This window comes from Zalophus californianus, chromosome 15 (assembly GCF_009762305.2).
Source record: "Zalophus californianus isolate mZalCal1 chromosome 15, mZalCal1.pri.v2, whole genome shotgun sequence".
Taxonomy (NCBI): domain Eukaryota; kingdom Metazoa; phylum Chordata; class Mammalia; order Carnivora; family Otariidae; genus Zalophus; species Zalophus californianus.
In genome coordinates, this window is record NC_045609.1 from 68,229,111 (window position 1) to 68,301,118 (window position 72,008).

Below are 72,008 nucleotides of genomic sequence, written 5' to 3' on the forward strand. Positions count from 1 at the left end.
TCCCAAGCCTTCGCTAGGCGTTGACGTTGCTCTGCTCCAAAATATCCTCCCTCCTGTTTAGATACCTGTCCTCCCATGACGGTTGTTACACATTCTGCAACTTTAAACCAGCTCCTTGTGCCTGTGGGTTGCCTACATGCCAACCATTACATGAGCACCAGAAAGGCTCCAAAACCATTTGTGAACACCTTCCCAAACCACATCCTGCGTGTTGTTGCTCTGCTTGATTTCTCACCCTGTGGAATTCTGCTCGGCGCCTACACTCTTTGCTCTGGTCCAGATTCAGGGTTCCATGGTCCATGCAAGATCATGCCTTCTGCTCTGGATTCCCTCCTATGTGCTCACTCCTCCAGTTAGTGCCATGGGACTAAGCCTCTGGCTGACATGGTACCCCAGCTGGTTCTGCCTGGTTCTCCATGAGGGAGAGGATTAGAAAACACCCATGATCCCCTCCCTGGAAGGGCTTCACTAGCAGACACCATCTCTGCGCTGATGGGCACCACCTCCCGTTTTCTCTTTATACCTGAGACTATGTTCCCGTCAGCTTTGTATACATGCTCCTTCTAGACTGCTTTAATTGTCTACAGGAATGTTGTTCTGCTCCTTGCTCTCTCTCCTTTCTTTTTATTTTCAACATCTTTTTGTGGAATTTGATTTCAATCTTTTTGTTGTTCATTTTTATAGGGATTTGGGTTGCTTTTTTCCTTCCTCACATCATGGCCCTAGAGCTCCCTCTTCTGCTGCTTTTGTGAAATGTCCACAATAGGTTTCCGGGTCTAAAAATCCATCTCTGCTCTCCTCCCTTCTTTCATCTGGACTTTCTTTTCTCCTTGTCTCTATTGACCCCTTGTCTCTATTGGATCTTATTCCCAGCAGTTTCCACTCACTGTGGGGCTTCGTCTTGGAAGGGAGTTTTGTCTGGTTAGTTTTAAGGACTTGTGGGGCCCTGACGACCAGGCCCTTGAGATCTCATAGCTTGCCCCCAGCCTAGTGGAGTCTAAAACCTCCTCCGGTTCCAGCCGTGGTTCTCAAACTGGCCCACTACATTTCCAGTGACTGCCCATCTACTTGTTTTGGAGGTTATAGCTCCATCAGATGTCCTGTTGCTCTCCCTTACTTTCTCCAACACAGATGTTGATACAATTCAGGTCTTGGAGTGTTGGTGGTTTGTCCCCACCTACTCATATTTAGGGTTCATCAAGATACTTTGTCAATTAGCCTTTTTGTGGGTATTGACTATAGATTTTGGGAGTGGAGGGGGATAGTTCTAGCTAACGGCTTTGTTTTATTTATAGGTATATGTGGAGAAATTACAAAATCATACCACCACTGACTGCCATTTTTCCAGAATCCCTTGGGTTATCTGTTCAAGCCTTTGAACAACCCCTCTGAGTTGGGGTACTTACCACTATTATTCCCATTATATAGATGAGGAAGTAAAGCCTAGAGAGGTTAGACAAATATCCCAAGGCCAAATATCGTAAGCAGTAGAAATCAGATACAAATCCAGACATTCTGCCTATGCAGCATGCACTAACCCCTCTGCAAGCCTACATTTAAGCTACCAGAAGGATGAGTAGAAATTGAGCAAATGAACAATAGGGAGACACTTGTTCTCAGTTGAAAGAATGGGATAAACAAAGGCCCTGAGGTTTCCCCGCTTTTGAGCTATTGAAAGAAGCCTGTGTGGCTAGAGACTTGTGAGGTATAGGGGGATCCCATGAGATGCTGCATGAAAAAGAAGCCAAAAGAGACTATTCAGAACACTGTAAGCTGTGGGAGACATTCTGCATTATAACCTATATGCAATGCAATGTCATCCAAGAAACTCTAAGTTGTATACAACAAAACTCAGAAGGATCACTCTGCACCACTTAAAGAACTCAATTAGGTATCTTTGGACCAACAGAATAATTTGACCACAGAGAAGGTGGGTGAATGGCATGGTATAGTATATTCATTGCCCGCTGGGGAGTGAACCAAGATAGAAGGAAAATGGTACCCAGGGAGGGGACGAATCATGAGAAAGGAGGGTAGGTAGCTTGGACGGGGGACCAGATGGAGAAAACCCCGGGCAGTCCTTGCTCAGCAGGCTCCTGGGAGCAATGGCCTTTCTTCAGATCAGCTGCTTCTGAGAGAAGAATGGTGACAGAGCCACGGAGCCTGTAACACAATCAGAGCTAAAAAGAGCTACGGCTTTAGGCTGAATAGCACAGCACATTCTTTCAAGGGGCTGCATCCCCTATGACAATTTTTAGGACTTTGCGTCAGAAGGTCAGCCGTATTCACCTGTCAAGATATTTTGGGTAGTAATGACTCCCCTTTCTTGCTATTCATATCAGTCGCCTTTTGTTAGAGTCACCGAGGCTTTGAGAGCTGGCTTTGTGATACGACTTCCAGACAATGTAATATTTGGCATTTTTTCTATTCGCATTCAAACTTCGAGAGAAGTATCAGGGAAAATGGAAGAAAGGATGATGCCCATGACTCGGGATTATTTTTATCTACATCACATGGAGGAAGTTTGCTTAGATGCTATGGAATTGTCTTTCTGGGACTTCATATGTTTGATAAATAAAGCAGAATCACTTTTCCATACCCACTGATGATTTAATTTCTAGAGCTGTCCTAGGCTTCTATTTTAAACTCTGCCTTCTTTGGAATCATTGGGCATTATTTGTGGAAAGGCCACTGGGTGATGGGTCATAGGCCATAGGCCTGAGGAAGGTCAGGACAGCTGTAGTCCGCTAAGGGCAGTCATGGGGAGATTGCCACTAGTCAACCAGCCAACCTTACTCTCTGTCAACTCCCACCACTAGGATGGTTAGGAATGACGTGAGGCACTTGGGGCACTTTGTCCCAGGAAAGGACCAACAGCAGCAGTGATGCCATCATAAGATTTGATGCTTGGGCACCTGGGTGGCTCAGCTGGCTAAGCGACTGCCTTCGGCTCAGGTCATGATCCTGGAGTGCCGGGATCGAGTCCCACATCGGGCTCCCTGCTTGGCGGGGAGTCTGTTTCTCCCTCTGACCCTCTTCCCTCTCGTGCTCTCTGTCTCTCATTCTCTCAAAAAAAAAAAAAGATTTGATGCTTGACATGAGCATGACTGTTTCCTACTCAGCTGGGGCTACTCTGTGGATGGAAAAATGTGCCTCTAATTCTCTTACACAACCCTACATGAAACTTCCCTTCCTACACCAAACAGGCTAGGGGATCCCCTACTGAGCATGCCAGTGGCTCTCAACATTACCTGGGAACATGTTATAATACAAAGTATGGACCCCACCCCAGAACTACTCAATGAGAAACACTGGGAGTGGGGCGAACAGTTTGTCTTAATAAGTCCTCCAGGGGATCCTGACGCTCCCTGAAGATGAAGAACCTGTGCATCCCACTAAACCTAGCAGCTAAGTAGGAAGCATGGGGTGGTCCCTGAGGTCTCCTCACCTCTGGGGATGTGGCATTGGCCCTGCGTCACTTGCACAGACCACACCATGTGCTTTCCACCTGTTCTCCACTCAAGCCACACCCTGTGGAGGAGTCAGAAGTCAGGGTCAGCTGGAGGGCATATCCTGGCGAACTTGCTGTGGACCAAGGGGATCTGTGCTTTCTAAACAGTCACAGCAAGCAGGCTTGAGAACGTGCCCTTTTTTCCAAACTTCCTCATGCAGTCAGAAGTTTCACCATTCACTGGTAAAGGGGAGCAGACTAGCCACCTTAAAATACACTACTTTGGCATATTGATTACTTTGAATTAAAGTTACTTGAGAAACAGCCTATTCAAGAAGGACACTCTGACCTCCTTTGTCCCCCTGAAAGCAGAAAATAAATTACATGTGAAGGTACCCTCCCTATATCAAGAGGATAGAAGGCTTCCTTATTGCCAGAGATAGGGTATTCAGGGCCGAGAAGGCTGTATAAACAAACCTTGTTACCTCTTTGCTAATTAGCTACCCCAAGCCCAAACTCCTTTGTTTTGTCAATTCCTCACAAATTTATTGTTTCCTTGCCTAAAAAGCATAAAAGTTGTCTGCTTTGGTGACTTCTTTGAGTCTCATTTTTTATGCGCTCCTGTACATATGAAATTAAATTTGGTTTTCTCCTATTAGTCTTATGTCAACGTAATTATTAGACCAGCCAAACAACCTAGGTGGAAAGAAGGGAAGTGTTTTCCTTCCCTACGCTGACAACTCCTTGTCCCAGGCTAAAGGTCCATCTATCTGCATTTGCCTAAGCAGCAAAGGAAGGCAATTTCCACAGATGGGGGTGGGGAACTGGCTCATACACTCTACCTCCCACGTGATGGTGATGATGATGATGTTGATGATATGATCCCACTGGAAAGGCATGTCCTTCATCATTAATGAGATGAATGCATGATGGAGACTTGGAAAAACCTCTTAAAAGACCATCTCCTTTAGAAATCTTCCCGACCACAGGGGCGTCTGGGTGGCTCAGTCGGTTAAGCATCTGCCTTCAGCTCAGGTCATGATCCCTCCTGGAATCAAGCCCCACGTCGGGATCCCTGCTCAGCAAGGAGTCTGCTTCTCCCTCTCCCTCTGCCTTGCTCATGCTCTCTCTCACTCTCCCTCCCTCTCAAATAAATAAATAATTTTTTTTAAAAAAAGGAATCTTCCCTACTACAAAAATGAGGCAACATTTCTCTCCTCTTGCCCATCACTCACTTCCAATAATGTTTGCAATAAATCCAAGCTTGGGAGGGTGGAGTTTGTTCATGTTGTTTTGTAGTGTTTCAGCTTATTTTAAATAGAGTTTTGGAGCAGAGACTTTGGGATCAGAAAGATTTGGATTTGAATCTGAAAATACAACTTACTTGTTGTGTATCTTGTAATCTAAAGCAAACTCAACCTTTCTAGGTCTCTGTTTTCTTGTCTATCTAGTGGAGAGGACAATGTCTACCTTACAGAGTAGTGAAAATTATAATAAAATAATTTGTGCTTTCTATGTAAAGTAAGTACCTTTTTGTCTCCCCTGCCATTTTCTCTTTTACATGCCTTGCGTAATAATCTTGCACACAGGTACCTCCTGGGTGAGACTTCTCTCCATAGGGGAAAATGAAGGACATCACCTTGTGACTTTCCAGTTTTTAATGATCCTTATATTAGTCATGTCCAAATCCCCCACTGGACTAGAACACTTCCATTTCTCTATAAGCCTCTGAAGTTTGTGCCCCATGTCCCCCTTGAATGTTAGAACCAAAAGGGGCCTTAGCATTGGTCCATTTAATGTAATGTTCTCATTTTATACATGAAAAAACAGTGATCACAAAGGCTGAGATGACCCATTCAAGGTCATTTGGTTAGGTAGTAGTGAAGCACAGATTTAGGTCTATTCCAGTCCATCTTCCGCTCTGTTATCTTACCTAACAGCTGAAATTGAAGACACCACAATTTTCCCTTGGTTACCTGCCTGCTAAATTTTTAACTTAAAAAAAAATGGGAAAGAAACTGATTTTTCTTCCCACTCAATCCTGCCTCTAGATTACGCGCCTGTTTTTAAATCAGAGAATAATGGAACAGGCATGATCATGGATATATTTCAGAGTAGCAAGAGCAAAACAATTCTGTGGATCTCACATGTTTTTAAAAACAATAATCTTTGCAGAATTCAGTAAGGAAACACAAGAGCCCTACCAGACCACACACATGGTTCTGCATCCAGGAACACCCAATAGGAAGTCAAAAACATGACCCAGAAAGGAGGCTAATTAAAGCACACAGCAGGGAATGAAGCGGGCCACCTGCATCATCAATAAGCAGTGTTTATTCAAACAACTGTAGCATTGAGAGAAGAAAAAGTAAAGAAACCTCCTCTATTGTAGTTGATTCCGAGAGAGGCATGCTATGATTTCTTTGATGTTCCACCACAGGATGTCTGCAACAAGCCGCCAGGCCTGACAACAGAGCTGCTCCACTGGGAGGTCAACATTAAAGCCAAATGATATCAGGAGAGTTGGTAAGATGGACCCAAAGATTACTACATGTGTGACTTGGATGCAGAGTAAGACTGTTTCCAAATGTCAGATTTGTTCAGCAACCGTGCACTGAGGTGGCCAAACCCGTGCCTGAAGATGGACCAAGGCCTCCTTGATCTAACTGGAGAGCCAAAGCAGCCCCATACTAATAGTACTGGCTGCCAGAAACAGCAAACTGCAGTGCTAGGTGGGTAGAACCGCAGTGAGAGCTGAGGGAGTCCAGCTAAGAAGAGACCTCTGGGGGTGGACTGAAGGAGGACTGTACTTAGGAGGGAGGGCCCCAACTCCCACTTCCTGCTCACCTCCTCTTGGGCTCATGGATCTTAACCTTAATAGTTCACTTTGGGCCATACTAGCATCATCTACTACTGACCTCTTTGTGTTCCTACACAAGATTTACAGAAAAGTTGGGAACATGAGCTCCTACTTCTGTGCCACCTCCGTGTGTCCGCAACACTGACAGAGGCTGTATGGGAAGCTCTTCACCAATTCAGCCCTAACACAATACATTGAGGCTGGTATCACAGTCCTGCTTGTGCACTCCTCAGGCCCCCTGTCTTTCTCTCAGAGAACACTATTCACTCCAATCTCTTCAATTCTTCATGATTCCTTTCCCTAACAATGCCTCTGCAATAGTCTCCTCCCCTCCCAACCCCTCCCCTCAAGACGACTCACAAATCATCCTGGGCTTCATTGACTCCTGCAAGCACTGGGCTTTCTACTCACCTGTTCCCTCTATCGCGCCTTTGAATGATACGGCTTCTGGAGTATCAGTGATTTGTGCTTATCTACATAATACCAGTGCATCTCTTCACTCTTCTTATCCACATTTAACTTGGACTTAAATATCCCAGTGAGCTATCCACAAAATAAGAAAAATAAAAAGATTCTCTAAGAGCCTCCTAATTTTCCCAAGTCATATGCTGTGGTTGTTACTCTTAAGTATTATTGTAAGTGTTATTTAACAGTGTACTAGCTGCTGTGAAGAAACAGAGATGTATTCCCTTCTCGGTGAGTTAACAAGTTAAATCAGAAAAAAAAAAATGTGGGGGGCGGAGTATAACAGGAGAGGAAATAAAATACTAAGGAGATTGGTAATTACTCTGTATGAGTGTTCAAGGTACATGGAGTGGTGTGTGCTTCTGAGCATGTGTTTCATAAACCTGGGAACCCACCAGAAGGTAGTTGTGAGACTCTTGGAGCATTGCTTGGATGATTTAAACTGGTAGCAAACTCGTTTCCAACTGGAAAAGATTTCCTTTACTCAGTTTAAACAGTCAGAGTTAATTGTTTTAATCCCTTTGAACAATGACCTCTAGGTCTCTGGATCGTGGTGGTTATTCCTTGGCCATTCCCAGATGGATCACAACTTGCTATAAGTAGCCTGTCTCTGAGGATGGGCTGTAACCTACAGTCATTTTCCCTACAGAGAGGAGTATGTTCCCAGGGTGCACAAGATACTAGCAGGCCGTAGGTCTCTGTCATGGAGTTTACGGTCCAGCGGAGTGGACACACTTACATGTGTACCCACGTGATTATGTGTTTCATTATAGATGCTCTGGAGGCAAAGTCCTGGGAGAGTTCATGGCAGAGACACAACCTCTGGGAAGGGAGGTGGTCAGAGAAGTTCTCCCTGAAGATGGGGTGATTAAGTGATGGTATAAAATGTGAAGAGGAATTAATCAGAGAAACAGAAAGGGACTGAGGGGTTGGCAGCATCTAGAGGCCCATTAACACAGAAAGGGTGACACATTTGAGTCAATGGACAGTGGTCAATGTGGCTAGGACACAGGCAACACTGGCCAGTCATGAGGCTGGAGAGCCAAACAAGGACCAGATCAGGCACAGTCCTACGGCTCATATAGACAAATCTGAATTTTATATCAAGAACAATGGCTAGTCACTGTGGGGTGCAGATTTAACTATGGAACATGGAGCAAGACTTGAATGTTTAAATCATTCCTACCTTTGACTGACAGGAAGAAGTAGTTCTTTGAATATTTCTCAACTTTGTGTATTCATTTTTACAAATGAAGAATGGCATGTGAGGCCTTTATCTTCTTGACATCCATCTGGAATCTGGGCTCTAAACTGCCCTGACAGGATGCAGCATGGCGGATGAGTCTGCTTCTGTTTTCTGGTGACAGCAGAGATCTCTTGTGTGCTACATGTCTGCCCTCTTGTGTTTACTTCAGAATCGACTACTTTGTAAGCCAAAGGTCCAAAATAAAGCCGCGTGGGAGTGTGAATGAGGGAGAAGACGATGGGTTGGGTCTGTAGTAGGGAAAACAGCAGCGTCTAAGTCACGACATGAAGGAGAGTAATGCTATCTTCCTCTCCCTCACTCTCCTGTCCTCCCAGGACAGGTGTTAAAAACCTGGGTTATGCAGGTTAACATGAATAGCTATGGGGTTTTGAAATGGATTAACTATCGATTTGAAGTTAGCAGCCTAAAAATTGACCAAATCCATACAGATTACTGAAATCAACATCTTGAGGCACACTTTAGTTTAGAGAGAGCTCAATATTTTTTTTTAAACTTATTTATTTATTTTAGAGGGGGGAGGGGCAGAGGGAGAGGGAGAATCCTAGAGCAGACTCCCTGTCTTGAAGATATCATGACCTGAGCCAAAATCAAGAGCTGGCCACTTAACTGCCTGAGCCACCCAGGCACCCCAAAAGAGCTCAATATTAAGAAGGAAATTTGTTGTTGATCCTGAGCCACTTCTGCCTCCTCAGATCCATTCTGGGGGGCCATTTTCCCCCAAGTAGTCTTTCTGTCAGCATTTCCTGGCACAGCCTAGCTTGCTCTCCCCACTCCTACCAGCCAGCAACTACTCCTCACCTACCCAGTCTATCTCCTCACCATATTTTTTTCTCTTTTTTTTAATTTTTATTGATTTCTTTTTGGAATGAAACTGAATAGAGGGAAATGTATGAAGAAATTGTACACCATAATATTATATCAAGAAGAACTTCCTAAAAGTCAGCTCAATGACATGATAGAGTGAGTTTCCAGGAGAAATAAGAGGACAATCACCCGAGTTATTTAAAAATCAACTGGACAAAGTCTCCAAGGCCGGCAGGAAGGCCCCAGTCTCAGCCCTATTGGAATGAAGAAAATGATCCTAATAGGATTTCTCTCTCCTTGTCTTATTTTTTCTGTAGGCTGAATTCGTTAACTCACACTGAAATCAGTTATATCCAAAGACAGCAAGATTCACTGCTTTCCTGTGGCCAAATTCATCAGAAACTAGAACAAAAGCTAGGGAGAGGGATATTAAGAATCCCTTCTTCAACTATCAGAAAACACCCTGGTCCCGTGGGAGCAAATCAATGCAGGGCTTTCATTCTAGACCTGCTCCTGATTCTGTGATCAAAGGAAAAATCCTCTAAAAATAGGGGGGTAAACACTGCTAACATTTTGTGGTAAAAACTGCTATGTTATACCTAGTTTCCTGTAGTGTCTGCACATAATTCTTGCCCAACAACAAGTAAAGCTTTATCCCCCAAATAGCACCTGTTTTCCCATTATAGGTTTATGGTAATTTCTCTGAAGTCCATTTATTATTTTTTTGTGTACAGCCTTGCAGAACTTTGCAGTAATTTTTTCAAAATCAAAACATGTGAAATATGAGCATTACTATATAGGGGCAGATCAATGTCCTTACTGTCTAGCACTCTAGGGTCCAAGGAAGCATTGTAGTTTTCTATTAGGGCATGCTCAGATAAACATATCCTTTGACTTTACCCAAAATTTCAATGAAAAATCTACCATGATTTGATAATTTGATTGTACTTCATACATAGAGCACTTGTACTTTATAAGCTCTTTCATAAATACCCACTCTTCTAATTTAATTTGAGGAATATTAAGTCCATTTTACAAATGAAGGATCTGCAGCTCAAAAGGGGGAAACGATTTTCTCAATGAATGACACAGAGATGGCAAGAGCAGGCTGGAACACAACCCTGGATCTGTCTCCCAAACCAGAACTGTTGCTGCATTGCAAACTACATCAACTAGAGGCTTAAAACAACACCCCATTACTATCTCACAGTTTCTGTGGGGCAGGAATCTGGGAATGGCTTAATTGGGTCCCTTACTCAGGGTCTCACAAGATTGCAGTCAAAATGCCCACCACACTGAGAAAGATCTGCTCAAGCTCCCTCAGGTTGTTGGCAGATTTCATTTGCTTGCACTTGTAGAACTGACGGTGGCTAGCTTCTTCAAGACAAGCAGGAGAGAGAGTCTCTGATCCCAAGGAGAGGCCCCAGTTTCTCTTTTAAGAGATTGTACCTGATTAAGTCAGGCCCACCCAGGATAATCTCCCTTTTGATTCACTCAAAATCAACTGATTTGGGATGTTAATTGCATCCTCAAAAGTTACTTCATTTCTGTCATATTCTATTGGCTAGAAGCAAACCACCAGTCCTACACACACACGAGGGAAGAGAATACAATAACACGACTCATTGGGAGTCACCTTATGATATGCCCAACACAGGCAAGGTACAGTCTAAAATTTCTGATCAGTGTCAGTAAGTACTTTCATTTAGCCATATTATTTTATCAATTTTCATTAACTTTTAGTACCTTCATTTAGCCATTATTATTTTACCAATTTTTATTATCTTTATGATGAGGATCTATATCTCATACTTATTGCCAGGTGATTCTCTACTGGGTGTCAGCATCCTAATTAGGTTACATTTGAGCACATACTGATTTTGGAACTTATTTAATACATAAAACCCAATATATGGGTGAACCAAAAGGATCTTACAGTCCCCTAGCTGCTAAGTCTATTAACATGTGAGTATTATTTAATCTTACAAGAGGCAAACCTTAGGGTCTGCAACCATAGTGCCTAAGAGTGACTTGAACCTCCTGTAATGGACCACACTGACCCAGTTCCTGATGAGAGTGTTTTTCCCACAGTCTTCCTTCCATGCCAGGGTGTCTCAGTTCTCCGTTGTCCAGAGCAGGGACAATGATCAGTGGTCACCAAGGGACCAGAAGATCAGGACCAAGTGTAGGACTCTTGCAAGATTCTTCCTTAACTTTCATGTTTAATTTTTATCTCTTTGGGTTAAATAGTTAAGTGGTTTAGACATATCCCACAGCCTTGATTTCCGGTCTGCCAACAAGAAGTAGGAAGAGGTGTCTGCCCTCTACCCAAAATGGATTAATAGAGCAGGGAAAGACAAACACTACATGGGATCACTTATAACACAACTGAGTAGAAGAAACAGAGTAGAAAAGTAATTGCCAGGGGCTAGGAGTTGAAAGAAATAGGGAAACACTGGAAAAAGTGCAAACTTTCCATTAGAAGATAAATAAGGTCTGAGGATCTAATGTATAACATGGTGATCATAGTTGATAACACTGTATTGTATAATTGAAATTTGCCAAGAGAGTAGAGCTTAAATGTTTTCTCAAGAAAAAAAAAGAAAAGATAGAGTTACCTGGATGGCTCAGTCAGTTAAGCATCCAACTCTTCATTTCAGCTGGCGAAATGATCTCAGGGGTGTGAGGTTGAACAGCTCCGCTGAAAAAGCTTAGAATTCTCCCTCTCCCTCGCCCTCTGCCCCTTCCTCACCCCCTCACCCCACCCCACCCCCCGCTCATGCATGCTCTCTCTCTCTCTAATCAAATAATAAAATTTTAAAAATTAAAAAAATTGAAAGGAAAAAAGGAAAGGTAAACATGTGAGGTGATGGATGTGCTAATTAACTCAATGAGGGACTACTTTCACAATTTTTATGTCAAATCATGTTGTATGCTTTAAATATCTTACGATTTTATTTGTCAACTGTACACCAATAAAGCTGGAGGGAAAACTAGTTAATAGAGTACACAGTATTTGGTACTTTTATGATTTGGAGAGGTAATAAATGAGGGAGATGAACCAAATTAACTTTGCTGTAACTTATCCTCTAATACTGTAAGATTCCCAATATTTTTGAGTACCTTCTGTACCTTCTTCCATGGGTTTTTACAGGAGCAAATGCCCCTGGTCTGGAGTCACTTTGGCAAGGTTCCCTTATCCGTGTGGTATAATGAGATCCTCTCACGGGCAGTCTGGGAAAAGACAAAAGAAGGGATTGTACAAATCTGGAAAGATCCTCACCACCTTCTTGCTCTGAAAGCAAGTATGGAAGGGTGCTTGGGAATGCCTATCTTGCCAAAAGGAATATGGGCAAAACAAAATTGGTCAATGAACTGAAAGAGTTAAGTATAATTCATGGGGAAGCTAAAACCTCCTTTCCAAGTCAAAAATATCTTACCCCACACTAGCCCATGTAATTTACTTAACACGTATGTCCTAAGCAGTCACTCTGGGCCAGGAACTAGACGAGGTTCAAGGGCTCCACAATGTGCAAGAGATAATGCCAGGCTCTCAGTGACCCTGGTGATCCTGCTGGGAAGGAAAAGTATATTCCCAGAAAGGTTAACACATTGAGCTTGATATACTAGGAAAACCTGGGACCAAATCCAAACTCAGTGGTGTACCAGCCATATGACTTGAGAACAATTAAGACATCTCACCCTCTGAGGACAGTAATAATACCCACTTCCTTGGAACGTGTGAGGATATGTAAAGCATCTGACACAGGGCCTAGCAAAAAGAAGTTTCTTTTCTCTTCCTTATCATATCCCTCTTCCCCTGAAGATTCCTGTAGAGAGCAGGGCAATGAGATGACAGAGCGAGGACAAGTATAATTCAAGATGGAAGGTACCTGGGAGGCCAGGCCTAAGCATGGTCTAAGACATGTGGCTTTCAGGACTGTGCAGGAATTGGCTGGGACACTGAAAGGAGGACTGAGGGTAAGGTTCACACTCAACAGCATCACTGCAGAACTTCTGAGACTTTGAGTCTGGTCAGCATGGGCCTTTCTAGCAAGAGTCCCTGCCTCCTGGAAAATGAAGTCAGGGCTCTGGGGAGTATTTTAGGTTCATCTTATTTTTCTTAGTGATTTATGTTTCTTTCACATTCTTAACTGCCTGGGAATAGGGCTGGCTTATGAATCCTGGAGTTAATGTCTTCTATTTTCATGAAGCTGGGAATGCCTTTTCCTTAGGGATAACAGGTTGGCTGGCCATAGCAAGTATTATATTTCAAGAGAAAATGCAAATGGTATGAATTCTAGGGATGGAATTCACAGGCAGAGATATCTTTAGGAGAAGGCAAGGTCTCAATACCCCTCCACCTGCCCCCTGTAGTTCCAGGGGAAAGGCCACACCCTATCCTCTGATGACCTATTAGGACTGTCAAGAAAGGAAAAGGTGACTACCCATTGGAAACCCAGTAGGATTTGAGGTTCTGACCCTCAGGCTATTAGATGAATGGCTGAATCATGAGGGCTTAGAAGCCTATGAGCCCCTCAGCTGTTACTTACTTAGGGCAAAATATGAAGACAAACAGGGAAGAAAGAGGAATCAAATTTTGTTCACTTGCAATTAGAGGACATCTATTATTTCTTACCATCCAGGATTCCTTCACCCTTCTTTACATAAAATAGTTGTCTAAATTCCCTCTGGTACATCACCCCTCCTATAATCTCAGTCTATGGGTTTTGGCTACAGTTGGCTTCAATCACCCTTCCAGGAGTAGATACTGAAAAGTCTAAGTCACTGGTTCTCAAACCTGGGTGCACAGTGAAATTACCTGGAGAGCTTTTAGAAAATGCTAATGCTTGCATTTCATCCCCAGATATTCCGTCATAATTCTAGAGTATGGAAAAAACATAAATATTTTTTAGCAACTCTAGGTGACTCTACTGTGAAGCCAGAATACAGAAGCACTGGTTGATCTTATCAACATATCCTATGCTCCTAGCTATAGTGATTGCTTCAGAGATAGGAATTCAACCTTATCTAAGAGACCCTGACCCTAAACATCTGTCTATTTGGAACGCTGAGGAGAAGGAGACAAAGTTCTCTCTTTCCAGCTGGAGGTAAAGCTAAAATGATAAAATGTTTGTAGATGCTGTGACCCTGAGGAGCATAAGAATGAAACCAACATTTGGAGGAGCACAACACTGAGAAGAGAGATGGAGGATGAGGGGTCATTGTTTCAAGCTGCACCTGAAGCTAACGAGAGCCCTAGACTTTGCAGTTCTCAGCCAGTGCATTTCCTTTAACTTAAGATAACTGGTGGGTGTGGTGGTGGGGGTCTGTTACTTGCCTAATATACTGCCACCCTCCGACTCAGACCAAAAGTCTAGTTTCCTAGGTTGATCTCCACAACAACATAGATCAATCAGAGTTATAGATTTTTTTAGGCTAGAAAGAACCCATTGAGTTTCTAGTCCAACACACTTACTTTATGGATTAAGATCTACAACACTTTGGGAAAAAGCCCAGTAGGTGACAAGCTATATATCAAGATCAAATTTCTTGACTTGAAATCAAGTGATTTTTTTTTTCAGTACTCCACACTACTTCAGTAATACATTAAAAATCTATTAGTGGGGAGGAGGAGCAAGATGGCAGAGGAGTAGGAGACCTGAATTTTGTCTGGTCCCAGGAATTCAGCTAGATAGGGATCAAACCATTCTGAACACCTACGAACTCAACAGGAAATGGAAGAAAAGAACAGCAGCAGCTCTCTGAACAGAAAAGCGAACACTTTCTGGAAGGTAAGATGTGCAAAGACGTGAATCCCAGGCGATATTTGGGAAGATAGACGGGGGGGGTAGCCTCCATCAGCTGCTACCTGCAAGTGACAGAGCAGCGGAGCACAAATTCGTAACTTTTAGAAGTCGGCTCCGCTGAGGGACCTCACTCCAGTGGCTAATCAGGAGGTGGAATCCTCGCTGGGACAGTGTGGTCTCAGGACCCTTGGGGTCACAGAACGACCGGGGGTGCCTGAGTGTGGAAGAGCTCCCAGGTATTGGAGCGGGGAAGCCAGCTGCAGAGATGGAGCCGAGGACTGGGCTCTCAGCTCGGGGTTGCCATAAACCGTGATCCACGGCATAGTCGGCCCACTGCTCCTCCAGCAGGGACCTAACAAGTGGCAGATCCGGGGAGACTCCCCTTCCTCCCCTGGGAGGAGCAGTGGGGGAGCGCACCGCAGGGATCCGCTGGGTTTGGAGACTCCACACGGGGTCGGGTGCCAGAGATAGAAACACACGGTCACAGGCCAGGTGAGCACGGAGTGCAGCCAGAGACCAGGGAGACGGGAGTGATTAACTGCTTTTCTCTGGGGGTGCACTGAAGAGTGGGGCCCCGAGTTCTCGGCTCCTCCAGGGTGGAGATGGGGAGGCTGCCATTTTCACTCTCCTCCTCCAATGCTGTACGGAAAGCTTGCAGGGAACAAAAGCTCCCGAGAGCAAACCTGAGCAGATTACTTAGCCCGGACCGACAAGGGCGGGGCAATTCTGCCTCCGGCAAAGACATTTGGGAACCACGGCAACAGGACCCTCCTCCAGAAGAGCAGCAAGAACCGCCAGCCAAGACCAAGTTTACCAATCAATGAGAACACCAGCACTAGGGGAATACAGCACATAGAATTCATGGCTTTTTTTCCCATGATTCTTTAGTCTTCCAAAGTTAATTTTTTTAATTTTCTTTTTTTTCTTTTTCTATTTTTTTAATTTTTCTTTTTCCCTTTTTCAACTAACATCTTATCAATCCCCTTTTTTTTAATCGTTTTTATTCTTCATTTTTAGGGTCATATTCTATCCCTTCATTGTAGTTAACCTTATTTTTTGGTCATATATATAAATTGTTCTCTCTTTAAAATTTTGGGATACAGTTTCTTCTAACAGACCAAAATATACTCTAAATCTCTAGTATATGGCTTTGTTCTAGTCTCCCACCTTATCACATTCTCTCCCCCTTTTTTCTAATTTCTCTTCTTTCTTTTTTAACCAACTTATCTTATCAATTCCTTTTATAAAATCTTTTATAATTTTTATCTTTAAAGGCATATTCCATCCCTTCATCATATTTACCCTTATTTTTGTACATATATGTTTCTCTTTCTTTAAAATTTTGGGAGGCAGTTTCTTCTAACAGACCAAAATATGCCTAAAATCTAGTGTGTGGCACTGATCTATTCACCAGCCTGATCATATTTGATCATATTCTCTTTCTCTTTCTTTCTTTCTTTCTTTTCTTTTTCTTTTTTCTTTCCTTCCATTTCTTTTCCCCCGGTTTTGGGTCTCTTCTGATTTGTTTAGTGCATGTTTTTTTCTGGGGTCATTGTTACCCTGTTAGCATTTTGTTCTCTCATTCATCTATTCTCCTCTGGACAAAATGACAAGATGGAAAAACTCACCTCAAAAAAAAGAACAAGAGGCAGTACCGACTGCCAGGGACCTAATAAATAGGGACATTAGTAAGATGTCGGAACTAGAGTTCAGAATGACGATTATAAAGATACTAGCTGGGCTCGAAAAAAAATGGAAGATACTAGAGAAACCCTTTCTGGAGAAATAAAAGAACTAAAATCTAACCAAGTTGAAAACAAAAAGGCTATTAATGAGGTGCAGTCAAAAATGGAGGCTCTAACTGCTAGGATAAATTAGGAAGAAGAGAGAATTAGTGATATAAAAGACCAAATGAGGGAGAATAAAGAAAGTGAGCAAAAGAGAGATAAAAAACTACTGGAACTCGAGGGCAGAATTCGAAAGATAAGTGATACCATAAGACGAAATATTTATGCCCCTAACACGGGAGCAGCAAATTATATAAGCCAATTAATAACAAAAGCAAAGAAACACATTGAAAACAATATAATAATAGTAGGCGACGTTAACATCCCCTCACTGAAATGGACAGATCACCTAAGCAAAAGATCAACAAGGAAATAAAGACTTTAAATGACACACTGGACCAAATGGACTTCACAGATATATTCAGAACATTCCATCCCGAAGCAACAGAATACACATTCTTCTCTAGTGCCCATGGAACATTCTCCAGAAGAGATCACATCCTAGGTCACAAATCAGGTCTCAACTGATACCAAAAGATTGGGATCATTCCCTGCATATTTTCAGACCACAATGCTTTGAAACTAGAACTCAGTCACAAAGGGAAGTCATAAAGAACTCAAATACATGGAGGATAAAGAGCATCCTACTAAAGAATGAATGGATCAACCAGGAAATTAAAGAAGAATTTAAAAAATTCATGGAAACCAATGAAAATGAAAACACAACTGTTCAAAATCATTGGGATGCAGCAAAGCCACCTAAGAGGAAAGTATATAGCAATAAAAGCCTTTCTCAAGAAATAAGAAAGGTCTCAAATACACAACCTAACCCTACACCTACAGAAGCTGGAGAAAGAACAGCAAATAAAGCCTAAACCCAGCAGGAGAAGAGAAACAGTAAAGATCAGAGCAGAAATCAATGAAATAGAAACCAAAAGAACAGTAGAACAGATCAATGAAACTAGGAGCTGGTTCTTTGAAAGAATTAACAAGATTGATAAACCCCTGGCCAGACTGATCAAAAAGAAAAGAGAAATGACCCAAATCAACAAAATCATGAATGAAAGACGAGCGATCACAACCAACATCAAAGAAATACAAACAATTATAAGAACATATTTTGAGCAACTATATGCCAGCAAATTAGATAATCTGGAAGAAATGGATGCAATCCTAGAGATGTATCAACTACCAAAACTGAACCAGGAAGAAATAGAAAACCTGAAGAGACCCATAACCACAAGGAAATTGAAGCAGTCATCAAAAATCTCCCAACAAACAAGAGCCCAGGACCAGATGGCTTCCCAGGGGAATTCTACCAAACATTTAAAGAAGAATTAATACCGATTGTCCTGAAACTGTTCCAAAAAATAGAAATGGAAGGAAAACTTCCAAATTCATTTTATGAGGCCACCATTACCTTGATCCCAAAACCAGACAAAGACCCCATCATAAAGGAGAATTACAGACCAATATCCTTGATGAATATGGATGCAAAATTCTCACCAAAATACTAGCCAATAGGATCCTACAGTACATTAAAAGGATTATTCACCACGACCAAGTGGGATTTATTCCTAGGCTGCAGGGTTGGTTCAACATCTGCAAATCAATCAATGTGATCCAATATATTAATAAAAGAGAGAACAAGAACCGTATGATCCTCTCAATAGATGCAGAAAAAGCATTTGACAAAGTACAGCATCCTCTCTTGATTAGAACTCTTCACAGTGTAGGGATAGAGGGTACATACCTCAATATCATAAAAGCCATCTATGAAAAACCCACAGCAAATATCATTCTCAATGGGGAAAAACTGAGAGCTTTCCCCCTAAGGTCAGGAACGCGGCAGGGATGTCCACTATCACCACTGCTATTCAACATAGTATTAGAAGTCCCAGCCTCAGCAATCAGACAACAAAAAGAAATAAAAGTCATCCAAATCGGCAAAGAAGAAGTCAAACTCTCACTCTTTGTAGATATGATACTTTATGTGGAAAACCCAAAAGACTCCACCCCAAAACTGCTAGAACTCATACAGGAATTCAGTAAAGTGGCAGGATATAAAAATCAATGCACAGAAATCAGTGGCATTTCTATACACCAACACCAAGACAGAAGAAAGAGAAATTAAGGGGTTGATCCCATTTACAATTGCACCCAAAACCATAAGATACCTAGGAATAAATCTAACAAAAGAGGCAAAGAATCTGTACTCAGAAAACTATAAAATACTCAGGAAAGAAATTGAAGAAGACACAAAGAAATCGAAAAACGTTCCATGCTCATGGATTGGAAGAACAAATATTGTGAAGATGTCAATACTACCTAGAGCAATCTACACATTCAATGCAATCCCTATCTAAATACCATCCACTTTTTTCAAAGAAATGGAACAAATAATCCTAAAATTTGTATGGAACCAGAAAAGATCCCGAATAGCCAGAGGAATGTTGAAAAAGAAAAGCAAAGCTGGTGGCATCACAATTCCGGACTTCAAGCTCTATTACAAAGCTGTCATCATCAAGACAGTATGGTACTGGCACAAAAACAGACACATGGATCAATGGAACAGAATCGAGAGCCCAAAAATGGACCCTCAACTTTATGGTCAACTAATCTTCAACAAAGCAGGAAAGAATGTCCAATGGAAAAAAGACAGTCTCTTCAACAAATGGTGTTGGGGAAACTGGACAGCCACATGCAGAAGAATGAAATTGGACCACTTCCTTACACCACACACAAAAATAGACTCCAAATGGTTGAAAGACCTAAATGTGAGACAAGAGTCCATCAACATCATAGAGGAAAACACAGGGAGTAACCTCTTCAACCTTAGCCACAGCAACTTCTTCCTAGAAACATCACCAAAGGCAAGGGAAGCAAGGACAAAAATGAACTATTGGGACTTCATCAAGATAAAAAGCTTTTGCACAGCAATGGAAATAATCAACAAACGAAAAGACAACCAACCGAATGGAGAAGATATTTACAAATGACATATCAGATAAAGGGCTAGTATCCAAAATCTATAAGGAACTTATCAAATTCAACACCCAAAGAACAAATAATCCAATCAAGAAATGGGCAGAAGACATGAACAGACAGTTTTCCAAAGAAGACATCCAAATGGCCAACAGACACATGAAAAAGTGCTCTACATCGCTCGGCATCAGGGAAATCCAAATCAAAACCTCAATGAGATACCACCTCATACCAGTCAGAATGGCTAAAATTAACAGGTCAGGAAATGACAGATGTTGGCAGGGATGTGGAAAAAGGGGAACCCTCCTACACTGTTGGTGGGAATGCAAGCTGGTGCAGCCACTCTAGAAAACAGTATGGAGGTTCCTCAAAAAGTTGAAAATAGAGCTACCATACAACCCAGCAATTGCACTACTGGGTATTTACCCCAAAGATATAAATGTAGTGATCCGAAGGGGCATGTGCACCCCAGTGTTTATAGCAGCAATGTCCACAATAGCCAAACTATGGAAAGAGCCAAGATGTCCAGCAACAGACGAATGGATAAAGAAGATGTGGTATATATATATATATATATATATATATATATATATACACACACACAATGGAATATTATGCAGCCATTAAAAAAAAAAAAAACGAAATCTTGCCATTTGCAATGACGTGGATGGAACTAGGGGGTATTATTCTAAAAGAAATAAGTCAATCAGAGAAAGACATGTATCATATGATCTCACTGATATGAGGAATTCTTAATCTCAGGAAACAAACTGAGGATTGCTGGAGTGGTGGGGTTTGGGAGGGATGGGGTGGCCGGGTGATAGACATTGGGGAGGGTATGTGCTATGGTGAGCACTGTGAATTGTGTAAGACTGATGAATCACAGACCTGTACCTCTGAAACAAATAATATATTATATGTTAAAAAAAAATAAGATGTAAGAAGAGTGAAATGAAGGGGGAGTAATCGGAGGGGGAGACGAACCATGAGAGACTATGGACTCTGAGAAACAAACTGAGGGTTCTAGAGAGGAGGGTGTTAGCCTGGTGATGGGTATTAAAGAGTGCATGTATTGAATGGAGCACTGGATGTTATATGCAAACAATGAATCATGGAACACTACATCAAAAACTAATGATGTAATGTATGGTGATTAACATAACATAATAAAATTAAATTTAAAAAAAATCTATTAGTGATTTTTGAGAACCAACTATGTGTCTAGTTGTATGGGTCCCCTCCTGTAAAGAGTTGGCTATACAATAGAAGTAGAAGATGTGGTTGCCATATCAAAGAATTTACATTCTATCTATTATGAATTCCCCAGTTGAAGACAAGAGATCTGAACATAGAATTAGTGGTAAAGCATACGGACTTGTCAAGCCCACCCACTTATCACCACTTTCTTTTGACCTAGAATGATATACTTAATCTCTTTAATTTCCCTATTTCCTCACCTTAAAATGTAGTTAATACATGCCTTCATATGGCAAAGATTCAGCTAATTACCCTAGATTTGAGTCCTTAACACCATATCTGGCATTATTTGGTGAATGAGTTAATATTGTTATCATTACATACATGAAAACCCAATGCAATATAATGCACAATTTAAATATCACACATGGAAAACTGAAATATATCAGATAGGACAAAGCACTGGATGGTAAGTGATGGATACTAGCCCTTTATCTGATATGTCATGGCCTTTTCAGAGTATGCAAGTCATCTGCCTATAGGGTGAATCTACTTGGCAGGCATGTTTTATGTGATCCACACAGTGTTTTAAAAAACATTTAAATTATTTTCCAACACCTAAAGTTTAGGCATTTTATATAAAAATCTAGATTTCTCTCTTCACTTGACAAGTCAGAAGATCCGAAACTGCTGAAGCTACACTCCAGCATTGCAACAATCAGCTGGAACTGAGAAGTGTCTGCCCAATTCAGAAAGACCACACTGCCCCCCGGTCCCAGACCCTACTCAACTGTAGTTTCCGTCCAACCCTTGTAGGCTTTGGAGTTCTATGACTCAAATCAACACATAACAAAGATGTTCTTAGAATCCCCACTTCCACATTATGCTAACATGCATTTCACACACACACACACACACACACACACATACACACACACACATATATGCACACACAGTCTCCTTAGTCACATACATTAGGAAATGCTTCATAATAAATCCTCAGCCACCTGAAGCATAACAATTCACTTAAGACTCTAGAAATATTACAGAAAAGAAACCTGTTCAGATTGTTTTAACCTGGTATTTCTCAAATATATTAGACCATAGAAAATTTTCTCCCAAAGACTTGGTAACACTATCTACCCTAGTGTTTTTGGAAGACAGCTGGAGATTATTGGAATAGACTTGAAAGGACCTGTGTGCTCATAAGAAGAGAAGGTTCAAAAGAAGTAGGGTATGTCATGTCCTCTGCCCAATGTGTAGACATAGCCTCCCTACTAAGGCTGCAGAGTAAAGTTAACAAACAATCTAAAAGAGAAGAGAAGTTGGACAAATGGTATTTACGAAGAGAGATACAAGAAAAAGAAATATATTCTGATTTCTCATTAAAAAAAAAATGGAGGGCTTGGGTAATTAAGCCCTGTAAATATTTGGTACCATTTCTTGAAGAGAGGCAACTCCATGATAATGGCACCCAGAGAGCCAAAGCTGCAGCTGGCATTGTTACAGAATCTCCACTTTCATCTGCTGTTTGGTGTGCCTTTGCTTTTTCTCCATATGCTACATTATGATAACTTAAGAACAGATTTTCCTTTCATAATAAGTAGACTGGAGAATTTGACTAATGATCTACTTTTCTTCAGCAAACTGAACTCAGAACGATCAGTAAACCTTTAGTTACATGGGCCAGCATAGAAGTCCTTTGTTCACTGGCTTTCATCAACTCAAAAAGCTGGTTTTGCTCTGTGCCATGGGCTTGGCTTGGTGAGTCATCAAATATTAGTAGTGCCAATAATTTATGGCCAGATTAATTTGGCAAAGCTTGTCTTTAATCCCATGAGGTGGTTTCTGTTTGTTTGTTTAGAGTACTGAACAAATAGTTGTTAACTAGAGAAATTTGGAAAGTACAGATAGAAGAAAGACAATTAAAAATAATTAAAGGCAAATAATAATAATAATTGAAGGCAGAATTAACGGTTAATATTTGATATATTCCCTCAAAACCTTTCCAAAGAATATTTAATATATACATAGTATTCTGTATAATATGAATTTTTAAACCCATAATTTAAAAGTTTCAAAAAAACATTTTTTTTAATTTTAAATTTATTCAAACCATCCAAATGCCCATCAACAGAACAGATAATATTCTATTATACATACACAATGAGAACGAACTCTCTGAAATCGTATACCTTAGACAAATTCCACAGAAATATAACATTAAGGAAAAGAAACCAAACACAAAAGAGTGCAAACTATAATGCTTCTCTTAATACAAAGAACTAAAATAGACAAAATGAATTTATGCAGTTAGAGGTCAGGATCGTGCTTTGTCTTCAACGAATGATACCTGAAAGGTATCAAGAGGTCCACCAGATCTGCTGGCTGTGCTCTAGATCTGAGTGTGTTGACACAGACGTTTCTGTGTGTTTATATACAGAAAAAAATTTTAAGAAAAATTTTTTAAGTTTGTGAAGTTTATGTAAGCCTCATCTCAGAACTTACATGGGACATCTGCCTGCAGCTGGCCTGGTCATTGTTTTCTGCCCCTCTTCAAGAAAGGCTGAATACTGAGTCTTTCAGAAAATGGCCTTTTGGAAACACTGAATAAAAGCATTTAAAGTGTCAGTGCAACCACAAAAAAACAATAAAAATTCTGTTCCCCCTTCAAATACTTTAAGATGATATAAGATTTTGCAGATTTATGTTTATCTACATCTAACTTCCTTAGTCTTCAAAATAGCCTATCTTCTTTTACCCAATTTTTTATTGTGGTAAAATGCATACAACACAGGATTCAAAATAAAAGTAGTAGGTGGAAATATAGGTGAACTACACTTGTTAAGGATCTTTTTAAAATTTCCAGTTACTCCCTCCTGTTTCCAGTTACTCCCTCATGACCTTTACGGTCTCGTTGTCCTATATTTTAATTTTATGTATGCTATAAACTCACAAAACATTGTTACTATTTTTGCTTTAAACAAGCGTGTGTAATTTGGAGTAGTTAAACATAAGCAAAAAAATTGTTTCATTTAAAAAAAAGACTGAATAGTTGTTTATTTCCTCTCTCTGACTTCTCTTCCTTTTTCTCAGAAAAGGAACTATCATTACAACTATATCATTACAACTATCATTTCATGCAGAATATATTTTACTTAGTCAATAAACTCAATCACAGATCAGATTTAATTCACAGGTTGTACAGATGTATGTTAATAGAGTTAATAGGGTTAATAGAGTTATTTTTTATTGATGTATGATTGACCTATAACATTATATTAGTTTCAGAGGTACAACATAATGCTTCAGTATTTGGATACACTGTGAAATGATCACCACAATAGGTCTATTTGCCATCCATCATCATAAAATGTTACAAAATTTTCCTTTCTTCTTTTTTTTTAAATTTTATTTATTTATTTGAGAGCGAAAGCACGAGAGAGAGCAGAGAACACAAGCGGGGGAGGGATGGGGGAGAGGGACAGAGGAGAGGGAGAAGCAGACTCCCCACTGAGCAGGGACCTGGACACAGGGGCTCTATCCCAGGACCCCGAGATCATGACCTGAACCCAAGGCAGAGGCTTAACCAAATGAGTAACCCAGGCACCCCAAAATTTTCCTTTCCTCTGATGAGAACTATTAGGATTTACTCCCTTGGCAACTTTCAAATATGCACTACAGTATTATTGACTACAGTCACCATGCTTTATATTACATCCCCAAAACTTACATATTTTGTAACTGGATGTTTGTATCTAATAAAGTCATTTTTACTGGGATTCTAGACTATGTATAGAGGTAAGAAATAACTTAACCATAATTTTTAATTTCTTTATCATATAATAAATAATTTCTGAATTATGACCATGAATAAAATTAAATTCTCTATACTAAGTATAATATTATCCAAAAGTTATGTTTTTCTCTGGCCATTTTTAAATATACAGTTCTATAGTATCAGAGCCAGAGGTAAGTAATTTGGACCTCTTGTTTTACTTATTTTCAGTGGCCAAAGACAAAAAATTTCTGTTGATACCAAGAAACTATTCCTTTTTAGCAAGAAATGAGCTGAAAGCATTGGATCAGTAACAACCTCTAAAATCGGATTAGTGTTACATTCGATTCAAGCTGGCTTTGAGGACCTGTTCCAATCTGGCTTAATTATAGCATGTATAGTCAAATGTAAATGAAGGAGATTTTGCTTCTGGACATAGTAGAATAACTATGACTTATCCAATCTCTTATTCTGTTCTACAGCCAATTTGACCTAATAGATATTTATAGAACATCACACTGAAAACAGCAGAATGCCCATTGTTTTCAATTTCTCATGTAACATTCACCACCATAGACCAGATGGTAAGCCATAAAACAAGACTCAATAAATTTTCAAAGACTGAAATTAAAGAGAGTATGTTCTCTGACCAAAATATAATTACATTAGAAATAAACAAAAAGATGGGGGGGCGGAGCAAGATGGCGGAGGAGTAGGAGACCTAGATTTTGTCTGGTCTCAGGAATTCAGCTGAATAGGGATCAAACCATTCTGAACACCTACGAACTCAACAGGAGATCGAACAGGAGAGTAGCAACAACTCTCTGAACAGAGAAGCGACCACTTACTGGAAGGTAGGACGTGCGGAGAAGTGAATCCGAGGCGATATTCGGGAGGATAAACGGCGGGGGAGGGGCCTCCGCCGGCCGCTTCTGGCAAGTGCTAGAGCCGCGGAGCACAAAATCGGACCTTTTAAAAGTTGGCTCGGCGGAGGGACGTCGCTGCAGTGGCTAAGCGGGGGGTGGAATCCTCCCGGGACAGTGTGGTCTCAGGACCCTTGGGGTCACAGAGAGACCGGGGGTGCCTGAGTGCGGCAGAGCTCCCAGGTGTCGGGGCGGGGAAGCCGGCTGCAGATACGGAGCAGAGTCGCGGGCTCTCAGCTCGGGGTTGCCATAAACTGTGATCTGCGGCCAAGTCGGGGCACGGCTCCCCCAGCAAGGACCCAACAAGCAGCAGATCCGGGGAGACTCCCCTTCCTTCCCGGGGAGGAGCAGTGCGGGAACGCACTGCAGGGATCTGCTGGGTTTGGAGACTCCGAGCGGGGTCGGGTGCCAGAGATAGCAACGCTCGATCACAGGCCGGGTAAGCATGGAGAGCGGCCGGAGACCGGGGACACGGGAGTGACTGCTTTTCTCTGGGGGCGCACTGAGGAGTGGGGCCCTGAGTTCTCGGCTCCTCCGGGCGGAGACTGGGAGGCCGCCATTTTCGCCCTGGTCCTCCAAAGCTGTGCCGAGAGCTTGCAGGGAACAAAAGCTCCTGAGAGCAAACTGGAGCAGCTTCCTTAGCCCGGACCGACAAGGGCGGGGCAATTCCGCCTCCGGCAAAGACATTTGGAAACCACAGCAACAGGCCCCTCCCCCAGAAGATCAACACAAACAGCCAGCAAGCCAAGACCAAGTTGATCGATCAAGGAGAATAGGAGAACGCCAGCGCTAGGGGAATACTGCACATAGATTCATGGCTTCTTTTTTTTTTTTTTTTTTTTTTTTTTTTTACCATGATTCATTATTTCATCAAAGTTAATTTTTGTTGACTTTTTTTTATTTTTCTTTTTCCCTTTTTCAACCAACATCTTATAAATCCCTTTTTTTTAAAAAAAAAAAACATTTTTTTTTTCATTTTTAGAGTCATATTTTATCCCTTCATAGTAGTTATCCTTGTTTTTGGCATATATATATAAGTTGTTCTCTCTTTAAAATTTTGAGGTACAGTTTCTTCTAACAGATCAAAATATACCCTAAATCACTAGTGTATGGCTTTGTTCTAGTCTCCTGCCTGATCACATTCTCTCCCTTTTTCCTTTTTTTTTTTTTTCCTTAAATCTTCTTTCTTTTTTCAAACAACTTATCTTACCAAGTCCTTTTATAAAATCTTTTATAATTTTCATCTTTACAGTCATCTTCCATCCCTTCATTGTATCAACCCTTATTTTGTACATATATGTCTTTCTTCCTTTAAAATTTTAGGAGGCACTTTTTTCTAACAGACCAAAATACGCCCAAAATCTAGTGTGTGGCACTGATCTATGCACTAGCCTGATCATATTTGATCATATTCTGCCTTTTTTGAATTGTTTTGTTTTTGTTTTTATCTTTTTTTTCTTTTTTTTTTCTTTTTCTCTTTCTTTTTTCTTTCTTTCCCTTTCTTTTCCCCTGGTTTCAGGTCTTTTCTGATTTGTATACAGTATATTTGCTGGGGACGTAGTAAACCTGTTAGCCTTTTGTTCTCTCATTCATCTATTCTCCTCTGGACAAAATGACAAGACGAAAGAAATCACCTCAGCAAAAAGAACAAGAGGTAGTACCGTCAGCCAGGGACCTACTCAATACGGACATTAGTACGATGTCGGACCTAGAGTTCAGAATCATGACTTTAAAGATACTAGCTGGGCTTGAAAAAAGCGTGGAAGTTATTAGAGAAACCCTTTCTGGAGAAATAAAAGAACTAAAATCTAACCAAATCGAAATCAAAAAGGCTATTGATGAGGTGCAATCAAAAATGGGGGCACTAAATGCTAGGATAAATGAGGCAGAAGAGAGAATCAGCGATATAGAAGACCAAATGATAGAAAATAAAGAGGCTGAGAAAAAGAGAGAGAAACAACTGCAGGATCACGAGGGCAGAATTCGAGAGATAAGTGATACGATAAGACGAAACAACATTAGAATAATTGGGATCCCAGAAGAAGAAGAGAGAGAGAGAGGGGCAGAAGGTATATTGGAGCAAATTATAGCAGAGAACTTCCCTAATGTGAGGAAGGAAACAGGCATTAAAATCCAGGAGGCACAGAGAACCCCTCTCAAAATCAATAAAAATAGGTCAACACCCCGACATCTAATAGTAAAACTTACGAGTCTCAGAGACAAAGAGAAAATCCTGAAAGCAGCTCGGGAGAAGAGATATGTAACCTACAATGGTAGAAACATTAGATTGGCAACAGACCTATCCACAGAGACCTGGCAGGCCAGAAAGGACTGGCAAGATATCTTCAGAGCACTAAACGAGAAAAATATGCAGCCAAGAATACTATATCCAGCTAGGCTATCATTGAAAATAGAAGGAGAGATCAAAAGCTTCCAGAACAAACAAAAACTAAAAGAATTTGCAAACACGAAACCAGCCCTCCAAGAAATATTGAGAGGGGTCCTCTAAGCAAAGAGAGAACCTAAAAGCAGCAAAGAGCAGAAACGAACACAGACAACAGACAGTTAACAGTCACCTTACAGGTAATACAATGGCAGTAAATTCATACCTTTCAATAGTTACCCTGAATGTAAATGGGCTAAATGCCCCAATCAAAAGACACAGGCTATCAGATTGGATTAAAAAACAAGACCCATCCATATGCTGTCTGCAAGAGACTCATTTTACACCCAAAGACACCCCCAGATTGAAAGTGAGGGGGTGGAAAACCATTTACCATGCTAATGGACACCAAAAGAAAGCTGGGGTGGCAATCCTTATATCAGACAAACTAGATTTTAAAACAAAGACTGTAATAAGAGATGAGGAAGGACACTATATCCTACTTAAAGGGTCTATCCAACAAGAAGATCTAACAATTGTAAATATCTATGCCCCGAACATGGGAGCAGCCAATTATATAAGCCAATTAATAACAAAAGCAAAGAAACACATTGACAACAATACAATAATAGTGGGGGATTTTAACACCCCCCTGACTGAAATGGACAGATCATCTAAGCAAAAGATCAACAAGGAAATAAAGATGTTAAATGACACACTGGACCAAATGGACTTCACAGACATATTCAGAACATTCCATCCCAAAGCAACGGAATACACATTCTTCTCTAGTGCCCATGGAACATTCTCCAGAATTGATCACATCCTAGGTCACAAATCAGGTCTCAATCGGTACCAAAAGATTGGGATCATTCCCTGCATATTTTCAGACCACAATGCTTTGAAACTAGAACTCAACCACAAGAGGAAAGTCGGAAAGAACTCAAATACATGGAGGCTAAAGAGCATCCTACTAAAGAATGAATGGGTCAACCAAGAAATTAAAGAAGAATTAAAAAAATTCATGGAAACCAATGAAAATGAAAACACAACTGTTCAAAATCTTTGGGATACAGCAAAGGCAGTCCTGAGAGGAAAGTATATAGCAATACAAGCCTTTCTCAAGAAACAAGAAAGGTCTCAAATACACAACCTAACCCTACATCTAAAGGAGCTGGAGAAAGAACAGCAAAGAAAGCCTAAACCCAGCAGGAGAAGAGAAATCATAAAGATCAGAGCAGAAATCAATGAACTAGAAACCAAAAGAACAGTAGAACAGATCAACGAAACTAGGAGCTGGTTCTTTGAAAGAATTAACAAGATTGATAAACCCCTGGCCAGACTGATCAAAAAGAAAAGAGAAATGACCCAAATCAACAAAATCATGAATGAAAGAGGAGAGATCACAAGCAACACCAAAGAAATACAAACAATTATAAGAACATATTATGAGCAACTCTATGCCAGCAAATTAGATAACCTGGAAGAAATGGGTGCATTCCTAGAGATGTATCAACTACCAAAATTGAACCAGGAAGAAATAGAAAACCTGAACAGACCTATAACCACTACGGAAATTGAAACAGTCATCAAAAATCTCCCAAGAAACAAAAGCCCAGGGCCAGATGGCTTCCCAGGGGAATTCTATCAGACATTTCAAGAAGAATTAATACCTATTCTCCTGAAACTCTTCCAAAAAATAGAAATGGAAGGGAAACTTCCAAACTCATTTTATGAGGCCAGCATTACCTTGATCCCAAAACCAGACAAAGACCCCATCAAAAAGAAGAATTACAGACCAAGATCCTTGATGAACATGGATGCAAAAATTCTCACCAAAATACTAGCCAATAGGATCCAACAGTACATTAAAAGGATTATTCACCACGACCAAGTGGGATTTATTCCTGGGCTGCAAGGCTGGTTCAACATCCGCAAATCAATCAACGTGATACAATACATTAACAAAAGAAAGAACAAGAATCATATGATCCTCTCAATAGATGCAGAAAAAGCATTTGACAAAGTACAACATCCTTTCTTGATCAAAACTCTTCAGAGTATAGGGATAGAGGGTACATACCTCAATATCATAAAAGCCATCTACGAAAAACCTACAGCGAATATCATTCTCAATGGGGAAAGGCTGAGAGCTTTTCCCCTAAGGTCAGGAACGCGGCAGGGATGTCCACTCTCACCACTGCTATTCAACATAGTATTAGAAGTCCTAGCCACAGCAATCAGACAACAAAAAGAAATCAAAGGCATCCAAATCGGCAAAGAGGAAGTCAAACTCTCACTCTTTGCAGATGATATGATACTGTATGTGGAAAACCCAAAAGACTCCACCCCAAAACTGCTAGAACTCATACAGGAATTCAGTAAAGTAGCAGGATATAAAATCAATGCACAGAAATCAGTGGCATTCCTATACACCAACAACAAGACAGAAGAGAGACAAATCAAGGAGTCTATCCCATTTACAATTGCACCCAAAACCATTAGATACCTAGGAATAAATCTAACCAAAGAGGCAAAGGATCTGTACTCAGAAAACTATAAAATACTCAGGAAAGAAATTGAAGAAGACACAAAGAAATGGAAAAACGTTCCATGCTCATGGATTGGGAGAATCAACATTGTGAAGATGTCAATGCTACCTAGAGCAATCTACACATTCAATGCAATCCCCATCAAAATACCATCCACTTTTTTCAAAGAAATGGAACAAATAATCCTAAAATTTGTATGGAACCAGAAGAGACCCAGAATAGCCAGAGGAATACTGAAAAAGAAAAGCAAAGCTGGTGGCATCACAATTCCGGACTTCCAGCTCTATTACAAAGCTGTCATCATCAAGACAGTATGGTACTGGCACAAAAACAGACACATAGATCAATGGAACAGAATTGAGAGCCCAGAAATGGACCCTCAACTCTATGGTCAACTTATTTTTGACAAAGCAGGAAAGAATGTCCAATGGCAAAAAGACAGTCTCTTCAACAAATGGTGTTGGGAAAATTGGACAGCCACATGCAGAAGAATGAAACTGGACCATTTCCTTACACCACACACAAAAATAGACTCCAAATGGTTGAAAGACTTAAACGTGAGACAGGAGTCCATCCAAATCCTAAAGGAGAACACAGGTAGCAACCTTTTCGACCTTAGCCGCAGCAACTTCTTCCTAGAAACATCGCCAAAGGCACGGGAAGCCAGGGCAAAAATGAACTATTGGGATTTCATCAAGATAAAAAGCTTCTGCACAGCAAAAGAAACAGTCCACAAAACCAAAAGACAACCGACAGAATGGGAGAAAATATTTGCAAATGACGTATCAGATAAAGGGCTAGTATCCAAAATCTATAAAGAACTTATCAAACTCAACACTCAAAGAACAAATAATCCAATCAAGAAATGGGCAGAAGACATGAACAGACATTTCTCCAAAGAAGACATCCAAATGGCCAACAGGCACATGAAAAAGTGCTCAACATCGCTTGGCATCAGGGAAATCCAAATCAAAACCTCAATGAGATACCACCTCACACCCGTCAGAATGGCTAAAATTAACAAGTCAGGGAACGACAGATGTTGGCGGGGATGTGGAGAAAGGGGAACCCTCCTACACTGTTGGTGGGAATGCAAGCTGGTGCAACCCCTCTGGAAAACAGTATGGAGGTTCCTCAAACAGTTGAAATTAGAGCTACCGTTCGATCCAGCAATTGCACTACTGGGTATTTACCACAAAGATACAAATGTAGGGACCCGAAGGGGTACATGTACCCCAATGTTTATAGCAGCAATGTCCACCATAGCCAAACTGTGGAAAGAGCCAAGATGCCCATCGACAGATGAATGGATAAAGAAGATGTGGTATATATACACAATGGAATATTATGCAGCCATCAAAAGGAATGAGATCTTGCCATTTGCAACGACGTGGATGGAACTGGAGGGTGTTATGCTGAGTGAAATAAGTCAATCAGAGAAAGACATGTATCACATGACCTCACTGATATGAGGAATTCTTAATCTCAGGAAAGAAACTGAGTGTTACTGGAGTGGTTGGGGGTGGGAGGGATGGGGTGGCTGGATGATAGATATTGGGGAGGGTATGTGCTACGGTGAGCGCTGTGAATTGTGCAAGACTGTTGAATCACAGATCTGTACTTCTGAAACAAATAATGCAACATATTTTAAGAAAAAAGAAAAAGAAGAAGATAACAGGAGAGGAAGAAAAGGGGAGTATGTCAGAGGGGGAGACGAACCATGAGAGATGATGGACTCTGAAAAACAAACTGAGGGTTCTAGAGGGGAGGGGGGTAGGGGGATGGGTTAGCCTGGTGATGGGTATTGAGGAGGGCACGTTCTGCATGGAGCACTGGGTGTTATGAACAAACAATGAATCATGGAACACTGCACCAAAAACTAATGATGTAATATATGGTGATTAACATAACAATAAAAAATTAAAAAAAAAAAAAAAAGAAATAAACAAAAAGATATCTTGAAAATCTCTAAATATTTAAAAATTTAAAATATACTTCTAATTAACCAATATGTCAAAGAAAAAAACCACAAAAGAAATGAGAAAAATGTTGAATTGAATGAAAATTAAAGCATAACATATCAAAATATGTATGATGCAACTAAAGAAGTGACTGCCGGAAAAGTTATAACTTTGAATGTTCACATTAAAAAAGAATAAAGGTATAAAAATCAAGGGTGTAAGTTGCCATCTTAGGAAAGTGGAAAAAGTGAAGCAAATTAACCCCAAAGTGAATAAAATTAAGAAAAAAATAAAGACAAGTAGAAACCAATGCAGAGAAAAAAGCCAAGGAATAAAGAAATACAGTATAAACAAAGCTCATTGAAAAGCTCAGTGCAGTTGATAAACTTCCATGTTTAGCAGGAAAAAAAAGATAAGACAAAAATTACTGATGTCAGGAATGAAAAATGGGAAATTGCTACAGATCCTACAGATATTAAAAGGATAAAAAGGAAATATTGTGGAAAACTTTATTCCATTAAATTCCAAAATTCTGGTGAAATGAACACATTCCTAGAAAGACTAAATCATCACAAGAAATTAAAACATTAACAATCTTATATGTGTTAAGGAAATTGAATTCCTTCCTTAAAACATTGCTATAAAGGAAATTCAAGCTCCAAATAGCTTCATGTAAACTTTATCAAATATTTAAGAGCAATTTAATATAATATTAAACTTTTTCATAAAATACAGAAGAAAGGAACACTTCTGAAATGATTTTATGAGATCAACTTATTCTGATACCAGAAACAAAGATATTATAAAAAAAGAAAGCTAACTACAGGCCAACATCCCCTATGAAGAATAGATTTTTTTTAATTATTTTTTTTTAATTAAGAAAGTTTATCCAGCAATATATAAAAAAGACAATGAATTGTGGTGCCCGGGTGGTTCAGTTGATTAAGCTTCCAATTCTTTTGTTTTGTTTTGTTTTGTTTTTAAGATTTATCTACCCTTTTGAGAGAGAGAAAGAGTGTAAGCCCATGAGTCGGGGGAGAGGCAGAGAGAGAGAATCCCCAAGGAGACTCCCTGCTGAGTGTGGAGTAAGACACACCCAATTGCCGAACCCTTAGATCATGACCCCAGCTGAAACCAAGAGTCCCATGCTTAAGCAACTGAGCCACCCAGGCGCCCCAAGTTTCCAACTCTTGATTTAGACTCAGGTCATGATCTCAGGGTCATGGGATGGAGCGCTGCATCAGGCTCCACACTCATCTGCTTGAGATTTTTTCTCTCCCTCTCCCTTCGCTCCTCCCCACATTCACTCTCTCTCTCTTTCTCTGTCTCTCTCAAATAAATAAATCTTTAAAAATAAATAAATAAATAGATAGATAGATAGATAAATTATTACCAAGTTGGTGTTTTTCCAGGAATGCAAAGTTGGGTTAACATTCAAAATGTAATCATTATAATTTATCATATTAGCAGAATAAAGGAGAAAAGGCAGACGATCACTTGCTTAGATGCATAAAATGTTTTACCAAATTAAACACCCACTCATAATAGTAACTCTCAACACATTAGGAACGGAAGAGAATATCCTTAACCTGATTTTTAAAAAGCATCTATGAATCATACTGAATGATGAAAGGTTGAATGCCCTAAGACTGGGAACAAAACAAGGATGTCCACAATCACTACTACTATTCAACATTGTACTAGAGGTCCTAGGTAATGAGAGAAACCAAAATAAATAAATAATAAGAAAAACTAACAGGCATACAGTTAAGAAAAAAAAGTAAAACTGTCTTTACTCACAGATGACATAATTATGTGTGTAGAAAATTCTAAGGAATCCATTAAAAAAAAGCTACCATAACTGACAAGTAAGTCTAACATGTTTCTAGGATACAAAGTCAACATACATAAATCAATTTTATGTCTACACACAAGTAACAAACAATTAGAAAGTGAAATACAAAGTAAATAAATAAATAAATAAAAAACACTACCTACAGTATCATCAGAAATCCTGAAATGCTTAGAGATAAATATATCAAAATATATATAAGACCTGTAAAATAAAAATCATAAAACACTGCTGAGAGAAATTGAAGGAACTCTAAATAAATGGAAAATATACCTATACTAACCTGTAGATTCCATGTAATCTCAGTTAAAACCCAAAAAGTCTTGTTTGTATTTAAAAAAATAAAAAGCAATTTCCAAAGACTGGTATAGTCTAAACAATTCTGAAAAAAAAAACAATGTATACAGAAGCCTATACTACATCATTTCAGACAGTAATTAAATTGTGTGGTATGGGCATAAACATAATCATACAAATTTTCTAGAACAGAAAATTCTGAAATAGATTCACACATTTATAGTCAATTGAGTTTTGGCAATGTGTCAAGGTTCTTCACTTGGGAAAATAATAACCGTTTCAATATTGCAGCTGGAACAACTAAATATAAACACAAGGGAAACACGTTGACTCTGATGTTGATGTACCTCACACCATATATAAAAATTAACTTTAAATGGATCATAGACTTCTATAGATAATTTAAAACTTTAAAACTTCTAGGTAAATACGGATAAAGAAGAAAAGATCTTTATGGCCCTGAGATGGGCAATGATTTAAGAAAAAAGGAAAATCAGACTTAATCAAAATTTAAAACTTCCACTCATTAAAAATAAAAATGCAAACAGGCCAGGATAAAATGTTTACACTATCGGGGGCGGAGCAAGATGGCGGAGGAGTAGGAGACCTAGATTTTGTCTGGTCTCAGGAATTCAGCTGAATAGGGATCAAACCATTCTGAACATCTACGAACTCAACAGGAGATCGAACAGGAGAGTAGCAACAACTCTCTGAACAGAGAAGCGACCACTTACTGGAAGGTAGGGCGTGCGGAGAAGTGAATCCGAGGCGATATTCGGGAGGATAGACGGCGGGGGAGGGGCCTCCGCCGGCCGCTTCTGGCAAGTGCTAGAGCCGCGGAGCACAAAATCGGACCTTTTAAAAGTTGGCTCGGCGGAGGGACGTCGCTGCAGTGGCTAAGCGGGGGGTGGAATCCTCCCGGGACAGTGTGGTCTCAGGACCCTTGGGGTCACAGAGAGACCGGGGGTGCCTGAGTGCGGCAGAGCTCCCAGGTATCAGAGCAGGGAAGCCGGCTGCAGAGACAGAGCAGAGTCGCGGGCTCTCAGCTCTGGGTTGCCACAAACTGTGATCTGCGGCCCAGTCGGGGCACGGCTCCCCCAGCAGGGACCCAACAAGCAGCAGATCCGGGGAGACTCCCCTTCCTTCCCGGGGAGGAGCGGTGCGGGAACGCACTGCAGGGATCTGCTGGGTTTGGAGACTCCGAGCGGGGTCGGGTGCCAGAGATAGCAACGCTTGATCACAGGCCGGGTGAGCACGGAGTGCGGCCAGAGACCGGGGACACGGGAGTGACTGCTTTTCTCTGGGGGCGCACTGAGGAGTGGGGCCCCGAGTTCTCGGCTCCTCCGGGCGGAGACTGGGAGGCCGCCATTTTCGCCCTGGTCCTCCAAAGCTGTACCGAGAGCTTGCAGGGAACAAAAGCTCCTGAGAGCAAACTGGAGCAGCTTCCTTAGCCCGGACCGACAAGGGCGGGGCAATTCCGCCTCCGGCAAAGACATTTGGAAACCACAGCAACAGGCCCCTCCCCCAGAAGATCAGCACAAACAGCCAGCAAGCCAAGACCAAGTTGATCGATCAAGGAGAATAGGAGAACTCCAGCGCTAGGGGAATACTGCACATAGATTCATGGCTTCTTTTTTTTTTTTTTTTTTTTTTTACCATGATTCATTATTTCATCAAAGTTAATTTTTGTTGACTTTTTTTATTTTTCTTTTTCCCTTTTTCAACCAACATCTTATAAATCCCTTTTTTTAAAAAAAAAAACATTTTTTATTTTTTTTTCATTTTTAGAGTCATATTTTATCCCTTCATAGTAGTTATCCTTGTTTTTGGCATATATATATAAGTTGTTCTCTCTTTAAAATTTTGAGGTACAATTTCGTCTAACAGATCAAAATATACCCTAAACCACTAGTGTATGGCTTTGTTCTAGTCTCCTGCCTGATCACATTCTCTCCCTTTTTCCTTTTTTTTTTTTTTCCTTAAATCTTCTTTCTTTTTTCAAACAACTTATCTTACCAAGTCCTTTTATAAAATCTTTTATAATTTTCATCTTTACAGTCATCTTCCATCCCTTCATTGTATCAACCCTTATTTTGTACATATATGTCTTTCTTCCTTTAAAATTTTAGGAGGCACTTTTTTCTAACAGACCAAAATACGCCCAAAATCTAGTGTGTGGCACTGATCTATGCACTAGCCTGATCATATTTGATCATATTCTGCCTTTTTTGAATTGTTTTGTTTTTGTTTTTATCTTTTTTTCTTTTTTTTTCTTTTTCTCTTTCTTTTTTCTTTCTTTCCCTTTCCTTTCCCCTGGTTTCAGGTCTTTTCTGATTTGTATACAATATATTTGCTGGGGACGTTGTAAACCTGTTAGCCTTTTGTTCTCTCATTCATCTATTCTCCTCTGGACAAAATGACAAGACGAAAGAAATCACCTCAGCAAAAAGAACAAGAGGTAGTACCGTCTGCCAGGGACCTACTCAATACGGACATTAGTACGATGTCGGACCTAGAGTTCAGAATCATGACTTTAAAGATACTAGCTGGGCTTGAAAAAAGCGTGGAAGTTATTAGAGAAACCCTTTCTGGAGAAATAAAAGAACTAAAATCTAACCAAATCGAAATCAAAAAGGCTATTGATGAGGTGCAATCAAAAATGGGGGCACTGAATGCTAGGATAAATGAGGCAGAAGAGAGAATCAGCGATATAGAAGACCAAATGATGGAAAATAAAGAGGCTGAGAAAAAGAGAGAGAAACAACTACAGGATCACGAGGGCAGAATTCGAGAGATAAGTGATACGATAAGACGAAACAACATTAGAATAATTGGGATCCCAGAAGAAGAAGAGAGAGAGAGAGGGGCAGAAGGTATATTGGAGCAAATTATAGCAGAGAACTTCCCTAATGTGAGGAAGGAAACAGGCATCAAAATCCAGGAGGCACAGAGAACCCCTCTCAAAATCAATAAAAATAGGTCAACACCCCGACATCTAATAGTAAAACTTACGAGTCTCAGAGACAAAGAGAAAATCCTGAAAGCAGCTCGGGAGAAGAGATATGTAACCTACAATGGTAGAAACATTAGATTGGCAACAGACCTATCCACAGAGACCTGGCAGGCCAGAAAGGACTGGCAAGATATCTTCAGAGCACTAAACGAGAAAAATATGCAGCCAAGAATACTATATCCAGCTAGGCTATCATTGAAAATAGAAGGAGAGATAAAAAGCTTCCAGAACAAACAAAAACTAAAGGAATTTGCAAACACGAAACCAGCCCTCCAAGAAATATTGAGAGGGGTCCTCTAAGCAAAGAGAGAACCTAAAAGCAGCAAAGAGCAGAAACGAACACAGACAACAGACAGTTAACAGTCACCTTACAGGTAATACAATGGCACTAAATTCATACCTTTCAATAGTTACCCTGAATGTAAATGGGCTCAATGCCCCAATCAAAAGACACAGGCTATCAGATTGGATTAAAAAACAAGACCCATCCATATGCTGTCTGCAAGAGACTCATTTTACACCCAAAGACACCCCCAGATTGAAAGTGAGGGGGTGGAAAACCATTTACCATGCTAATGGACACCAAAAGAAAGCTGGGGTGGCAATCCTTATATCAGACAAACTAGATTTTAAAACAAAGACTGTAATAAGAGATGAGGAAGGACACTATATCCTACTTAAAGGGTCTATCCAACAAGAAGATCTAACAATTGTAAATATCTATGCCCCTAACATGGGAGCAGCCAATTATATAAGGCAATTAATAACAAAAGCAAAGAAACACATTGACAACAATACAATAATAGTGGGGGACTTTAACACCCCCCTGACTGAAATGGACAGATCATCTAAGCAAAAGATCAACAAGGAAATAAAGACTTTAAATGACACACTGGACCAAATGGACTTCACAGACATATTCAGAACATTCCATCCCAAAGCAACGGAATACACATTCTTCTCTAGTGCCCATGGAACATTCTCCAGAATTGATCACATCCTAGGTCACAAATCAGGTCTCAATCGGTACCAAAAGATTGGGATCATTCCCTGCATATTTTCAGACCACAATGCTTTGAAACTAGAACTCAACCACAAGAGGAAAGTCGGAAAGAACTCAAATACATGGAGGCTAAAGAGCATCCTACTAAAGAATGAATGGGTCAACCAAGAAATTAAAGAAGAATTAAAAAAATTCATGGAAACCAATGAAAATGAAAACACAACTGTTCAAAATCTTTGGGATACAGCAAAGGCAGTCCTAAGAGGAAAGTATGTAGCAATACAAGCCTTTCTCAAGAAACAAGAAAGGTCTCAAATACACAACCTAACCCTACACCTAAAGGAGCTGGAGAAAGAACAACAAAGAAAGCCTAAACCCAGCAGGAGAAGAGAAATCATAAAGATCAGAGCAGAAATCAATGAACTAGAAACCAAAAGAACAGTAGAACAGATCAACGAAACTAGGAGCTGGTTCTTTGAAAGAATTAACAAGATTGATAAACCCCTGGCCAGACTGATCAAAAAGAAAAGAGAAATGACCCAAATCAACAAAATCATGAATGAAAGAGGAGAGATCACAAGCAACACCAAAGAAATACAAACAATTATAAGAACATATTATGAGCAACTCTATGCCAGCAAATTAGATAACCTGGAAGAAATGGGTGCATTCCTAGAGAAGTATCAACTACCAAAATTGAACCAGGAAGAAATAGAAAACCTGAACAGACCTATAACCACTAAGGAAATTGAAACAGTCATAAAAAATCTCCCAAGAAACAAAAGCCCAGGGCCAGATGGCTTCCCAGGGGAATTCTATCAGACATTTCAAGAAGAATTAATACCTATTCTCCTGAAACTGTTCCAAAAAATAGAAATGGAAGGGAAACTTCCAAACTCATTTTATGAGGCCAGCATTACCTTGATCCCAAAACCAGACAAAGACCCCATCAAAAAAGAGAATTACAGACCAATATCCTTGATGAACATGGATGCAAAAATTCTCACCAAAATACTAGCCAATAGGATCCAACAGTACATTAAAAGGATTATTCACCACGACCAAGTGGGATTTATCCCTGGGCTGCAAGGCTGGTTCAACATCCGCAAATCAATCAACGTGATACAATACATTAACAAAAGAAAGAACAAGAATCATATGATCCTCTCAATAGATGCAGAAAAAGCATTTGACAAAGTACAACATCCTTTCTTGATCAAAACTCTTCAGAGTATAGGGATAGAGGGTACATACCTCAATATCATAAAAGCCATCTACGAAAAACCTACAGCGAATATCATTCTCAATGGGGAAAGGCTGAGAGCTTTTCCCCTAAGGTCAGGAACGCGGCAGGGATGTCCACTCTCACCACTGCTATTCAACATAGTATTAGAAGTCCTAGCCACAGCAATCAGACAACAAAAAGAAATCAAAGGCATCCAAATCGGCAAAGAGGAAGTCAAACTCTCACTCTTTGCAGATGATATGATACTGTATGTGGAAAACCCAAAAGACTCCACCCCAAGACTGCTAGAACTCATACAGGAATTCAGTAAAGTAGCAGGATATAAAATCAATGCACAGAAATCCGTGGCATTCCTATACACCAACAACAAGACAGAAGAGAGACAAATCAAGGAGTCGATCCCATTTACAATTGCACCCAAAACCATTAGATACCTAGGAATAAATCTAACCAAAGAGGCAAAGGATCTGTACTCAGAAAACTATAAAATACTCAGGAAAGAAATTGAAGAAGACACAAAGAAATGGAAAAACGTTCCATACTCATGGATTGGGAGAATCAACATTGTGAAGATGTCAATGCTACCTAGAGCAATCTACACATTCAATGCAATCCCCATCAAAATACCATCCACTTTTTTCACAGAAATGGAACAAATAATCCTAAAATTTGTATGGAACCAGAAGAGACCCAGAATAGCCAGAGGAATACTGAAAAAGAAAAGCAAAGCTGGCGGCATCACAATTCCGGACTTCCAGCTCTATTACAAAGCTGTCATCATCAAGACAGTATGGTACTGGCACAAAAACAGACACATAGATCAATGGAACAGAATTGAGAGCCCAGAAATGGACCCTCAACTCTATGGTCAACTTATTTTTGACAAAGCAGGAAAGAATGTCCAATGGCAAAAAGACAGTCTCTTCAACAAATGGTGTTGGGAAAATTGGACAGCCACATGCAGAAGAATGAAACTGGACCATTTCCTTACACCACACACAAAAATAGACTCCAAATGGTTGAAAGACCTAAACGTGAGACAGGAGTCCATCCAAATCCTAAAGGAGAACACAGGTAGCAACCTTTTCGACCTTAGCCGCAGCAACTTCTTCCTAGAAACATCGCCAAAGGCACGGGAAGCCAGGGCAAAAATGAACTATTGGGATTTCATCAAGATAAAAAGCTTCTGCACAGCAAAAGAAACAGTCCACAAAACCAAAAGACAACCGACAGAATGGGAGAAAATATTTGCAAATGACATATCAGATAAAGGGCTAGTATCCAAAATCTATAAAGAACTTATCAAACTCAACACCCAAAGAACAAATAATCCAATCAAGAAATGGGCAGAAGACATGAACAGACATTTCTCCAAAGAAGACATCCAAATGGCCAACAGGCACATGAAAAAGTGCTCAACATCGCTTGGCATCAGGGAAATCCAAATCAAAACCTCCATGAGATACCACCTCACACCCGTCAGAATGGCTAAAATTAACAAGTCAGGGAACGACAGATGTTGGCGGGGATGTGGAGAAAGGGGAACCCTCCTACACTGTTGGTGGGAATGCAAGCTGGTGCAACCCCTCTGGAAAACAGTATGGAGGTTCCTCAAACAGTTGAAATTAGAGCTACCGTTCGATCCAGCAATAGCACTACTGGGTATTTACCACAAAGATACAAATGTAGGGACCCGAAGGGGTACGTGTACCCCAATGTTTATAGCAGCAATGTCCACAATAGCCAAACTGTGGAAAGAGCCAAGATGCCCATCGACAGATGAATGGATAAAGAAGATGTGGTATATATACACAATGGAATATTATGCAGCCATCAAAAGGAATGAGATCTTGCCATTTGCAACGACGTGGATGGAACTGGAGGGTGTTATGCTGAGTGAAATAAGTCAATCAGAGAAAGACATGTATCATATGACCTCACTGATATGAGGAATTCTTAATCTCAGGAAACAAACTGAGTGTTACTGGAGTGGTCGGGGGTGGGAGGGATGGGGTGGCTGGGTGATAGATATTGGGGAGGGTATGTGCTACGGTGAGCGCTGTGAATTGTGCAAGACTGTTGAATCACAGATCTGTACTTCTGAAACAAATAACGCAACATATTTTAAGAAAAAAGAAAAAGAAGAAGATAACAGAAGAGGAAGAAAAGGGGAGTATGTCAGAGGGGGAGACGAACCATGAGAGATGATGGACTCTGAAAAAGAAACTGAGGGTTCTAGAGGGGAGGGTGGTAGGGGGATGGGTTAGCCTGGTGATGGGTATTGAGGAGGGCACGTTCTGCATGGAGCACTGGGTGTTATGAACAAACAATGAATCATGGAACACTGCACCAAAAACTAATGATGTAATATATGGTGATTAACATAACAATAAAAATTAAAAAAAAAAAAATGTTTACACTATCTACATCTGACAAATCTAGAATTTTTTAAACTTACAAAATAATAAGACAAATAATAAAATTGGCCAAATACTTGAGCAGACACTTCACAGAAGAAGATATGTAAATGACTAAAAGTACATGAAAAGATGCTCAACATTATTAATCATCAGGAAAATACAAATAAAAGCACAATGAGATATTACTCCACATACACTAAAATGACTAAAATTAAGACAATACTGGGGCGCCTGACTGACACAGTCAGTAGAGAATGCAACTCTTGATCTTGGGGTTGTGAGTTCAAGCACCACATTAGGTGTAGAGATTATTTTAAAACAATTAAAAATCCTAAAAAAAAAAGACTAATAATACCATGTGGGTAATGATATGGAGCAAATGGAACTCTCATGCATTGCTCATGGGAATGTAAAATAGCACACATGCTTTAGAGACCTTTTGACAGTTTGTTAAAAATTTAAATCTAGGGGCGCCTAGGTGGCTCAGTAGTTAGGCGTCTGCCTTCGGCTCAGGTCATGATCCCAGGGTCCTGGGATCGAGCCCCGCATCGGGCTCCCTGCTCAGCGGGAAGCCTGCTTCTCCCTCTCCCACTCCCCCTGCTTGTGTTCCCTCTCCTGCTGTGTCTCTGTCAAATAAATAAAATAAAAAAATTTAAACCTATATTTACCATATGATCCAGCCGTTGTATTCATAGATACTCTTCTAAGAAATGTATGTCTACAAAGAAGACTTTTGTTCATAGAAACTTTATTCGTAGAAGCCAAAAACTGAAAACAACCCAAATGCCCATCGACAGGTAAATGGATAGCAACTTGTGGTATATTTATGCAACGAATACTGCTCAGAAACAAAAGGAACTCCTGGCATGCAGAGAAACGTGGCTGAATCTCGAAACCATATGCTAAGCAAAAGAAGCCAGAAACAAGAATACACACCATATTGTTCCATTCATTTAACTTTCCTGAGTAGGTAAAACTAATCTCTAATGACAGAAAGCCGTCATGGCCCAGAGTTAGGGTGCATGCGGGGCATTGAGTATAAAGGGCATAAGGCACTATGGAGGATGACAAAAATGTTCTGTATCTTGATTATGATGGTCACATGGTATACATAGTTGCCAAAACATTAAACGGTACACTTAAAATGAGTGCGTTTCATTATAGGAAAATTAAATCTCAATAAAGTTTAAAGAAAAAATGAAGAGTCAGACGCCAGGACAAGAATACTTTTTCCCCAGCTCTCTGCTCCTCCCCATTCGACAGACAGCCGCGTATTCTGGTGCAGTGCCAGCCGCGTCCCTGAGACACGATGGTGAAGGTCGGAGTGAACGGATTTGGCCGTATTGGGCGCCTGGTCACCAGGGCTGCTTTTAACTCTGGCAAAGTGGATATTGTCACCATCAATGATCCCTTCATTGACCTCAACTACATGGTCTACATGTTCCAGTATGATTCCACCCGTGGCAAATTCCACGGTACAGTCAAGGCTGAGAACGGGAAGCTTGTCATCAATGGAAAGTCCATCTCCATCTTCCAGGAGCGAGATACCGCCATCAAATGGGGTGATGCTGGTGCTGAGTATGTTGTGGAGTCCACTGGGGTCTTCACCACCATGGAGAAGGCTGGGGCTCACTTGAAGGGCGGGGCCAAGAGGGTCATCATCTCTGCTCCATCTGCCGATGCCCCATGTTCGTGATGGGTGTGAACCATGAGAAGTATGACAACTCCCTCAAGATTGTCAGCAATGCCTCCTGCATCACCAACTGCTTGGCTCCTCTGGCCAAGGTCATCCATGACAACTTCGGCATCGTGGAGGGCCTCATGACCACCGTCCATGCCATCACTGCCACCCAGAAGACCGTGGACGGTCCCTCTGGGAAGCTGTGGCGCGACAGCCGAGGGGCTGCCCAGAACATCATCCCTGCTTCCACTGGTGCTGCCAAGGCTGTGGGCAAGGTCATCCCTGAGCTGAACGGGAAGCTCACTGGCATGGCCTTCTGTGTCCCCACCCCCAACGTGTCCGTCGTGGATCTGACCTACCGCCTGGAGAAAGCTGCCAAATACGACGACATCAAGAAGGTGATAAAGCAGGCATCAGAGGGCCCCCTCAAGGGCATCCTGGGGTACACTGAGGACCAGGTTGTCTCCTGCGACTTCAACAGTGACACCCACTCCTCCACCTTTGATGCCGGGGCCGGCATTGCTCTCAACGACCACTTTGTCAAGCTCATTTCCTGGTATGACAATGAATTCGGTCACAGCAACTGGGTGGTGGACCTTATGGTCCACATGGCCTCCAAGGAGTAAGAGCCCCCTGGACCACCAGCCCCAGTGAGAGCAAGAGGAAGAGAGGCCCTCAGCTGCTGGGGAGTCCCTGCTCCAACTTATCCCACAAAACACTGAGAATCTCCCGACCTCCACCGTTTCCATCCCAGACCCCCTGAAGAAGGGGAGGGGCTTGGGGAGCCCCACCTTGTCATGTACCATCAATAAAGTATACTGTACCCAGCCAAAAAAAAAAAAAAAAATACTTTTTCCCCTTCGGATTAATTCCCATTTCTCATGTGGTATGGGTCTCCCAAAAGACAGTGTGTTGAATGTGCTGATAAGCCCGGGTTCTGAGCTGGAAGTTTCCTGTTAGTGACATCAACTGTCAAAAGCAATGCCTGACATACATCCTTGAGAGCCCTTTAAAGGGGCCTTAGGTCTTTGTGGCTGTGAAGGTTGAAAGGATGGCAGTTCCTGCCTTGAGGTCCCAGGGGACAAAGACAGCCTTCTGATTTAAGGACCAAGTAAGGTACTTGTCAGCATAACCAATGTGTTCTCCCAGTCTCTGCAACCAAGGGAGACTTGCTCTTTGGCCCCTAGCAGTGAGCAGACCTTTGCTGAGTTTGTTAGGGCTGCGCCAGAGAAGCTGGCAAATTGCACACAGGGACACCAGAGGCATATTATATATTATTGTTGCCACATAATTCTAGCACTTGTCGACATCTAGTAATCCCCTGTAACTCAGGCATGCTTCTAAAATGGCAGTTTTTTACTGGAGCCAATAGAGGTCTAGCAATTACAAAACTAGTTATTAAGACCAAAAGAAGAAAATAATGAATAAATAATTGTCCCTGCAGTTTTTCCACCTTCTTGTTACCAAGAAGCAAGTAGTTTAGCTGACCTGTACTAAGGGGGTTATAGCATGCTTTTAGAGAAGACATATCCAGAAAGGAATTTTTTCCTGAATGTGTTCCATCTAAATTTATCAGGGATATTAAGAAGTAGCCCAGGAAGAAATAAATCAAACAAAGAAGGATAAGTTCCTGAATTCAAGGATTTACTAAAGAATTCCATAGAATTTTGCTGTGTCCTTAACTTTCTCATCAAAGGATGACATTCAGATCAGAATATTGTGAAACAAGGAATGGGAATGTGGGTTTGTTTGGGGGAAATGAGAGGAATTATCTACTCCAAATTTCTTTAAACCTCAGGAGGTTTAGGAGCTACAAGGGACCCTCAGGTCATGTAGCTCTGATGTTCCCCACACTCAGGAATGAGGTGGTAATGCCCACAGAGATGAAGAATCCAAGGCAAACATGGCTCAGCTTCTAAGATAATTCTATGCACTTAGAAGGTTTCGTACACACACATTATTATATATTAAAACAAACAGATATACTGTTAAGTCAAGTGAGCAATTTGCCAGAAATTTTTAAGGAGGCCTTGTCAAAAAACTTTACCAATTGCAGTGGCTGCTCCAAACCCACAGGTCTTCTCTCCTCTCTGCCACCAGATGTACCCAGGGGAATGTCAGAGATGCCCAGAATGAACCAATTCCTCACCAATTCTGTGATGATGGAAAGAGAGACCCAGGAAATGAAAGGGACTTGTCCAGTCCATACTGGGTCTATGGGCACAGCCAGAGCTCAGTTCCCTTTCTCCTCTTCCAGGGCTCTTTCTCTGACCTACAACAGGGTGGAACCTGGAGAGGGGAGCCTGCCCAACCCCATTTGCTTCAGTCTGGCCTTTGAGGTAAAAACAGATTTCCTTGCAAGCTGGTATAGCCGCTCTGGAAAACAATGGTGGTTCCTCAAGATGTTAAAAATACAGCTACCCTATGACCCAGCAATTGCACTACTAGGTATTTACCCCAAAGATACAGATGTAGTGAAAAGAAGGGGCACATGCACCCCAATGTTCATAGCAGCAATGTCCACAATAGCTAAACTGTGGAAGGAGCCAAGATGCCCTTCAACAGAAGAATGAATAAAGAAGATGTGGTCCATACATACAATGGAATGTGACTCAGCCATCAGAAAGGGTGAACACCCACCATTTGCATCAACATGGATGGAACTGGAGGGGATTATGCTAAGTGAAATAAGTCAAGCAGAGAAAGACAATTATCATAGGGTTTCACTCATATGTGGAACATAAGCAATAGCACGGAAGACTACAGGGGAAGGGAGGAAAATCTGAAAGGGGAGAAATCAGAGAGGGAGATGAACCATGAGAGACTATGGACCCCAGGAAATGAACTGAGGGTCTCAGAAGGAAGGGAAGAGGGGGAGGGGAATAACAGGGTGATGGGTATTAAGGAGGACACGTGTTGTGATGAGCACTGGGTGTTATACATAACTAATGAATCATTGAACACGACATCAAAAACTAATGATGTACTATACAGTGGCTACCTGAACATAATATTGATTAATTAATTAATTTTAAAAAGCCGGGGGGTTGGGGGGACCAGATTCCCTGGTTGCTCTTCCTCGGGAGAAATCAGCCCCAGGGTGATGGTGTGTGGTCCTTCTCTAGGAGCCAGGTCACATCCCTTCCCACCCTGTTTCCACCTTCCTGCAACACGCTCCCCCTAAAACAGAGCTGAGTACTCATCTGTCTCTGTGGGTGGTGTTAAAGAGAGCTCATTCCTTCATTCATTCCTTCACTTTTATCCTATGCATGTTGTTGGAAATACAGAGCTAAGTAATCGAGCCATTGCCTCTCCCCTCCGAGAGGTTACAGTCTAGTCCAGCAGCAAGAAGGCAGGGAGAATGGTGTCCATTCACTTGACACTCAATGTGCATTCTCCATCCTGGTTCTCACCCCAGGAGGAGTTTTAATGACAGAGAAAATGATTTGTCTTGCCCATGTCCAGCAGCTGAGATTGCTCAGTCCTATCTCCCTGATGAGAGAAAGTAACTGTTACTTTCTGGTCCTGCCCCCAACTACAATAAAATATGTCAACAATAAACAGTGGAACTGAAGCTCTAGAAATTAATAATTTGGGTAAATATTTGCCTGATGATGATGAAGCCTCCAGCAAACTTCAGGAGAACGAGTCCTGGTGCTAAGATGGAGACTCAGGGATTTGTGTATCCTAAAGACTTTTTCCCCTTGTTTCTAGGTGGTGTATCCTCCCCTCTCCCTGCAACATGTGAAGGCAGGATGGAGATTAAGGCCAAACATCCTGACCAGCAGTAACAGAGTGTGGCCCCAGGGCCTCTCAACCAAGGGGGCTTCCTCTCCCTGCCTCCTTCCATGAGCCACACCCCTTCTTCTGGTCTTCCTGATGCTTCATGTTTCCCTACATCCTGTTGAAGGAGGAAGCACGATAAGCAGCCCTCCTCTCCCCCTGGACCTTCTAAGAAGGAGAAGACCCTAGATGTCAGAGGCCAACCTGCCATCTAAAGTTGAAGAGTAGAGCACAATCAATGTTTGCAAATACAACTGTTGATGGGTAGATTGTGTTCCAAAGCATCACTCTATCTTGCCATTCACTACCTCTTTCCATACTCTATTAAAAAAAAAAAAAAAGGCAACATCCTACCCTTTTTGACTCATGATAAAACGGGATTTTCTTGTTCTGAAGAGCTGCTGAGGCAGGAGACTTGGATTCTTGAAGACAGATTAGCAGATGCCAGCTGGGTTTATGAGCAGCCATATGATTTCTCACACAGATTCTTCTTGTCCAGTTTGATTTGAAAATGTTTGATTTGTGTATAGTTCACTACCGGGTATATTAATACTTATAATTTCCCTTGATCCTTGCTACAATTCTGTGGGAGCTTTGCTTACTATACTGGGGAAGAAACTTATTCAGCCAATATTTACTAATTGTCCCCCAAGTGCCATCACTATGCAGTGGATATAAAGTCGAGCCAGACCTGTCTCCCATTTTTAATACTTATAATACTCTGTGATACATAAGCCTCACCACCATCATACTATCTTATATTCACGATATTAATAAATGTTGATGGTTGTCCTGTCATCTGCTCTACCTGGAGAGAGCAGGGGAAGATCTAATGAAGATATTCTAGCAGAAACTTGAAGGAAGACAATTTACCAAGTGAGACCTTTGAGGAAAAGAGGCAACAGGACATGCAAAGATCTGGCAGCATTAATGTGCATTATAGCATGTTTATGGAACTTCATAGTGGGGAGTAAAGTGACTTCTCCAAGATCCTGCAGCATCAAGATTGGGGATCAAGGTCAGCTCTCTTTCCACCATCTCTTTCTCCCCATTTGTAAGCAGCCAGGCTCTCCCTACCACACTGAGCTTCCCAAATGGAATTCTGCCTGACCAGTTGCCCTTTCAATGGGTGCTCACAACAAATCACCTGTTATTCATGATTTCAAGCTGCATCTCTTTGGACAAGCTATCTCAATACACTGGCAAATTTCAATAGTTATAATCACAGTAATAACATCACAAGAATAATCACATGCTATTGAAACAAAAATGCACCAATTTAAGCTAGGCTTTAGCCACTGTAATGTGCATTTAAGTTTATGCACATTTATGATTTACGATAAAGATGATGCCCTTTATGATTCCCTGGAAGCTGTGATAGACTGCCTCCTTTGCAATCTGGTTTTGTTTGGCAATTTATCTCCCCTTCCCGCATCCTCAGTTTTGAAAGGGAGGGAAAACAACCCACTGGCTGCAATCTGAGCCTCTGCAAGCTAAGGCAAGGCTAAAGTCTGATGAACTATTAATTGATAATTCCCTTCAATCCTCTTTTCACTGGCCAGGACCAGATTGGGTTTGTGTAAATAACCTTTGTGCAGCAATCAGCTCAGCAAGTTGGTCCCTTTATCATTTTCCTGAGGCTGACTGGATACCACATTCTCCTGCCCTGTGTCTGCTGGTGTCATTCCGGCTGCTCAGGTCATTTTCAGACTCTTGAAAGCAGACAGTGTCTGCCACTGATTTTCTCTGCAGAAAGAAGCTGTCTGGTTGGTTGGAAGTGGGGGCCAGAAGACTTTTTTGAAGCTTGCATATCAAGGACATTGGGTTGACTTCAATTGTATGCTTATTTGAGGTGGCTGGGGGGAGAGGGGATGCAGGTGTGCTTAGATTTGCTCTCCCCACTCTGTACCTCCCGCAGGGGACCACATATTGGGAAGGTTGTTCTGCTCTTCCATACCTATTTTAAATTCCATATTTCCCAGCAGCATTTTCTTCCAGGAGCCCAGGAAATATTTTATTGACAACCAGGGACATAGCCATAGGAGAGGGAGGCACACAGAACTGAAAACCCCACCTCCATCTCCACAGTTACCTTGGTGCTCTTCACCTCTCTTAAGTGCTTATTACAGCCTCCAGGCACTAGGATTACTCAGGTTTGTTTATCTTTTATCTATTGCATGTTGAGCTCTTAGAAGAAAGAGTATCATAGTTATCTCTGCCTCCCCCATGTACAATAGAGGTTCAATAAAACCTGGGTAGCTTGTCAAAGGCAAAAACAGGTCAGTAGTATCTCAGTAAATATGGGGGGAGAGGCAAACACCAGATGAATAAGAAGATTGATTGTATTCGGGCTGTTGCAATAAAAAGAGCACCCAATCCAAAGATCAGGGCGTCTCCATGGGGTGGTTTTGCCTTAAACTTCTAAGGGAGCAGAAGGAGAGTAAATAAGCTGCAAGTGAGGTCATTTATAGTTGGGGTTGTTTTGCAAAGCAGGACAAGTCTCAGTCAGTTATCACACCAGAAAACGTTTTCCTCTATGGTTAGCTAGTTTCAGGGGGACAAACAGTTCTAATCTCAGCTAACCAATCATAAGACAAAGAACAGGAAGTTGGAGAGGCTGTGTCCAGCCTTGTCAGCAGGTTCAGACAAAAGGGAGAGGGCTGTGTTTGGCTTTGTCCTGGGTAAATAAGGGAGGCACCCCCATGTCTATGTGAGCCATAAGAAAGAGTGGACTTTGAGTCTTATCAAAGTCACATGGGGAAGGGTAGTTCTTTATGATAAACTGTTTATTGGAACACAAAAGGCTAGGAGATTTCTTAACTGTCACTGTTTTCCAGGAGTAATGGGCTCAGGTAAAGTTTAATATTGTGAAACGGAATAAGCAAATATGCTACACACAGAGAGAGAGAGAGAGAATGCTTTGTAGAGAGTATATACATAATATATATATATATATATATATATATATATATATATATATATTTATCAATCTATATTGGCCAGTGGTCTCTTCAAAGAAAAATTATTCCTGCTTTCTCTTCCTGCCTCTTCTATTTGTGACCTACTCAAATGAAGAACTAGAGAGAAGACAGAAAGTCCAAAGGGAAGAATTGCCTTTGAGGTTACTGGATTCTAAAACTTGCAGGATAAATATCACACTGGCAACTGAAGGTATGAGAAGCAGTGAAAAAAAAGAGGGTTTCTGCATGTGTTGATGGTGGTCAAGGGTGCTGTGATCTGAAGAGCTGTCACCAGGGAATCGTGAAGTTTTGGCATGATCCTTGTTGACCCCATGGTGGTCCATTACTGGCCATCACCACAGTTCGGTGGAGCTGAAACCCCATATCCCTACTGTTCTGCAACCACCCACCTATACCTGAGGCTCACTGGGTCAGGACCTGTGAGCAAAGAGTGATGCCTGCTCAGGAACTGGCTAAAGATTTCCTTCTTGCTAGAGGCATGGAGCTTGTGCCCATGTGTTTCTAGCCCAGACTGAAGAGCAGACAGAAGGCATAAGCCATAAAGAAAAGAGTTGTAAGGTGAAGAAGTTCTTTGAAAAACAAGCTTTGTTTGAAGTCCCCCCTCTTTTTTAAGTTTCAATTTCTTTATCCCTAACAAACAGTAGATGAGCAGCTCTAGATATAATTATTTAAAAGAAAAAAAAAAGGAGGGGGGCTGGGTGGCTCAGTCGGTTAAACATCTGCTTTCAGTTCAGGTCATGATCCGGGAGTCCTGGGATCGAGCCCTGAGTTGTATGAGGCTCCTTGCTCAGCGGGGAGTCTGCTCCCTCTCCCACTTGTCTCTCTCTCTCTCTCAAATAAATAAATAAAATTAAAAAAAAAAAAAGATAAGCCTGTATGTACAGACATTCTTATCTTGTGCTATTTGGTGGGGTGCCCTGCTGTTTTTAACTCTAATACCCCATTACCTATTATAGTCTTTAGCATATAGTAGGTACTCAATTAATTGTTATTAGTTGACTGAATTGCCTTTCAATGGTGTATCTTATTAGGGGATATTGCCATACCTCCCAACATTTTGTGGGAGCACAGCAGGGTTTATTTGTTTCCGGGATTTTTAATAAGCTGCCCTTGTCATTAGTGTGGCAGGTGAAAGACTTTACCCACAGACCCAGAAGATGCAGGCCAACTTGCTCAAAAACAGCACAGGTGGATGCTAATTCTCAGTCAAAAGAAAGAAAAGTTCTCTTCCACTTGCCCGATGAAGGCTGAACTTTCGTTCATAGAGAAGGAAGCTTTTCACACCAGGATTCATTTTGGCCTTGGAAGCCAGGATACTCCTCTCCCTTCTCCCGGGCCTTGTCACTGTTCAGTGGAGCTGAACAAAGTGGAGGCATAAGATTCACGTGGAATCAGGGCATGGTCAACTTGGGGAATAGCCATCATGTGCCCAGGCTTGTGCCAGGAGCCACAAGGTGTGTGGAGCTAAATCCAAGGTTCCTACTCTAGGAGCGGGTGTGAAAATGCAAGGTCCCTGGAGGCAGTGTAATGGGCACCCTCAAAGCCTTCCCCAGAGAGGGGTGTGGGGTGGGGAAGTGCTGGGGCACTTCTCTCCTGTGATGGGGAGTGCTGACTCACAGGGAAATCAGAACTGAGTTGGACAGCAAAGCTCAGAGCTGAAGCCCCGTTCCCACATGGCCCGGTCCTCCTGAGGGGAAGCTTTCAGAAGATGCCAAGGCCAGACTGTGCATCTCCACTAGCTGCTCTCCCTGAGCTGAGTATCATTTGGGAAACTTCACTAGCTTGTTTTGCTGTTTGACCTAGTGGTACCACCAGTTTCTAACTTTTCCAGACTAATTTAGAGAGGTTGTTGTTTTTGTTTTTGTTTTTAATTTTCTTCTCTCATGCAGTCTGAGCAGATTAACCCACTGGGTACAAGAGTGTTCTGTGAAGCTCAATCACTGTGAGAATTTCTTTATCTCCTTGATGCAGCACTTCTCCCTTTGGCCTTTTTGGAGTTTTTCTGACCCCCAACCACCAATTTTCTGATTCTCCAGACACCAACCGGGTACTCAATAACTCAATTCAACTCTGATACTCAACTACCCGGAGTTAGTGCAGACCCCATAGGTTCGGGGCTCAGTCCCACAAGATGGCCCCCAACCACTTCAGATGCCAGCCGCAAATCCTGGGCCTCCTGTACTTCTGACCAACAGGCTGGCTATAAGTCAGGGGCTCCCACAATCTCTCCCTCAGGGTGGATAATTTGCTAAGTCAACTCACAGAACTCAGGAAAGCACTTTCCTTTTTATGAGCACTTTCTTATAAAGGGTACAACTCAGGAACAGCCAAGTGGAAAAGATACAGAGCAAAGATGCATAAAGAAAAGGGTGCACAGGACTCCCCTGCCCTCTCCAGGTATGCCAGCTGAACACCTTGCTGTGTTTGTTTACCAACCCAGAAGCTCTCTGAGCCTGTCATTTAGGAGTTCTTATGGAGGTTTCATTTCGTAGGCATGATTGATTGAATCACTGAGCACTGGTGATTAATTCAATCTCCAGCCCCCATTCCACCACAAAGGTTGAGAGGTTAGGGCTGAAAGTTCCAAGTTCATGGTCAAGGCTTGGCCTTTCTGGACCAAGCCCCCATCCTGAAGCTATCTAGGGGTCCAGAAAGAGTCACCTCATTAGAACAAAAGAGCTTCCTATCACCCTCATCACTCAAATTCCAATGTTTTTAGGAGCTCTGTGCCCAAAACCAGGGACGATAGCAGCTCTCTAAATAATGTCCTGCTCCTTGTTTCAGTCAGTTCATAAACAATCAGATATGGCATTTTGAGTGTGTGTAGTGAGAAAGAAGCACAAAAAGATAGGAAAGACAGTGTCACTTCCATGGGGAGGCTTATGGCAATGTCACTAGTAATTACTATATCAATTAAAGAATTATCCAAGGCAATGTCTTATCAAGTGCTGAAGCGGGCATTTTTACAGTTTCCTGCCCAGCTAACACTGCCTCCCATTCCCATGTCAGAGAAACTGACCCCACTCACACCGTGTACCCTTGGTTGGGTCACAGCTGATTGAACCGCAGTGGTATCCCGTAAACACCAAAATGGGCTAATAAGAGTGTCCCTTCCAGGGTGCCTGGGTGGCTCAGACTCTTGATCTCAGCTCAGGTCTTTTTTTTTTTTTAAGATTGATTGATTGATTGATTGATTTGAAAGAGAGCAGGGGGAGGGGCAGAGGGAGAAGGAGAGAGAGAATCTCAAGCAGATAACCCACTGAGCGCAGAGCCAGACATGGGGCTTGATCTTACAACCCTGAGATCATGACCTGAGCTGAAAGCTGAAATCAAGAGTTGGGAGCTCAACTGACTGAGCCACCCAGGCGCCCCGATCTCAGCTCAGGTCTTGACTCCAGGGTTGTGAGTTCAAGCCCCACGTTGGACTCCATGCTGGGCATGGAGCCTACTTTAAAAAAAAGAAAGTGTCCCTCCCACAACATTGAAATCCCTGTGTTTCTCTTTAAACACCTGAACTAAAAGAACAGAGGGATGCTGACCAAGTAAGGGACATGAAATAACACAGAAAACCTTTTATATGGAAATAATGGAGCAAAACACAGAGAGAACCTGAGACCCACAAGAGAGGAGCAGCCTTGCTTCCTGAAGGCTTTCAAGTCCCTCATAAGGCCCAGCTACATGAGCTGCCCCTCAGTTTCAGGAGATACTTTTGTGTCCTTCTGGTACATTCTCTTCATATGCCTGAGGTTGGAGTGGCATTTGCTACTTTTGACCGAAGGACATTGACTTAGACAAGTGCTCACCTACAGAGTCTAGGCCCTGCTTGCAGTAAGAATTCAAAGAAAAGAAAGGTCTACACAGCCTGGAGCAGCCAGAGATGTCACAGAGATGAGGGTTCAAGTGGGGCCTTAAGAAATTAGAAATATTTGGAGAGGAAGGCAGAGGAGGAAAGAGTCACAGACGGTGAGAGTAGCAGGACCAGAAGCAAAGGGATGGGAAGGGACACACAGAGGGGAGACCATGGGGCCAACCCGATTAACAAGATGTGTTTATGTTATGAGGCTATGACAGGTAAGAGCAGGAACATCAGAAATGTCCATTTTGAGGAAGGTCATCGTTGTTGCCCCTTGTACTGTTGACCTGAAATATCAAGAATGCAGCATGGGAGCCTTAACTTTCCATTGCCTTTCCATTACCCCTTCTGCAAAATGCTGAGACCGAACAAGGCAGTCAGTTGCAAACAAAAACACATAAACTTTGGGACCAGCCACACTGGGATCCAAACCTATCTCCATCATTTATCAGTGAGACTGAAAAAGATACTTAGATGCTCTGGCTTCAACTTGCTCATGTGTAAACTAGAAACAATAATAATTTAAGGCTAAATGAAACAATGTATGTAAACTGCCTGGTACAGTCCCTCGAAGATGTTAAAATATGTGCAATTACCCACAACCACTGTACATCAGTATCACTGTTAATTAGGGTTGTCACACGGCACTGATTAGGAATTATGATAGTAATAATAACACTGTTGATTACTTCTGTTTATTGAGCACACACTCTGCCACAAGCCCAACATTAAATGCGGTATGTGTGTTATCTCATTTGAACCTCACAACAATGCTGAGAGTAAGACAATCCAGTACAAGTTTACCCTTGTAAAACTCTCCAGTGAAATTATGGCCAAATGATTATCAAGTTTGGACAAATAAAAGCTTCTCTCTTGTGAAGAGGAGGTGGACACTGTCATGAAAACAAATGCTCTCCCTCAAATCTAAGCTCATCAGGCTCCAAAGAATATGGCTTTGTTCTCATGAGAAGGGGGGTCAGAGTTCAGAATTCAAAGAGAATGAACTGCTCATAAATTGGTAATGTGAGGAGAAGGTAGACAAATTATGGAAACAGCCCAAGTGTCCATCAGCTGATGAATGGATAAAGATGTGGTGTGTGTGTGTGTGTGTGTATATATATATATATACACACACACACATACATAATGAAATATTATTCAACCAAAAGAACTAAGTCTTGCCATTTACAATGATGTGGATGGAACTAGAGAGTATTATGCTAAGCAAAAGAGGTCAGAGAAAAATTTCACTCATGTAGAATTTAAGAAACAAAACAAATGAGCAAAGGGAAAAAAAGAAAAGCAAAACAAGAAACAGACTCTTTAGAGAACAATCCAGTGGTTACCAAAGGGGAGGAGGGTGGAGGGATGGGTGAAATAAGTGATGGGGATTACGAATGCACTTGTTGTGATGAGCACCAGGTGATAATATAAAAGTTGAATCACTATATTGTATACCTGAAACTAATATAACACCGTATGTTAACTGGAATTCGAATAAAAACTTTAAAAAAGAATTAGATAAATAAATAGCAGCATAGGAAGGAGACTTTGGTTCTAGATGAAGATCTGCTGTATATTAGGCTCCTTGTGTGAGCCTCAGACAAGTCACTTGACCTCTCCAGACTTGAGTTTCTTCCCTTGTAACAGATAATGAGTTTTGTCATATATAAGGAACGTGCCTTAGATCAGTGGTTCTAACTCCTCATTATACATTAGAATCACCTGGGGAGAATTGTTTGGGGGATTTTTTTGTTTTTTATTTTTTGTTTTTAATAGGATGTCCAGGTCTCTACCCAGGGCAATTAAATCACAGTCTCTGGAGAGTGGATCCCAAGCATAGATGTTTTTTTAAAATTCCCCCATTTGATTTTAATGTGCAGCCAAGTTTAAAAACCAACAAACTAGATGATTTTTAAGAGTCTTCCAGATTTAAGATTCAAAGTACCAGACACTTGAAACAACAAGATGAAGAAAAAGTAGATATCCCATTATTTGAATTGAAAGGGGTCAGTGAATATAGTGCGGTACAAATAAAAGTTATGGCTGCCTGGTGATTTGGGGCAACTATATGAAGAGCTGAGCCCAATGTGATGAAAAGATGTATGAAGCTGGACAAAGACAATGGGGTTAGCAATAAACCTAGACATCAGCATCCCGGGAGATTTACCGAATTTATTAATCAATAAATATTTATTGACCACTATAGGCCAATTGCTGTTAGATTCTGTAGTTGAAACATAGGTAAATTGGACATGGAGAGCTAAATACGAGCATAACACAGACCCTGGCAGTGGCGATACTAGTCACTTCTCTGTAGGCATCAGGAATTGCTCATGAAGGAAGTGATATTTGAATTGAACCTGAAGAATGGGTAGAGGCACGTGCACATGTGGAACTCAGGTTGGGGTGGGAAGCACTTTGGAGGGGAGAGGAGAGGGTAAACAAAGCTTCACACTTCACACTCAGCAAAACTGAACTCCGTGTTTCCCCACACACAGCCCTTTCACCTCTCCATACCTTTAATCAAGGTATTCTGCCTGCCGCTGGTACCTTTCCTCTTTTCACCTGGCTAAGTCCTGTCATTTCTAAACAGCCAGCTGAGAGTAACTTACTCTAGGACACCATCCCTGAGGCACCAGTTCTGTCTCCCAATACTTCATGCCTACCTCCATCGTGACATTCGCACATAATAGCCTCAGTCACTCTGCGAGCTCTTCTAGGGCAGGAACGTCCTATATATTCATCCATGGTCCGGTTTCCATTGTCTGTCATATGTCCTGGCTCATATAGGTCTCCAATAAGTGTTTATTTAGTTGAACCCAGAAAACAGTATTTTTAAAAAGATAGATTGTATCATTCTTTAGCCGAAAATTTTGTACTGGTTTCTTGTTTAAGTAAAATCCAGACTCCTTACTGGGGTCTACAAAGTTCTAGATGATTTGGCCCCTAAATATTTTTCTAACCTTTAGTCACTTTCCTCCTTTTTTCACTATATACCTGAAACAAGTCTTGAGCCCCATGTAAATTAACTGCCTGCCAGGACCAAACTTAACTCTTCTAACAAGGAAAACGATAAAATACAGATAATCATACTGTGGCATCCAGCATACAACCAAAACTTTCCAGTTATGTGAAAAAGCATGAAAATGTGACCCAAATCCAAGAGAGAAATCAGTCAATAGGAACAGATACAGAAATGAAAGGAATGGTGGGATTAGCAGAAAGGGCTTTAAAATAGCTGTTAGAGGAGATCAAATAGCATACTAAAAAAAAGTCTCAGTTAATCTTAAAGAATGCAGGAAAGGAGGGAAAAAGGAACAAAGAACAGATGGCCCAAATAGAAAACAAAAAGCAAGATGGTAGACTCAAACCCAGTTAAATGCAAGTAAATTAAACACTCCAATTAAAGGGCAGAGATTATCTGACTAGATAAAAATAAAACTGAAAATAATTACATGGGAAATGAGAAATGTCCAGTTTGACCAACTCATCAGGTGTGAAAGTAATGGGTGATACGACTGGGAAGTCTGACTGAAGCCAAATTATGTTGGGTCACAGATGTCAAATCCTATACTTACTTTAGGCACTTGTGCCTCTGTGTGCAAATAAATAGTAGACCCCCCCCCCATAAAATGGAATGACCTTCTGGAAGAACAAGTATAAAGCTGACTTATTTTCCAGAATGTTTTATTTCATAAGAGAAGCAACGCTTTCTCCCATCTGATTCTTCTTACCTTCCTCATGAGGAAACAGGGTGGTCATGGTCATGCATTTCAGCTGCCCAAGCTACCAATGCATAAAGAAGCCAGGTGATAAACAAAACGTCAACCTTTAAGCTATACACTATGACCTTTCTTTTAAAAGTGAAAATGTACTTGGACACTGAAGAAAGTAATAAGTCGAATCTTCTCTTGTCATTAAATCAATAAAGAAATTAAAGAAAACATTACTCAAAACTGTGGTTCTTAGAAGATATTGCTATTTTTTATTATTGTCATTATTATTATTTCATTTCTCCGTGGCCACCGAGTATAAAAGTTCCTGCAGTTAAAGGCACAGCAAGGTATAGAAAAGATATTGCTTTTGCCTGAGTTTCATGAAGCTGATATCAATCTTTTATTTCATAAACGTCAGGCTGGTTATTGCTTTAAACGCAGGCTTTGGTGCATTAAAAGTGGCAGCGACAGGAATACAAATAAGAGAATTCCCAAGGATAGTAAGCAGGAGCCAGGAGAAGGACTGGCTTCACTCCCACGCCTGGAGAATGAAATTCAGGAAAGGTCACAGAACAGCCAGACTTTGGAGATAAATCTGAGCTCAACTGACTCAGTGAATAATTCAGAGGTACTGTGTTTGCTCTTGTTTTTTCTCAACCAGAGGAGAAAGGACAAAAGATTTGACTGAGCCTCAGAGGGAGGTCTGGCTGTGGGGAGGTGGAAAAGGCCCAGATTTGCATCAGAAGATCTGGAGTTTACCCCACAATTCAGCCCCCAAATAGGGCTCCCTGGCGGCCTCAGTTAGATTAGTACAATAATAGCATTTCCAAGCATGCTCGCTCTAAAAATCCTTTCTGGCTTGAAATCTTAAGGACCTAGTACATACCTGTATGGAGGAATCGTTGACATTTGGAAAATACTCTTCAAAACACCAGTTGTCCCCATGCTAATCACAACTTCAAGAGGAATGAAGGGTATAGTTGAGTACATTGAGTTTTAGCTAAACTGAAGGCCAGGCAATTTTAGCTAACCAGCTGATAGCTCTAGTCCTAGGTTGCAGGTCTTCTGGCCTCAGGCCACGTGTCCTCAATCCTATCCCACACTGCCTTTCAACAAAGAGAATAGAAGGCTTATTTAAAGGGAACATTCAGAGGCGCCTGGGTGGCTCGGGTCATGATCCCAGGGTCCTGGGATGGGCCCAATTCAGGCTCCCTGCTTAGTGGGAGCCCTCTCCCTCGTTCGTGCTCTCTCTCTCTCTCTCTCAAATAAATAATTCTTTAAAAATAAAAAGTAAAAGTAAATAAATAAAGGGAACATTCAAGCAGAATGGGGAAATGGTGCTTTTGAGTTCTGCAGGAAGGATTTGGATTTGAGATCAAACTATAAAATGGGATGGGGCCATCCATCAGGTCAGGATTAAGAATGGAGTTTGCCTACTTTGGGGTATATACTCAAAAGAATTGAAAACAGGTCCTCAAACAAATCATTGTACACAGATGTCATTAGTGTCAGGGGATAAGAACAAATCTTTAGGCAAGACATCTGGATAATTCCACCATTAACAAAACTCTTAACCTCCAAAGCCCCAAACCAGCTGCCCACTCTTAGCTTTCCTCACTACTCTTCCCTTCAGGTACCTCATGCCCCAGTCAACCAAGGACAGTTGTACTTGCCCTACACTCTCCTGACACCATATCCTTGCTCACACTATTCCCTTGGTCCATAACTGGATTCTCTGCCTTCATCTAAACATACCTCCACAATTCCGAGAAGCATCCTCTGATTCTTCCAGCTGCAAGGGCTTCTCTCTCTTTCTCCTCTGTACACTTTACTTCTTTCCTATAATTATTCCTGAACTTGCCTTAGCTCCCCTCTTAAATGGTACATCCCTTTAAGGCTAGAGGAATTGTCACAGGAGGTAAATTTAAGGATTCAAACCAATCTTATCTTGATCTTTAGGGTGCCAAGAGCCACGAATTGTCATCTCAATTTGGATATTAAACAGCCCAATACATATTAAGTGTTCAGTATTATTTGCTGAATGTTATTTCTTTGCTTATTCATTTTAAGACCACTTCAACATTAAAGCTCTCTTTCAACATTTATTCACTAGTTTATTTTAAAACTGGCTTTTGGAGTAATATTATCTAATACCAAAACAAATTTGCAAAATAGCTATGGACTTCTATGATTTTTTTTAATTTTATTTATTTATTTGTCAGAGAGAGAGAGAGAGAGCACAAGCAGGGAGAGTGGCAGGCAGAGGGAGAGGCATCTCAACAAGGAGCCAGATGCAGGACTCAATCCCAGGACCTTGGGATCATGATCTGAGCCAAAGGCAGACGCTTAACAGACTGAGCCACCCAGGCGTCCCTTCCATGAACATTTTTTAGGGAATTTTCTTCTAGAAAAAAAATGGAGGCTCTAAAGACCAAGACTCAAGATCTCTTTCCCATTGTTGATATCATCAGGAGAACCTTAGCCTTGGAGATTTTTCCTTGTGACATGTTTTTAAAGCTCCCAGATGAAAACATGTTGAACTGAAAGGAAATACTGCCATTTCATTGCTTTAAAGCCTTATCCTCTTGACTCCTAAAACACATACCTAATCATGGCACATATTAAAAGCCATGAAATATTTACAGTGCATTGCCTAAAGCAAATGATACATCGTATTATCCATTCTACAGTTCAGTAAATTCTGGATACAAAGATGCAAGATGATGCTCTCAAGTGATCATGTCAGGGCCAACAAACTTCCCTTAAAAAGCAGTTCTTCATCTCCAGAATTTGATTTTCACTTTGAAAGATGGTATTCTCTAGACATGTCATAATGATGACATAAATCGATCTAGGCTAGAGCTCTTTCCTACTGCCATCAAAGTACATTCTGCCTTGTGACTCACTCGTTTCTGAACAGGTGAGGCTCTTCCTGCTGCCCCTAACTGGTTAGAGCTGCCCCATAAAAGGCTACATCTAAGTACGTATTTGCTAAATGAAATAAAAATTCTCCGTTGAATTTCCCAGAGTTTGGAACAACTCCCCACCACGGTTTTGATGTCTCTCAGGAAGTGCTGGCTACCTCAGGGAGTTCGTCATCCTGGAAAACCACAAACTAGGCAATAGACACGGATGGAAGTGTGGCACGCCAAGAGCCTTGCTTTGTCGGAGACTGAGAAACTGTTGTACTAACAGCCATACTTCATCCATTTGCCTCTTGAAATCATATTGTCTCTGTAACTTTCCCTCTGTGGTGATTCCACCACCATTATGTTTTGGGCTTTTTTTTTTCCCCTCTCTCACTTTGTACAAATAGTCACTAGCATCAGTCCATGGGTGTTCAGTAGATATTTGTTGGATGAATGGAAAAGTATTTGTGAAACTCTGTTACCACATGTGAGGTACAACGCTAGGAGCCTAGAGGTTGAACTCAGAACAAATAGGGCCTCTGACACTGTGGAACTCACAGTCTGGTGGGGAAGACAGAGCATCAGTCAAATCATGACAAAATAAATGTTGGCTTACAGGTGCAGTAAGTACCACATAGAGCAGCAGGTGCCGTGGTAAGAGGGTGTTTTGGGGCGGGGGGGAGGTTGCTCTGAGCTGGTCAGGAAGGTCAGGGAGCACTTCCCTGAGACAATGAAGCTCGAACTGAGATCTGACTTATGAGTGGGAGCTGACCGGTGGAGACGGAGGAGGTGAGTATTCCAGGCAGAGCTAGTGGCCTGTGCAAAGGCCTGTGGGAAGCAGTCTGGAAGTTACCAGGGGCTGAAAGTCAGGTTGTAGGACTGGAGCAAAGAGAGTTAGAAAGAGCTCGAAGAGAAAGAAGCCTAGGGAGGGAGGACGATGCAGAGCCAGGCCCTTAGCTCCACATTCCAGGGTCCTTATCCTAAGAGCCTCAGAAGTCAGTGGAGGATTTTGAGCAGAAGGCTGACATAATTGGATTCGGGTTTCAAAACCAAAGTGAAAATTACTGATACCACAGGAGGAGGGGGCAGCAGAACTGCCCTGTGAGGGGAGAGAAATAGTAACCAGAAGGCTAATATTAACAATATGTTTTCATGATTGAGCTTTTACTGTGTCCCACTCTCAGTGCTAAACTGACCATCTATTCGTAGAGGAATCATCTATTTGAAATCATCTCCAAGTAGATCCTTGCCAACCCACCCTCCTGCACTAACTTTCCGGCCTTCAGAGGCACTAATGGAAATGATGGGAGAAAGAGCAGCCCTCTGGGGCCAGTGGTAGTCATGAACTCACTGGGTTTCCACATGTGAAGTGCTCAGAGGCCACATGGTGTGCAGTTTCCTGGGCCAATGGGAAGCACAATGTCGCTGTGCAGTCAGCTCCAAACTGTATCATTACCGAGCAAGGACCTCAGTCACATGCCACCTCAGTCTTGCAGGAACTCTGAGCGTATGACTTTAAGTCAGAGGTCCATCACATTAGCTTTGTATATGAACCAATGGCCCTATTTGCTTTTCCTCTAGGGTGTTTTAGTGACAGTGATGCCTCACTAAGCCTTGAGATTTAGTGCATAATAGGGGACAGTCTGATAAGTGAGGAGCCTTTTGAAATGAGAACCCTATCAACTTGTGTGCTTAATCATCTTTGTGTGGATTACAGGACTAACTTTGGGACTACTGTTTATTTAGGAAGACTCCCGAAATATCAAAGACATTCTACCTAACAATCTGAACCTTTATCCTCCATTCTATCTTCCTGATGAAACTGAAAAGACTGGTCCTGGGGAGGGGGTCTCACTGATTGTCAAATCTGCTATGTTCACAAATCCAAGCACAACCCTGCAGGGGTCCCCTTTTCCTCTTGGTTGAAATTCCACCAATCATCAGGGTCCATATTTCTAACAATACCTCTTCTGTGGAGCTTTTCCTGATCACTGCCCCTCAAGGAGCCATGATAGCTTTCTTCTCTAAATCTTCCAAAGCTTTTATTTATTTTTTAAAAGATTTTATTTATTTATTTGAGAGAGAGAATGAGAGATAGAGAGCACAAGAGGGAAGAGGGTCAGAGGGAGAAGCAGACTCCCCGCTGAGCAGGGAGCCTGATGCGGACTCGATCCTGGGACTCCAGGATCATGAGCTGAGCCAAAGGCAGTCGCTTAACCGACTGAGCCACCCAGGCGCCTAAATCTTCCAAAGCTTTTAGAACTCAGCTTTTTAGACCAATGCCCCCACATACACACTCCCTAGGTGGTAAGTTGTTTGAAGGCATGAGCTTCAACAATGAGCATTTACTGCATGCTGAAGTTTTCAGGGGGTGGTCCATGTGTTGAGTTGAGCTTTAAATGACAAGCAGATGGTCCCTGAGAGCCCCAAACTTAATCCCTGTCCTCCCAAGGCTGTCTTAACAATGTAGGAAAATACATTTCTTATGTTTGAGCTGCTATTTCCATCAGCAAGGCTGGATCTTCTTATTGCCAGGATGATAATAATAAAGATGAATCCAAGCCTACAAAATGAGAGAATCGCAATCTCAAGTGTGTAAATGCGTGAAGATCACTGAAGAGAGCAATGGGTGTGTGTGCGCTACTGTATACAGGGGACTTATTTATTTATGTAAGCTGCTCTTTGCTTTCCTTACAGAACCTTATATGCTAAGGAATTAGGACCACTCTCATCTTTGTACTTACAGTACCCAGAACTATGCCTGGTTGATAGTAGAAACCCCACAAATATTTGTGGAAAGTGATTCTGGTATGCCTTGCCACCATGATCAAGGTAAACTATGTTATAACAATGTTACCCTTTCCCAGATGTATTTCCATGTTAAAAGGGACACCTGCAGAAAATACAGCTTAACCTACATCTTTACAAAAGTTGGTTGCTGCTTCTTTGAACCACAGCTATAGGATGGCCCACCCACCCCTCAGAAGGCATCTGTTTTCCCAGCTCGACTTTCAGTTTGCCAAGAGCAAGGACTGGGTCTTGCGTTCATTCCTCAGTCACCAGGCACAGAAGGGAGCACACAGAAAGAATACAGTAAAGATTTGGTATTTCTAACCAATATTTATGGGTGCAATCTCAAAAGCTGACAGGAGAGAGTAACAATGCATTGCCTCTGTCAATCCCAGCTCCAGGAACCGACACTATAGAGCACCAAGCTATCCTATGCCAGAACATTCTCACCCATCCAGGAAGAAGGCATGTCCAGGTCTTCCAAAGGGCCAAAACTGAGCCATAAAAAGAGGATCGATAAAACAAGCATTTGGGGGCGCCTGGGTGGCTCAGTTGGTTAAGCGACTGCCTTCGGCTCAGGTCATGATCCTGGAGTCCCGAGATCGAGTCCCACATCGGGCTCCCTGCTCAGTGGGGAGTCTGCTTCTCCCTCTGACCCTCTTCCCTCTCGTGCTATCTCTCATTCTCTCTCTCTCAAATGAATAAATAAAATCTTAAAAAAAAAAAAACAAGCATTTGGCTGTCACTTGTGAATTTGACTTTTTTTACCTATATCATTACCAAGAGTGGTCAATCCAGTAAAAATCCTGAATATTCTCTTTATCCCATCAAGGAAAAAGTCCATCTTTGAACAGTCCTGGCTGTAGAAATTCATCCTGATATTGGGCCTGTCTTCCCTGCAACTTCCTCTATTGAGAAAAAAAAAAAAATCAGCTCCTTAATGACAGGCATTTTTGCCTTTTAACTGCTTGTATCCCAGTGTCTAGAACAGAGCCTGGCACAGAATAGCACTCAATAAATATTTGTTAAATGAATGAATGCTGAGTCTTACTCTGCTTCTCTGAGCCACATGGAATAAGTCTGCCTTCTTCCACATGACACGCTTTTAGACACTAAGGACCCTCACCTTCCCCTACAATTTCTCCAAGACAAATTTCCAAGCCGCTTCACTATCCTGGTCTGTCTCACGAAATCAAGGTGCTCAACAGGCTGGCTCAAGGTGGCTTTCTCCCTCTAACTAGACTACAAGCCCGGTGAGAATGAGGTCACGGTCACAATTATGTATGTAATATGTATTATGTCTACACAGCCTGGTACAGCACATTGCATCACTGCATGCAGTAAGTATTCAATAAATGTTGCTGAATGGGGATGCCTGGGTGGCTCAGTCGGTTAAATGTCCGACTCTTGATTTCAGCTCAGTTCATGATCTCAGGGTCAAGCCCTGCGTTGGGCTCCGTGCTCAGCAGGGAGTCTGCTTCTCTCTCTCTCTCCCTCTGCACCTCCTCTGGCTTGCACTATAAATCAATCAATCAATCAATCAATCAATCAATAATAAGATCTTTAAAAAATAATAAATGCTGATGAATGAAGCTTTCTTTAGGTTTATAGCTCCCTGCGTGGCTCATCCGGATTTCCATGGCAAGGTCTTTTGCTCTTTCTTCCTTTCTGTTTTGTCTGTCTTTTCTCCATAGCATTCCTTCCTCCTAGGACTAATTAGGACTTGCCATTAATTAGGAAATTAACAACAAAACACACTATAACTATAAAATGGAAAATACCCTCTTAAAACAAAGGTTATTCTCCCTACCCCACCCCCATGCTCACACATCATTTCGTTTCAACCTGTAGAGTAGAAGCTAAGAGCCATGGGAGAGAATTAAAATGATCAATGAGGCAAAAGCTGAGACGATGGGGAGAGCGTGGATCCCCTCATTCATGAGTTAAGTGAAATCTTTGACACATGTTCATTTGACATGTGTCTGAAAATTATGGCTTTATTTTTTTTTAAATATATCCCTTCACACCTTCTAGAAGTACAGGAGGATAATTAATAAGGTAGGTCCAGCGTTTTTAATTAACCCCAGACACATCTTGCTTTGGGAGGTGACTTGCGCCTTCACGGAGTGCTGTGTGCCCAGCCCCTGCAGAAGCCAGCTGGTGACACACAGTCCTCCAGGAAGGTGAAGAGCTTGACGCTCTGGAGTTGCATCCTGAGCTGAACTGAGCGCGTGTGAACTTCCAGGCACTTAGGCTCGCTGGGTCATTGTACCTCCTGCTGTCCTGTCAGCATGAGAAAACTGAACTCAGGTCACTTTCCCAAGGTCACTCAGTCAACCATCAGGAGATCCAGGATTTCAGCTCCAGTAAGTCACTCTGCTACCACAGCCTGGGGTCTCGGTCACTACATCACGTGGTAGCCAGAAGAGGAAACAGAGACTCGGAGCTCCAGCAACTGGGACAGGCGTTGTCCCTCAACCAGTGACGCCACAGACACCGCTGCCCCCGCCCCAGGCCCCCGTCTACGGCGAGTTAGCCCTCGCGCCTCCCTGCCTTCAAGTCTCTGTGCAAACCGGCCGCTCCTCGGAGCCTCCCCCATCACACACGAGGCTGAGTCCTTCCTGCCCTGCAGCCATGGAGAACTGGCCAGTTCCCTGGGGCACTGCCTTCACCCGCTCCATTTTGCTTGCTGTGCGGCTCTGAGAATGTTCCTAAGACAGTTCACGTGTGCACGCACACTCTCCCCCGGCTGGGCTTCATGATCCCTCGCAGCAGAGGAGACTCGGCCTGTCTTCGCAGCGCCCCCCTCAGGTTCTGCACGCGGCGACGTTCAGTAGCTCCAGGCCTGGACACGCTCGCTGAGGGAGGCTGCGTGGCTACGGACAGCCGTCAGGAGACAAGCAGACACAGGAACAGTGGCAGGTAGCCTGCTGTGAACGAATCATGTTCCAACAAAAAGCAGAGTGGAAAGTGGAGCAGTGACTGGAGAGGTTCAGACAAAGTTCTAGAGAATCCTTCCAATTTGGGGCAGGCTAGAAGGAGAAGGTGACATTTCCCCTTGGGCTTTGAAGAATGGTAGAAGTTGGGTATGTGGGAGGGGATGGGTGCTCCAGATGGACAGCAAGGGCAAAAGCCTCGAGGTGAGTAACCACGGGGAAGACACAAGGGAGAAAGAACAAATCCATTCGGTGCATCATCTGAAGGATGGAGCAGGGGAACGAAGGTGGTTAGGTGGGTGGGGTCCAGATGGGCGGAGTCTGAACCACAAGACGGGGATTTGAGATCTAGTCTGTGGACAACGGGGAGTCATAGGAGGTTTTAGAGCAGAGGAGTGGTGCAATCAGAAATGTGCTTCAGAAAATATTCATCTGCTATTTATATGGGAAATGTACTAGAAAGAGACTTGTAGCAGGGATGCTAGTCTGAGTAGGTCAGAACAAAAGGAACAAAGTGAACTAAATGAAACAACAGGGACGGGGCAGCTCCCACCCAGCAGCTCAGGAAGGGAAAGAGAGGGTCATGAGGGCCCCAAGAGGTAGAACGAACGAGATTCCACACAGAGGGTGTCAGAGAGGACAGACACCTGGGGAGCTGGGAATAGTAACATTTACTGGGTGTTTATTGGGTACCAAGCACTGTGCTGAACACTGATGCATATCTTAGCCCTCAGGATCCTCATACCCCCCCTATGAAGTGGGCATCCCCATTCTGCAGGTGTGGTCACCGAGGCACCAAGAAGTTACACAACTTGCCCATGCACACACAGCTGGTAAATGGCAGCCCTGGGATTTGAACCAGAGCATCATCGTTGCAGTTCACACCCCTCATCACAAGACTGGGTTGAATCATAGAATTCTAGCAGGTTAGGGCAGAAAAGGACGAAGAGACAGAGAAAGTGCCTAGAAAGCATTGGAGAGCAAGGCAGAGACTATGGGGAGTCCAGGGGTGAAGGGGGAGGAGGCCCCCAGAAGGGAGCACTCCTCACTGAGCACTCGCTCTGTACCTGGAGCCATACCAAGCACTTTTTTTAAATTAAGATTTTAGCTTTAATTCCAATATAGTTAACATACAATGTTATATTAGTTTTGGGTATACAATATAGTGATTCAACAATTCTATACTCAGTGCTCATCATGCTAAGTGTTCTCTTAAACCCCGTCACTTACTTCTCCCATGCCCCCACTCTCCTCCCCTCTGGTAACCTTCGGTTTGTTCTCCAAGGTTAAGAGTCTGTTTCTTGGTTTGTCTCTTTCTCTCTTTTCTTTTTTCCTTTGTGCATTTGTTTTGTTTCTTAAATTCCACGTATAAGTGAGATCATATGGTATTTGTCTTTCTCTGACTGGCTTATTTCGCTTAGCATTGTATCCCTTAGTTCTATCCATGTCATTGCAAATGGCAAGATTTCATTCTTTTTTATGGCTGAATAACATTCCATTGTATATAAATACACATCTTCTTTATCCATTCATCAATCGATGGACATTGGGCTACTTCCACAATTTGGCTGGTTTTGTTCTTTTGTTGATACATTTGTCTTTGTCCCTGTTTAGCAAATTCAGCCTCTAGATTATATCATCTTGAAATTTGGCTGGGCCCAGAAATCCCCAAACGTGGGCCCTGTTGGTGTGAATGGTTCTGGGTACTGTGGGTTCTGGGTACCGTGATTCACTGGGCAGAGCTTCTTCAAGACTCTGAGCTTCCTGGTTAGAGCCCCCCGGACGGCTGAGTGTGGAGAAGTCCACAGACGCCCATTGGCTCCTGAGAAGCCGCAGAACTAAAACTCTGGACTTTTCTTAAGAGGAGAATGAAGAGAGGGAAGGGAGGTATTTAGCCCACACAAGCTGTGTCCACACAGTGATAGTAAACAACAGTGTCAACTTCTCTTCAAAACAGACCAGATGAGGTTTAGTCAGGCAGCCCGAGGAAACGGTGTGTAACCCACTCACAGGACAGGACCAGAGAACAGAGCAGAACCACATGAAGTCACGTCTGAGTGTCCCCCCCTTGGGGCCCAGGTGGAGTTCAGGGAAGAAGAGAGGCCATGGGCTGTGTGCTAGGAGACCCTCAGAGCTGAAGCGGGACCTTGAAGAACCTGCAGGGCCTCATGGCAGGCACTCAGTTAATTAAAAACAACAACAACAACAACAACTTGCTACACTAACTGGCAGACGGGTAAGAAAATCCTGTGCTGCAGCAAACACCAGCTGTGATGGAATTTGAGTCCATCTGCAACACCTTCCATCCAACAAGAGCACCCAGTGAAGAAACCCTTAAAGAAAAACCATTCAGGCTCATTCACTGCCCCGAAGGGAGCCATGAAGGCAACAGGATAAACATGGAAGAAAAAATGGAAATCCTAGTGTGCCCAGTTCTTAAGGAGATTATGGAGCCTGTGATGGAATCTTCCAGCAAGATCTACTTAAGGGGAGGGGACTTCACGGGAAAACTCAGATCTACCTTCCCCACAGGTGCGCAGTTAAGTATGCAGCTGAATCTCCTTCAGAACAATCCATTATAAGGCAATCCACTTCAAATCAAGTCAATCTGAGGTTATGTTTCACATCACCAGTTTGTAAAAGGATGCACCAAGAGGTCCTTTTTTTTTTTTTAATAAGCGTGACCTTACAGTCTTCTTTTTTTTTAAAAGATTTTATTTATTTATTCATGAGAGAGAGAGAGAGAGAGAGAGGCAGAGGGAGAAGCAGGCTCCCAAGGAGCAGGGAGCCCGATGCGGGACTCGATTCCAGGACCCTGGGATCATGACCTGAGCCAAAGGCAGACGCTTAACCATCTGAGCCACCCAGGCGCCCCAAGAGCTCCTTTTTATAGGTGGTACCCTGGTCCATCTGACATAGGATTCCTTACAAACATAACTTTTTTAAAAACCTTACATATTGCATAAAGCAAAATATATAGCAGTAGCTCTCTATCCTTGGTTTTTTTACCACTGGGTCAACAGGGGGCAGTTTTATTTTGTTGTTGGCTATACAGCCTTCAACACCCACCATTCCATTTCTGTTTAGCCCCTCCATCTCCCGTTTGGGAGGATTCCCCAACTTTCAAGGCCTTGGCAGAAGGTAAGTCCAGCCCCTGCCACCTCACACTGCCTCCTATGCTAGCAGAAGTCAAGGCGCTACATTGTTTCTCCACTGCCCCCTGAACCCAGGCTTCACAGGGCAGGTTCCTGGGACCCTGAGCCTCGGCCACGTGGTGGTAAGTCAGAGAGAATGTAGAGGGCAGATTCAGCACAGGACTGCACCCTTTTGACACCAACTGTTCCTGATGCCCAACACCAGTGCCACCAACCACCCTCCATAAACCTCTTCTCCTTCCACTTTTTTTCCCCTAAATATGGAAAGAGTCTGATTCTTACAAATGAGAACCCAGCTGGTACAGTTTCTACCATATGTGTAATGTGGCCATATGTCCGCTCAATAAGCACAATCTCCAAAACATCACAGATTCTTCCATAGTAGAGACATGTTCTATTACCTCTTCCCATAGATGCTCAATGAAAGGGTTGGGCAACACTGATACTAACAAAAGAAAGAGAAAGGGATTCGATGACCTCACAAGTCAAGGTATCAAAACTTAGTATGAAGTTCTCTGAAAAGAGGCCAAATAGGCACCTTAAATCTCCCGGAGTGGATTTGGTTTTAAATAATACAATAAGTTAACATGCTAAAGAGCAAGAATATAAATAACTCCACTTCATGTCCGCCTCATGAGACATTATGTCTTAGGTATTTAATTTTAAAGTCACACTGAACATTATGTTTTAGTTAATGAACCTTGCTTCATAAGGCAATGAAAGCATTCCTGCCAATTAGCATCAGGTCTACCTTATAGCCATGTCCTCTAATTCTGCACTTGCACCCTGGGGTAGGGGGGTAGAAGGTAATGACTTCCCTTTCACTTCATGCACAGGAGTATTTTCACCCACTGGCACCTCACATTTGGTCACCAAATGTGAGCCAAAGGACAGCTGGAACATTACATCTGCATCTGTAGATGCTATTCCTTGGCCCATGATCATGGCAAATACAATTGCCCTTCAGAGTGCTCCTCCAGGCCCCCAAGACCTCCCATCACATCCAGCTTGTGCAAGGAGTGTGTCCAGCTCTGCAAATATCAGCTGCCTACCTGGGATCAGCGTGAGGGTGGGGATGACAGGAGCATAGTCTCCAAAGTCAGACGGCCAGGTGAGATTCCTGGTTCCATCACTTATTGGCTGTGCAATCATGAACAAGTCATTTATTTCATTTCCTCTGTAGCTTCTTTACATACAAAATTGGGTGCCTGGGTGGCTCAGTTGGTTAAGCAGCTGCCTTCGGCTCAGGTCATGATCCTAGAGTCCCGGGATCGAGTCCCACATCGGGCTCCCTGCTCAGCAGGGGGGTTTGCTTCTCCCTCTGACCCTCTTCCCTCTCGTGCTCTCTGTCTCTCATTCTCTCTCTCGAATAAATAAATAAAATCTTTAAAAAAAAAAAACAAAATTGGACTCTTAGTAGTACCCACCTTATAGGGTTTGGGGGGAGGATTACCGGAAAGAAGAAATATGTGGTACTTAGAAGAGGACCCACACTTAGGAAGTACTCAGAAAAATAAGTGTTCTCTATCGATCTACCTCCAATATATGTACTTTGTAGAGATTTTTCTGCCAGTCTTTACAGGAAACTGATAGACCCAGATGTTCCAAATCAATGTCAGGGTTGGGTTGGGTTGGGTTGGGTTGGGTTGGGTTGGGTTGGGTTTGGTTTGGTTTCACAAGCACCTTCCTTACCAGATGTTCTTTGAACCAGGCACCCAGGATGGTGATGGGCTACATTGTCATCCAGGCTCCCTCACCTGGTTGCAACCAAGTCCAGTGCTATAGAAGTTAGTAAGCCATGTGTCTTCTGATGCCCTTGAGAGAGAAGGATAAACCACAGTAGGGAGTGGCCTGGCAGGATCAGGGATCGGAACCTACACAACCCTGGGGCAGGCAGCTACACCAAAACAGCAGCAGAGCAATGGTGCTGGAGAGGGAGTGAGAGGCAGTGTTCCAGGCTAGTGGCATCTCAGCAGAGTCCTGCAAAAGGGGAGTGTCCCACCAGGTATGAAGGTACACGGGGTTCTGTAGTCTGGGCGTGAGAAAGATGGGCAAATAGTTGGCACCAATCAAGCTGGAACATTCCAGGTCCCGGGAACGCAAAGACAGAGGAAGTGGGAAAATGGCAACTATATTTTGTGGAAGAT

At 42.1% G+C, this 72,008-nt stretch overlaps 1 pseudogene; it reads left to right on the top strand.

The window, feature by feature from the left end:
- Window positions 1–43,318: 43,318 nt before the first annotated feature.
- LOC113923904 lies at window positions 43,319–44,361 on the top strand (annotated as a pseudogene).
- The last annotated feature ends 27,647 nt before the right edge of the window (window positions 44,362–72,008 follow it).